This window comes from Castor canadensis, chromosome 18, assembly GCF_047511655.1.
Source record: "Castor canadensis chromosome 18, mCasCan1.hap1v2, whole genome shotgun sequence".
In the NCBI taxonomy this organism is placed as follows: domain Eukaryota; kingdom Metazoa; phylum Chordata; class Mammalia; order Rodentia; family Castoridae; genus Castor; species Castor canadensis.
The window spans coordinates 43,623,010-43,695,098 of NC_133403.1; positions in this window are offsets into that span (position 1 = coordinate 43,623,010).

Here is a 72,089-nt window from a genome sequence, read left to right on the forward strand (position 1 = left end):
TCATGCAGCCACTCTGGGATTTTACAGCCACATAGTCTTTTCCTGTGTGGGTCCCCAGTGGGCCATTCAAAATTCCCAATTGAGAGGAAGTCAGGTAAAAAAATAGGCTGGCTCTTGCGGGGAAGTGATTTGCTTCTGGAAAGAAGAGATTGCCCTGTTTTCTGCTTGTCAGCTGTTGTCTGGGACATTGCTGCCCCTGGGACTTGCCAAAGAATAAAGGAAAAGGATCCCACCAGATGTAACTCTACTTGTATACTTCTTTGTTGATAGACAGCCACAGAGCATAACGAGAGGTCAAAATAAAAAAGGCTCATTTCCTAAGGAGAGTGACATCAAGCAGACTTTTCAACATGTAAAAGGAACAACAAAACTCAGGTAAGCACACAGGTTGTGTCTGTAGAGATCGCTTTGGTTTTGAACAGAGCATTCTTCTCCTTGTGGATGTTGGTGTAGCCTCTGGCACTATGAGATTTTCATCTTGCTCTTGGTTCTCTGTATTTCATCTTCTGTTTCCAAACACTTTGTCCATTGTCACCTCCTTCTTGCAACAGCTCACTGTTTTCTCCCCATTCACTCAAGGCTAAGGCTTTTCCACTCTGACTGCAGTCATCCCTACAGTTACTGTTGCAACTTACATTCCATGCATAGTAAAAACAACAGTAATAATGATGATGACTATAACTCTATGCACTATCTTTGCCATTCTGAAACTTTACATGTCATATTCCTATTTCTTGCCTTATATGTCTCTAGGACTTGGCACATCAGAGGTATTAAATAGCTATTTTTGGATGAGCAAAAGATTATCACCATGCTTAGCAACGAATCCCTAATGTGTGTTTCTCTCTAGGCTCCAGTCTCCTACAGAGAGAAACCCTCCAGTGGTTTCCTGGACAACCTCACTGATGCTATTCTCTCTGTCTGTCCCTGCTGGCTACCATGTTAAGTGGTCCATATGGCCAGGGATTGTTGGGGTTCATTCATCACTAGGATGTGATTGCTACCGCTCTGACTCACTGGTACCAGATCTAGTTCCACGCTGCACTCACTTGCAACTCAACAATTAATCACTTGCAATAACTAATCACTTATAATTCATAAACCAAATGCTTCCTTATTTTATTCTTTCTTAATTGTGAATGTGCCAGATAATATGTGAGGGAGAGATAAGGTAGATGAAGAAGATGTCACTCATTATGTTTCAGTGTGTATTGAGTACATGGAAGGGAATATTAATCTGCTGTCATGGTTTGGCAAATCAAGGACTAACCTCTGCCAGAGTGCTACAGGAAAACTATTTCTTTTTTGTTTTTATTTGATGTGTGTGTTTGTAGGGGGGAGTTGTTGACTGAACTGTGTCTCCTCACAATTCCTAGGTTGGAAACTTAGTACCTCATACCTCAGAATGTGACTGAATTTGGAAAGGGAACTTTGACAGAGGTGACAAAGTTAAAGTGAGACTGTAACAGTGGGCTACTATCCAGTCTTAGTGGTGTCTTTTTTAAAGAGGAGGTTAGGGTGTACAGAGAGGTAAAGGAGTGGATCTACAGAGCGAATGCCTCATGGGCAGCAACTACACACTAAAGGGACAGGCCTTAGGAAAAAGCAAACCTGTTGACAACTGGACCTTGAGAAGGGAATTTTCTGTTGTCTCAGGCACCCTCTCGAGGTTCTGTGACATGGTATCCTGGGCAGACTGGACTGAGGAACACATACTTCTTTTTCTGTTGAACTATGGATTCTATGCTATTCTATAGAAAAAATTGGTGTGGAGTAGTATCATAGGGAAATTTTCAAGGAAGTGCAGCTTCTGAATTCTGCTTCCAGTTGTCCATGGAGGTGATATATACACACTCTCCTCAGTTAGAGAACCACAAACAAGAAAGCAATGCTCTCTACCTTTGGACCTGAACTCTGTTTTGGTGATGGGTCAGTTGTTTACCAAAGATTATTCTCTCTGATAGTGAAAAAGGATGCTGTAGATTGTGGCACCATATCAATCATTTTATGGGAAATGACCTGGTCTCCTTTAAATAATTTTTACATAAACGCAAGGTTGATGGGTAGTGGTATTACTTAATGATGGTTTGGAATGTTGTTGGAATCATATGAATTTTATAACAAGCTTGTCAATTGCTGTCACAAAGCTGGGTGGGACGTAGATACAGATTGCACTGAATGTGTAGCTCGATTTGGATATAATTACTGTCTCCACAATATCGAGTCTTCTCCTATCTATGAACATAGACCTTTCCTTTTCTTTACATATTTTTTAATTCCTTTCAACAATGTCTTCTGGGTTTTAGTGCAAAAAAGTGCATGTCTTTTGCTAAACAGATTCCCATTTTTGATGCAATTGTAAATGGAATTTCTTCTTCATTGCAGTTTTGGGATATGCAGAGCTAGCATCTAGAAAAGTACTTGATCTTTGTATATTGATCATGTATCCTGAAATCTAACTGAACTGATTCATCAACCCTAGTAATTACCTTGAGAATTTCTTAACATTTTTTGTAGCAGTGGAACTACTCCATGGTACTCAGGAAAGAAGGACAGGCAAAGAGAATGATAGAGCCTCAGTAATATCATACTGAAAGCTGTTGAAAAATGGGGGATGAGAGGTAAAGTGGTAATGGAGAGTAATGGAAGGTGTTGAATGGATCAAAGTAAAGTATACTCACAGCATGGGATACATTGAGAAACCCCTTTGAACATCAACTTAAATATTAATAATGAAATACAAGACCACAAATTAGGCACACCGTGTGTGTGGGGGGTACTAGTGGGAGGGGGAGAAGGTGAAGGAAGGAGATTAGGGTGAAGATATATGGTCAATGGACTTCATATACCTGTAGGAAATAGAACAAAGAAACCTCTTGCAATTGCTTTTAGTGGGGTGAGGAGGGCATTGAGGGGGAGAGACAATGGGGGCGATGTAAATAATGTATAGTATGTATCCCCCCTATAAAGAATACATCCTAATAAAATTTGTAAAAAATATTTTCTATTTACAACATTATGTTGCCCCCAAAGAGAGATGGTAGCCATTATTCTTTTCCAATTGGAATGCCTATTAATTTATTTTCCCTAATTGCCATGGCAAAGACTGCCATCTGAATGCTGAATAGAAGCAGTGGACACAGACATCATTTTCTAGCTTCTAAATCTTTGCCCAGTTGGTCACTATCTAGGTTTCTTCGAGGAGTAGTGTTTCTTGTAACTTCATTGTTTTACTTGCATGCATAGATAATATTTTACCTTCTTCTGTATACCTTGCTGCTGAAAAATGTGTATTTAAAATGATGTAAAGTGACACTTCTGCAGATCAGAGCTCCCTCCACCCTCACTCCTACTGAGATAGGACTTTTCTAGCTGAGGAGTTCTGTCAGGTCAAATCAATACTAGCCTACAATCTGACTTTTTCAGGGAGCTGAAAGACAGATAGGTCCAATAGTGATAATTATCTGGGTTTTGGGTTTTGGAGAATCTCTTTCCCAGAATTTAGTTTTGACACAGTGAAAGAAGAATCAGTGAAGGACATAAAGGAAGAAATATCTGAAAAGAAGTCTGTGGATCCCCCACATCTAACAGCATCATTGGACAGAAAGAGTAGGATCTGCCTCAACAGTGCTTTTCTGGGCAGCTCCAGCAGGAAGGCAGGTGAGATGGGGAAATGATATCACAGTCACCTGGATGTCTCCTGCCAGCTCACTGTGGCAGGAGACATGATTTCTGTATGTAGCACGTACAGAAATCCCAAACAGACATGTCTGTGGGGGAAACAGCAGCTTCTACTTCATAATTAGCAGACGCGTTGCCAGCACGAGTTGCAGCAGGCTCAGACATTCCTTCATTTCTTCACTAGCTGTTTCCTTGTGCTGAAGGAGGAGGGGGCAGGTTAGGAGGCAGATAGTCCTGCCTGGAACTGGATGGATGGAGTCATCCATTCAATTGCCACACTGGCCATTGTCTGCCTCTGAGCAAGGGAGGTTAAAGAACAGGTATACAGGAGGAATGGGAGAGGCATGTTAAGAACATTGTGTCTGAAATGAAAGAGAAAGTGTGAGTGATAAATTGTGAAGCATTTCTGATAGTACTTGAACTCCAGGGTCCAGCTGTTACTGAAGCTGGATCCACTTTGAGATTTTTTAAGCATCCAACTGTTTTGAGTTGGGTCTCTCTGCCTTTCACAAACTCCCCAACTCCAAATCCTGACTAAGACAAGCTCAATTTCTCTGCATATTCTAATTTTTCTCTCAACTAGCAACATGTAGTCTAGGACAAATGGAATCAGAGGACTGTATATGATGGGCTTTCAACTGCAGCTCCAGATTCAGGGTGCATTTATTCCTAAGATTGAGTTTTAGAAGACATGAATCCCTGCACCAAGGTAAGGTATGGGAGGAGCTCCCATGATGGGCACTGAGGGCATATCTCCTGGTGAGTATGGGTGAATGGACTGGGGATTGAAGTGTGGCATCAGCTATCATCCAGGTGAGACACGGCTGCTGTCCAAGGAGGAGGAGACAGTAGAGGTATCAGCAAGGTAAGCCTCTGGGCTATGGCTCAGAGTCACATGAGAAAAGCATCTGTAGGGTTTGGACTTCATTGGGAATTAGGAAAAGTGCACAATGGGTCCAGCCAGCAGGACATGGATAAGTCTGAGAATGATTCTAAGAATAAGCCACTCTTTGCTGCACTTGGAAAGTTTCTGCATTACACAGTTTGGCAGCTGTGGTGACATATTGTTTATCATTGTGGATCTTAAGAAAACAATGCCTGCCATGATAACAAGTCATCTGTTGAAGCAGCTGCCACAAAACTTTAAGGGTAGTCTCCTTTATTAATGAGGACAAAGGCACCTCTGTGCCTGTCTTCCTGATTCTGAGACACTGGAGTTGAAAATGTTCAAACTCTTGTTCCCACAGAATCAAGAAACAGGTCTTCCTTAAAGACTGAAAATTGAAACTCTAGCACTGTAACAAACTTTTAAAATAGAACAGAATCTTCTCAACTCCAGAGTAAGAATAGACAGAAGAGCGAGAGAAAGCAAATCACATGCATCGTGAAACAGGGAGCTTGCAGGGAATTCTTGGGATAGATCTTAACATTCAAAAGTATTTCAGAACCACTTATTTACATACGCCCAAATGGACTTCAGTTTTCTCACAGTCAATTCTTACTTAATCTGCTGGATTTCAACAAATTACCTAGACTTTAGTGAGCTCCATTTTAATGAGTAAAAAAGAGATCATCACTCTTTAAACATGTTCAAAACATTAGAAACACATAGAAGAAATGACACCTCATTTAAAAATGTTTGTTAACTCAGCTTGATGGATTTCAGCTTTGAATGAGTCATAGCTGGTGTGCTGACTTTGAACATAGCTTCCTGGGCTAGCAACACCTTCAGAATGATTTTTATAGGAGCTGGATGTGATCTTGAAGTCTGCAGTTGTGTTAAAGTCCCCCAGATGAGTGAGATGCAGGGACTCCCTGGAACATACTTTGAAAATAATAGTTTAGGCCCACTGCTGGCCAGTGGAATTTTGCTCAGAGAATTTTTGGTGTGTAGTCCTCACCTCACTCTTCTGTGGCTCAAAGTGAGCTCTAGGCAGGTGATGGGGAACCATCCAGCTCTCTGGACCCTAAATCCCATGGCTTTCTGTGAAATACCTTTCTGTCTTTCTCTCCATATGAAGAAGGACCCTTAAATATTCTCTCCAGTCTCCAAAATATTCCTTGTCACTTTGCAGTGTATATCAACAAGCAAGCTCACTTAAAACAACATTTAATAAAACATTCCATGGAACTTTCTTTCTAGGTAGAAGTAAGGAAAATCATGATTGTAGCATCACCAAGTGGATGAGAAGCCAGAGAGGACCAATGGAGGTTCAGGAAAGCTGGAGGAGACAATTCCTCTGGGTACCCCAATCCTAATAAGAGGACACCTTAAGGCCACAGAGTGCCAACTGGCACCTGAAGCATCTGTCTCCTTTCCTGCAAACTGGGTTGCCCAGCTCACATGTGTCTGAACACATAGAGAAAATGCGAACACTTGAGAATCTGGGCATGGCACAAGGCACCATATTGGAGTGGCAGCTTTCACATCATATTGACTGTAGGTTTAGATACTCAGTAGGGCAGCAGTTACAGATTGCAGTAAAGTGTCTTCTTCAACCAGATCGTCATAGTCAAGACAGGGTAATTCTCTATCACAGGGAAGTGTCTTAAGAAAGGCACCTTTTCCTCATATGCAGGAAAATGCTATTAGTGTACATTGGCACTGAACTGAGGCCGAGATATTTTCTGAATTGGCCCAGATTCTGTCACTCATACAATAACATTTAGCACATGTTTTCAGAGTACCTGTTATTTGCAATATCTGCAAGGATTTCATGAGGGAAAGGAAAAGAAAGAAATGAAACATCCAGTTCCTGAACTCTGTATGGACAGGTAGAGGTTGAATAACCCATGTGGCAAGTGCTCTGAAGGAAGGCACAGGGGATGGAGGGGCGGGGTCCCTGTGCTGGAGGATAAAGGTGGGCGCTGATGACAAAGGGAGACACCCAGTGGAAGTCCTGTGGCATTGCAATTTGAAATGAATGTTTCTTTTTGTTTGTTTTTAACTTCTTTATTGGTATATGATGGTTACACAGGGAATGTCGGTGTGACATCTCCATATACACATATATTGTACCCCTGTTTGGTTCATCCCCTCCATATTCTTTCAGAGTTCCATATGCACACATGCCTGAATAGAAGTCCATCAACCATATTCACCCTCCTTTACCCTGTTCATTTACTCTTCCCCTCCTGTTATTACCTGCCTCTTAACATGATCTGTTTTACATTCATGTCCTTCATTTTTAAATTGTCTGTTAATTGTTCAGTGGGCCTTTGCCTAGGTAAATGTATTGGGGCTTAAACAGCCTAACCCCCTCTATTACTCTTCCTTATCCTTTTCCCCCTACTCTGTATTGTTCAACAGTTTTCAGTGCATATTTTTGGGTCTTGTTCCTACACAGATGTGATGTATTTCAATGTTATTCACTCTCTGTCAGTCTTTTCGTCTTCTCCTCCTTCTGTAGTCTCCTCTAACAGTCCCACTTTTGGAAACATGTTGTGTGATGATGCTTCTATTTGTATTTGTATTTATCCTCCACATAGGAAAGAAAACATGGAATCTGAATTACTTCATTTATCTTGATATTCTCCTGTTCCATCCATTTACCGTGAATGACAAAATTTCATTCTTCTTTATGACTGAATAATATTCCAGTGTGTGTGTGTGTGTGTGTGTGTGTGTGTGTGTGTTCATTTTCTAAATACATTCATCAGTTACAGGGCATCTGGGCTGTTTTCATAGCTTGGTTATTGTGACTAGTGTTGCAATTAATATGAGTGTGCAAGTGTCTTTATTGTATCCTGGCTCTTATTCTTTCAGATATATACCTAGAATTGCTATTTCTGTGTCATATGGCAGTTTTTTTTTTTATATTTTTGAGGGGCTTTCATGCTGCTTTCCATGGTTATACTAATTTACAGTCACACTAACAGTGTATAAGGGTTCCTTTTCCCTCCACATTCTTGGCAACATTTGTTGGTGGTGGTATTCTTGATGGTAGCTATTCTAACAGGGGTGAGGTGGATCTTAGAATGCATTGATTGAAATTTCCTACAGCCACTTGACTGTTTATGGAAGTGCAAAAACACATGTTGGAGAAAAGACAGCCTCTTCAACTAATGTTGCTGGGAAAAGCAGTTATCTACAGGTAGAAAACCGAAACTACAACCATATCTCTCACATTGTACAAATATTAATTCACAATGGACCAAAGACCTTAATCTGAGGTGTGAAACTTTGAAACTACTTCAGGAAAGAGGAGGGAATACACAGGAACATATAGTCATAAGTAATAACTTCCTAAGTAGAATGCCAATGGCTCAGCAACTAATAGTAAGGATTGACAAATGAGACTACATGGAACTCAAAGGCCTCTGCACAGCAAAGGAAATGGTCACCAGACTGAAGAGACAGCCACAGAACGGAGAAAACCTTTGTCAGTATATACCTGACAAGGGATTAATAACCAGAATTTACAGGGAACTCAACAAACTAAACTCCCAAAGAATCAATGACCCAATGAAGAAATGGGCATTTGAATTGAACAGAAAATTTTCAAAGAAAGTTACAGTACAAATGGCCAAAAAGTGCTTGAGGAAATGTTTAACAACCCTGGTAGTCTCTTAGCTACTCATGTAACTGATTTTCAACTACTACAGATTTTTGAATGTGTCATTAAAAAACATTAATACAGCACTTTGCCTCAGGTGGATGTACATTGAGGTTGTATTCAAATCTTTTCTGATACTGATAAATTTTAGAGGAAGTATGCATCTCCATGGCTGAAACTGTGTCCTTTTGGTTTTAAAGGAAGAGTGCAAAAAACTGAAGTGATTGCCTAAGCCCTTTGAAGAAGATGCCTTGAAGAAATAGTATTAAAAGAAAGATAAAAGTCAGAGAGTCATCCCACGGATGCTAGCTTGAGCCTAGGTATGCATTTCACTTGAGCTGCACTTGACCAGCATTAAAATTTTGGAAGTGCAAGACAGGGCAGAATCTTTCCAGTGCTTAATGTTTTCTTGAAGACAGGGGATGCCACAGGAGGTACTACAAGGAGATCAAAGAGACTGGGACATAGCAAATACTGAAAATACAGACAGTTCACTGACAAAAGGCCCTTGGGAGACCAGGTGACTTGAAGTCAAATACAGGCTATGGACTCTGGCTTCTGAGAGGAGCAGGGTCCTCTCGGAAATTTGCCGAAAATTTTGTTAGACTGAATCTACCTTGGATCAGGGTCTAGTCACCTCAACCCACTCTTCTGTGTGAGACATCGTAGTTTAGGGAGGATTTTTTTCCCTCCCACGGTTAGAAAATTGTATGTATGCATCTATATACTCTCTCATGCACATTCTTGTGCATAGATGCGCACACACACACACACACACACACACACACACACACACACAGCTTCTCTTTGATGTACCTATTTCCGCCTCTCCTTTTCTCATCCCTCTGGATTTGGTGTTAGAGGCTGCCAAAGATTCTTCCATCTTCTAAGTGACCTGAGGCATACATTTTCATCTCTCCTTTCACTCTGCTCTGCCACCTGTATCTCAGTGGTCAGAACTGTTCCATCTTCACCTTCAAAAGAGTGACAGATTAATCTGGAGCTTAGAAAAACATGTGTTTTTTGTACTAAGTCTGTGATGTTGATTGAACTGGACAGCCTTACCTAAGGCAGACCTCACATTCAGGAAATAAACAAGATTTAAGATTAAGTTTTTACAGGGGGATTTCATCAAATAGTTTGAGCATGGCTTGGGAGATTTTTGTCAACAGAAGCCTCTGAGATTTTATGACTGATCTCATCTACTGCTATGCCAGTTTATTTGGAGCGGGAATTTTGTATCATAGAAAAGTGAAGATGTAAATACTGTACCTAATAGCTAGGGCATGGTACCAATTAATGACCAATGGTGGTCATCAGTTTATGGAACTGTTCCATACAGTGCCAAAATGGTTGGGTGTTGTTTTGTGATTTTGGTTTGTTTTTTTTAAAAATTTCAGCAGCTTATCAATCCATTCAACTTCCCAGTCATGGAATATGAATGAAGGAAGGATGTTTTATTGTTCTCGCAAGAAAAAAATGGTTGATAAAAATGTCAGTATTATTGTGTAGAAAGGGCTTTGTTGTTAGAAACACCTGGTGTTAAAATCAAGGTATTTTAGACACAAAGAGTCCAACCAGACAATTATTTGATCCATTGATTGATCCATTTATAGATTCGTCCATTCACCAACCCATCCATGTACACATTCCTTCCTCCACCCATCATCTAAGTATCCATATTTGCATAATCCATCCATTCACCATCCATGCACAAATCTATGTGCCCATCTGTCCATGCATTTGTTTGCCAAATTGTAAGTGCCTATTTTCTGCACTTTATTTTATAAGGTCAGAAAGTACCATAGTTCAGAGTCTTCTAGAGGAGGAGGTATGAAAGGAGTAAGGCAATACATAAATAAATGAGATTATTCCGGACAGTGATAGATACTCTGAAGAAAAACACTCTGATAGACAATGAAATTTTGCCAAGGGAGGTTGCATAGGTGGTCAGGAAAAATCTGTTTGAGAGCTGAGAAAATCAGGAGCCAGATGAAGAAAAGCAGTTGTGTCAGAACCTGAAAGCAAAGAGATGATCTTATAGTATGCACACTCACGAGGTGAACTGGGGTGAGGACCAACGTGGTCAAGAATGAGATGGGGAGCATGTGGGCAGTGAAGTGGGTAGAAGACAGATCTTGGAGCATGCTGTGTACTGTGGTCATGAACCTGTGTTTACTGTGAACAAAAGGAATTTTAGGGAAGCATCTGTATGGAGAGTCCAACTCCCTTTTCCTCCTCTTCTATGGCCTTGTAGTCCAGAGAAGAATACAGTATTTGTGAGAGCTGGTGTGTGTGTGAATGTACTGGTACTGACTAGGACAAGGGCAGTGATGCCAATGCTGGATCACAGTGATAAGTGCACATCCTCAGTCTGAATAAATACCCATTCTTCTTGGAAAATCCCACCAGCTTAGCCCTGGTTGGGACCACAGAGCACAGCTGTGTCTCTGCTGTGATCATCGTGACCCGAGATAGCCCTGAACTCTAGATCATCCCATCCACACAGAAGGTGCCAGTTTAGAAACTCATTTCCTGGATTATGGGGTACAAGAAGACAGTTGGTCCTTGAGGCTCTGAATTTGACATTCTAGATGCTGTGCAAGCAAGTCTTGTGTTGCCAGCCCTGCCATGGTAGCAGTAGTTGGGGAGGACATGTGGACACTTCCTGTATGGATCCAAGGATTAGTATGTGAGAGGGTCTTTGCTGAAGTTACTGAGAGTGTGGAGGGGCATAGTGTGGTTGCAGGAAGGTCACTTAACAGAAAAGAATAGGTAGTGAGTGACTAGGATGCTTCTACCTTAAGAGAATACATGACTTTAAATAAGCCAGGTGACTTCTCTGAACCTCAAGTTCTCATCCAGTAAATGACACCTTCCCTTTCTACCATCAGGGTTCTTATAGGACCCAGAGATCTGAAGGTGGTTTGAAAGGTACACATTGTGGAAATGAAGGCAGGACACTTATGTGAGGTGGGAGGTGAGTGGCAGCACAATTAAGTCAGGAAGTTGGTCACAGCCTTTGTTCATACAGGTGTGTTGAGTGAAACCACAGCAAGCCCAGTGATGTGTTCTTGCCTCTAAATTGAACTGAATTTATAAATAAAGTTTCCATTTTAAATCAGCCAGTGACTGAATTGCTGCCAGTGCTTGTTGAATGTTTCCCTGAGTCTATTGGCAAATTGAATAAGAGCTGACGTATTTATTTCCCTTGATGCTCAGAACCATTCTAAACAATATGGAGCCCCAGGCATGACCCTCTCTGGCTCTGGGTCCTTGGCCATCAGATCCAGCAGCTCCATGAAATGGAGTTTTACACATGAGATGTGGATGCAAAATCCGTGGTAGAGCACAGCGAGTATGAGGTGGAGTAGGAGCATGCCTGTACTTTGTTCAGGATGGTTTGAGTGGCAAGGGACAGGAACTCCATTCTGATTGGTTAACTTGAGTCTCATGCCAATCTTGAACCAATTACAAGGCCCTGGGATAATCCCAGGTACTGACTGGCTGTGTCCAGGTCCCACACTGCACTTCTGGAGCCGATCAGTGGTGGGCAAGTACCTGGGGTGGAAAAGAATCAGACAGGCCAGGTTGGGTAACAAGGCTTATCTCACCTGACCACATTCACCTGTGTGTGGACAGTGTTCTTACCTGAAATAATAAGTCACCCTGCTTTCTTCACTGTGGCTGTATCATCCTCACCATTTTCAGCACCTCTGTTGAAATCTGTTTCAAGATTTCAATATGATAAATGAACATAGAAATTAGATTGACTAAGATGCCTAAGAGATTCCAGAATGTCACTCAGTCTTAATTACCCGGGACTGAAAATTTCATCTCTTTTCTTCAGTCAAATTTCTCTTGCCTTCTCAATGCATCAAATAAATCCTTCAAGTATCAAGTTAGGACACCAAAATTTTTTCTTTTTCATCTTGTAGCAGGATAAGCTTAACTAAAATGCCTACAACTGCTTCTCTGCTCCTCCCCTTCCAAATGGGATTTAGAGTTTATGTCTGTGAGCCTCAGTCCTCACATCAGAAAAATACAAAAAAACTAATTTATATTTTCTGCTGAATTGATGGATAGGAAGTTACTGAGTGACATTTGTTGACCTGTTGCCATGTGACCATAAATATTCTTATTTTCCTTTCAGCAGGAGTTCAGTAGAGTTAATATTTCCATTTTTAAACACTATTTAGGAATCGTCTGTGTATGGCACTGAGAGTATGTCCTAAAACAAGTAAGTCATGCCAGCAGTTGTTTTTCTTCCCTGTGTCCTGGGTGTGGTATATGTTACAGGAGGATGTGCACTTGGTAGCCTTGTAGTAAGCAGGTTCGTTTGTAGGAAAAGCTGAGCGATTTCCTTCCATAGGAATATAAAGCAGCACTACCTGGATGGATCTTTTGAAAGAAAATTAAGAATGCCCTGACAAAAGGCACAATGTTTCAGTTAGATGGGAGACATACATTTCTGCAACTTGTTGCATAGCATGATAACTTTGATTAACACAATGTTTCATGTATTTCAAAATTGGTAAGAGTAAATTTAAAAATGCTCTCACCACAAAAAGTAAGTATGTGTGATGATGTCTATGTTAATTTGCTTAGTTCAATCACTCCTCAGTGTATACAGTCATCAAAACATTATAGCATAGTCCAATAAATGCATATGATAATTATTTATCAATTAAATTTTTTTTAACTACTGTAAGAAGCTCTGAGTGTAAAAGTCACTGAATATCAGGAATTCAAAGAACAGGTAAGCAGGCACAGATAATGGAAAAATTATTTTGCAATGTAAGAATTCCCCTAAAAATAGAAAAAAAATAGCAAATTGTTTCTGCAAATTAGTAAGGTGTTTGTTAAAGGATAAGAAAAATTAAAGTCTTCTCTTAGTTTAGTCAGGGACTTTCATTTATCATCTTGCTTTATGCAACTATGTAAAATATTCCACTTGTGAAGACTTAGATAATGAAATAATAGAAGTGAATGTCTGACAACTTGGAAGAAATGCTTTTGAAGCTATCGGTTTCATTTATAGTTTTGAGTTCTGAAATGCTATCATCAGTGTTGAACTGCAGAGCGGAACTGTTTTGTATTAAAATATTTTAGCAAAGCACCTAATTCGTGCTGTAATCTGAATTAATGGACTTATTAATGCCTGGATGTTCTGTAGCTCTTCCTAATACTGCTGTGTGCCCTTGCAGGATTCACTGTGGAGGAATGAGATAAAGAAAGAAGACAGTATTTTTTAGTGTCTTTTCCTTCAACCTTTGTTAGCCTTCTCTTATACATGGTAATTGCCAAGCATTCCGGGTGGGGGCAAAAGAAAAGCATTATTTTATTTTCTGTGATATACACCTATAAGTCATGAGCCATTTTTTTGCTATTTTATTTTCTTTTTAAATGTTTTTACCTCTTTGTTATTGTATAATAGTTGTACTGGGGTTTCAATATGACATTTCTATGTATGTGTACAATGTATCCTGGTTTGGTTTATCCCCCTCATCATTCTCCCTCATCCTCTGTTCCCTTCTTAAAATGACTTTGACAGCAGGACTCAATGTTCTGTCTTCATACACGTGTACAAAGTGCATAGACCATGTTTGCTCTCCTTTTTCCTTTCCATCCACCCTCCCCCTCCCACTGGTCATTGCTTCTTCTTCTCCTCCTATTCCCTCCTCCTCCTTCCTCTCCCCTTCTCCTCTTTGCCCTCTCTCCTTCCTTCTCCATCTCCTCCCTCCTCCTCCCCGTCCTCTTCCCTCCTCTCTCTTCCCTTTCCTCCTTCCATCCCCTTCTCCTCCCCTCTCTTCCTCCTCCCACCTCCCTGTATTGGTATTTGAACTCAGGGCTTCACCTTGCCAGGCAGGAGATCTACTGTATGAGCCACACCCCAGCCCTATATTTACATTTTGATGGATGTTTTCAATCCAATTAAGCTGTAGTGTGGTGAGTTATAGTGCCTGTGGTTTGAGGTGGAGTAGCACAGGTACAGTGCTCAGGACCTAAGTAAGTGTTCAGCCTGTCTTTCCAAGGCAGCTCTCATCTGCCTCTGTTCCCAAAACTCACCCACACTTTGCAACCCCACCCAACTGAGTGAGTCACTGACAGATAGTGTAGACTTTGTTAACGGATTCACACATTCTGTTTCAGTCCTCCTACGAGGCTTAGAAACACCAAATTAAAGTACACCCCTCTTTCCCCGCATCCTCGCCAACACCTGGACTTTGAGCACATGATAAAAGCAAGGGAGGGGTGAGGATAGGTAAGACACCTAAAAAATTAGCTAGCATTTGTTGCCCTTAATGCAGAGAAACTAAAGGAGATACTTAAAAGCAACTGAGGCCAATAGGAAAAGGAGACCAGGAACTAGAGAAAAGGTTAGATCAAAAAGAATTAACCTAGAAGGTAACACACATGCACAGGAAATTAATGCGAGTCAACTCCCTGCATAGCTGTCCTTATCTCAACCAGCAAAAACCCTTGTTCCTTCCTATTATTGCTTATACTCTCTCTACAACAAAATTAGAAATAAGGGCAAAATAGTTTCTGCCGGGTATTGAGGGGGTGGGGGGACAGGGAGGGGATGGAGTGGGTGGTAAGGGAGGGGGTGGGGGCAGGGGGGAGAAATGACCCAAGCCTTGTATGCACATATGAATAATAAAACAATAAAAAAAGTACACCCCTCCCTTACATACAAGGAGCACAGAGAACAGCAAGATGTCAGGCATGGAACCTGTCATACAGATACTTGAGTGGGAACATGTTTGAGGAGGCTGGTCATCTGCTTACAAACAGTATCTGAGCTTCAAAGAAGGGTTGACACTGGAGGGATATTTTGAAGGGTGAGTACAATTCTCCAGGAGGAAATCTTCACTGAGGAGCCATTGGACATAGCTGCATTCAGCTGGTACTGGATGCTAGACTCTTCGCTCAGTGCTTCACGGGTTTTCTCAGTTGGTCCTCACCACCCACCACAAACTGAGAAGTAGGATTGCCTATATTTCATTTCATCTTGGTTTTTTATTTTATTATATTATGTTATTTTTGTAGTACGAACTGCTAACATGAAACCTGCTTTCTTATCAAGTTTTTAAGTGCACGATCTAGCCTTGTTGACTATAAAAGTACTATGTTGTACTACACCTGTCTTGAGCTATCTTATGTGCTTAACTCAGACACTGGAGCTCTTAATTAAGAACTGCCTTCTCACCACTTCCCCTGACCATGGTATTGAGCGTTCAGGTCTCTATTTCTATGACATTGACTATTTTAGATAGCTTATGTAAGTGTAATCCTGCAATGTTTGTCTTCTGTGATAAGTTTATTGCCTAGCCCAAAGTCCTTAAGATTTGTCCATGTGGTTGTATATGGAAGAACTTCTGTTTCTTTTACAGGCAGCATAGTATTCTATTGCATGTACATAACATATTTTTTTTATTCATTCATCTGTCAGTGGACATTAGGTTGTTTCTATATCTTGGCTGTTGTGAATAGCAGTGGGTATTGAAGTGTTGATTATCTCTTTGAGATCCTGGATTCAGTTCTTCCCAGAAGTGGGATTGCTGGATCATATGCTAGTTCTATTTTTTTTTTTTCTGTTTTCCTCAGTGGCTTCGCCATTTCATATTCTTGCCACTAGTTGTGTAAGGATTTCAATTTCTCCACATTTTCAGAAAACGTACTGTGTTTTAATAAATAATAGCCCTTCCTTCTTAGAGAAAGGAGGTGATACTCATTGTAGCTTTAGTGTGCACTTCCCTGATAATTAGAGATGTTGACTGTCTTTGCCTATACTTTCTAGTCACTTCTATGTCATCTTGGAGATATGTCTGTTTAGGTCTTTTTCTTTTTTGGAGTGCAGGTAGGAATGGGATTTGAACTCAGGACTTTGCACTTGCAAAGAAGGCCACACCTCCAGCCCCTTTCTCTTTTATTTTAAATTGAAAAACTAGGCTGTGATTCAACTGGTAGAACATCTGCCTAGCAAGCACAGGGCCCTGAGTTCAAACCCCAATTTTGCCAAAAAATAAATAAGTAGCATTAAAAAAAAAAAGCTCCAATTCATTTGAGGGTCAGACACTCCTAACTGTCTCCAGAAGAAAATATTAGTTTGGCTCACACTTTTAATGCTACTTGAGAGGCAGAGATTGGGAGGATCATGGTTTTAGGCCAGCCCAGGCAAAAAAGTTTGTGAGACCCCATTTCAGGTTGTGTTCACATGTCACCTCAGCTTTGTTGGGAAGCATAAATAAATCTTTACACACTAGTGGTCCAGGCTGGCCCAGATATAAACATAAGGTTCTATCTCAGGCATAACTAAAGCAAAAAAAAAAAAAAAAAAAGTGGGAGGCTGGGGATGTGGTAGAGAACCTGCTTAGCAAGTACAAGGTCCTGAGATTAAACTCCAGTACCTCCAAAAGTAAATTAATAAAATCTAGCTGTTAGTTTTATTTGCTATCAAGAATCAGCCAGGACTTCTAGCCAAGGAAGTCATTGTTCAGTGAAGTCACCAGCACCAGTCATGTCACAGCTACCATTCAGGAGGGTTAATTCATACTTTAAAGTCATTGTTGATGGCTTAGATTTCAGTAGTTTTATACGTTTTCTCCAGAGCATCTATCTCAGTAGTGCTGGGTAACCAGGTTTAGGTTTTAATTAAGCAGCTGTCATTTGCTTGCTAGCTCTGTAGCAATTTGGTGTTCTATTAGATTTTGATTTAGTCTAGGCTGGTTAAGAAGATTCTTTCAGACAACAAAAGGACACTATTAGCAGGTCACAGATGTAATTAAGCAGAGATTCTCTGAAATACTGATAGGTTGAAGTACAGGGGAGTGATTAGGATTAAACACATAAAATCAATATCAGTGTTGCCTCCCTGCTGAGAGAATAAGCAGGACCTGGCTGTGTTGAAAGAAGCCTAGAGTAGAAGAGAGAAAACATTTTTCATAATTAACTGTTTCAATTTTTTTCTTGTCCTATCTTTCTCTATCTCCTTTTTTTTCTTCTGAAAATCAAATTACTATACAGTGGGCTGTTTGACAGTGGCCAAAAACTCACTAATGCTCTCCTTTCCCTCCACTTCTTCTTCTCCTTTTTCTCCTCTTCTCCCTCTTTCCTCTCTTCTTGCTCCTCCTTGTTCTCTTCCTTCCTCCCCCCTTCCTCTTTTTCCTCTGCTCCTTCTCCTTTGCCATCCATTGTTAAATTATCTTGTCTCTTTCATTTTTTTGTTGGCTTCTACTGACATGTCCTCAAGTTCATTGACATTTTCTTTCATACTTTCTAATCTGCTGTTCTATAGATCCCACATTCTCGATATCAGACAGCGTAGTTTTCATCCCCACAAGATGGATTTAAGTCCTTTTTCTTTTCTTCCAGGTGTCCTCTAGTTAATTCTTGGAACATTCAAAATGGCATGATAATATTGCCTTTGAAAACTATGTCTTACATCTGTGTTAGTTCTGAGTTAATTTCTTTACTTACTTACTTTATTTTGTTTGCAGTTCTGGGGTTTGAACTCAGGGCCTCATGCTTGCTAGGCAGCGCTCTACTCCTTGAGCCACTCCTCCAGCCCTCGAGTTAATTTCTGATGATTAAATTTTCTCTTCTTTATAGATAGAATTTTCATTATTTTTTATATGTCTGGTAGATTTAAATTTGATGTGAGACTTCTTGGATTTACCTTTTTAGATGCTAGGTGCTTTTATATTCTCACAATTTGTTCTAAGACAAAGTTAAGTTACTTGGAACAGTTTGACTATTTTGGATCATAAGATTCAAATTACAAAATAATTGTTAATTTGTTAGGTAAAAGCACAGCAGCTTTTAGTATAAGGATAATTATTCTTCACTACCAAGGCCATGCTAGCAATGCCTCATGAATCTTAGTCTGAGATCTCTCTCTGTTGGTTGTTAACTTCTAATACAGACAATCTCATGCTTGTATTTTTCTGTTCCTTAACACCTAGCACAATGCTTTTGCACAAAGCATATTAATCAAGATACTTTAACTTGGAAAATGATAAAAGTTTAGTTTGCATTGATTTAAGCAAGCCATCCTCTACAGGTGATGCTCCAGCACTAAAGGTTCCTACACATATGACCAGGATCTTTGATGCTGGCCACAAGATTGTGACAGTTTCCACTCTCCACTCCAGTTTCCTGCACTTGGAATTCACCCTCAGGAAAGCTTTTACCTGGTGAGGTTCTTACCTTCTCCCAGCCTGTACTCTCAGACTTCAAAGGGCAGCTAGGAAGATAATATTATAAGTATTTTCTCCAAAATAACTCTAGCCAAAGTTCTAGGACTTAATCTAGTTAATATGCCTTGGGTCACATGATCATTCATGTAATTAAAGGAATAAAATACCCTCATTTGTGACTCAGCAAAGTTGAGTCATGTGCCCAGTCTGGAACCTGAGTGGATGGCTTGGATGAGCCCTACCCAGGATACATGCACTAATAATGGGAAAAGGAGGGCCTGGAGGGAGACCACAATGCTGCAATTAAGATACAGAGATGCACTTTGCATGAACAGAGCAATCACTGTCAATAGGTATTGACTTAGGGCATTTGTTGTGACATCCTTAGTGACAGGTGTAATCTACTTGTTTCCCAGCCAGACCTTTGTCCAACAATTTTTACATTGTTCTCCCAACTCCCACAGTACTTCCACATGTGCACAAATTATTTCCCAGGGGAGACTAGAATATTGATAGGTCTAGATCTGTCTTATATTTCTTTTGGATTTATTCCATGCACAAAGGTGAACCTGGAAAAAGGTGTATATTCCGAGAAAATTTGTTGAGTGAATGAATGCGTTGTAAATATTTGTAAATATTTACATGTTTACAAATGCCAGTGTCTCTCCCTTCCTTGCTTCATTGCTATTGTTGTCAAATACAGATTCCAAAATTGCTACTTGCCATTGACAAGGAGCTATTGATTGCCACTTTAGAATCACGGAAAAAACAAGTAATTTGTAAAATGAGGTAATAATTGTATTTACCTCATCGAGGTAATTGTGAAAATATTGACAAGAATCCAAAAATGTCAGCACCCATCATGGTAAGTCCATGTTCTCTTAAGAATGTCAAATTATTAATCACATGTACAATATTTGGATCTGTCTTGAACACAGAATTTTATATATTCTAGATAATATGACTGCATCTAATGTTCTTTGGTCTCACCTTCTTAGGATCAGGGTGGGAGGTGAGGGGGAGAATGCATACTGATTGGGAAAATGGTTTGTGAGTCATATTTCACCTCTGGGATGAGACTAGGACACTTAGGATAAAAGTGGTAAAATACCCATCTGTTTTGTAGAGCCTAGTGAGAGCAGTTTGTTCACTGTTTGAAACCCTGCCATACACAAGCCGTGTTACCCAGTTGTCTACCAGTTTGGCTGGTCATTATCTTGCTCTGCAGAAACACATACAAATATTTAAGCACAAATTCTTTCTTGAACCTACTCAGTCATCTTTTAGTCTCTTGAGCCTGCATCATTGAATGCATTTGATAATGGCAAAAGCTAAACTTGCTCAATGCTAACTGTTGCTCACAGGGTTAGACACACTTCATTACATAAAATAACTCCTTTAATACCCACAGTAACCCTTTAGGGGAGGCACTGCTATTATTATTCTCACTTTCAAGATAAAGAAATTGAGATATAGGGCCATGGAGTATGTTGCCCAGGGTTACACTGGTAACTGTTGGCTCACATGGGTGCTGTCTGTTGACACCCTTGTTGCCTCTTCTATGGAAGATCAATTTCTTGGATTTCTTTGAGCTGGGCATGGTCAAATGACTCAGAAATGACCCAAGACACATAATGTAAAAAGGTTGTTGAGAATGAACCAGGGGAGGCTTTTACATTCCCACTCAAAAGGGGCCAGTGAAGCAGGCACATTACACCCCATGTTAGTTATCTTTCTGTCACTATGACAAAATATGTGAGAAAAACAGCTTACAGGATGAAGGATTATTTGGCTCACAGTTTTAAAGGTTTCAGTTGATGGTCAGCTGGCTCCATTGCTTTGGTCCTGAGGTAAGGAAGTGCGTGTGGTAAAAGAGACTGCTCACCTCCTGGTGGCCAGCAAGCAAAGAGAGGAAAAGAGGAGTCTGGGGACAAGATATATCCTTAAAAGGTATGGCTCTAGTGCACAGTTCCTCTAACCAGGCCCCACAGCTTAACAGCCCATTTAGCTATAAACTCATCAAGGGATTAGTCTGTTGATGAATTTAGTTTCCTCGTGATCCAATCACCTCTTAGTAGTGCCACCAGCTAGAGACCAAGCCTTCAGTACACAACTCTTTGGAGGAGACAGCTCATATCCAAATCATAACAGACCCTGTTCAGTTTCCCCATTCTTCTTGCTTTAACTATGAACAGTTGCTTGGTTTAGTGGCTGCCATCTTGTTGCCATAAAGGAGTGACCAAGGTTTTGCAAAGATGTCATCCTGACATTATTGTTCACTGAACCAAAGCCTGCACTCACATTTCTCCAAATGCCAATTTATGTAGGGAAAAAAGGACTGGTTTTAATTTCCTGGTTTAATTCGCTCTATCAAGTTTCCGATTATTCTTATCAAACATGTTTGACAAAACATGGGCTGAGACTAGATTCCAAGCCAGGTAAGCTTCTTCCACAGCCCATGCTGTCAGCCTCTATTCTGACCTTGTCAATTGTCAGACATGATTGGAAAGACTAAGGATTAGAAATTTCAAGTGTACCCACATGAATCTTGCACGGCAATGATTTTGAATATTCAAGATGGTAAGACCAATATAGTATTTATGATTACAATGGGGAAAGATAATATGTGAGGAAAGACAGGATGTATGGGAATAATTGGGAGGATACTTAAAGAAAAAGAGATAAACTAACATTTGTTAACTTTCTAAAATTCCCTAGTTTGGAGGTTTGGGGTAAAGACCATGTGTCTTGTGGGTGTGGTGTGGTGGTAAATGGCAGGTCAGGAATTCTGGTATGGAGGTGTTTATATTCTGTGATTGGACCGCCTTTATTTTTTTTCCTTTTGTTTATTTCTACTGCTATACATTTAAATCTGAGTCCCAAACAATACTATATTCACAGTTATTAAACTGAGACAAGCAGATGGTCATTTCTAAAACAAATGTTCCTTACTTTTTTGAAGAAGTGTTAAGCAGTAGACAAAATTCACAATGATTGTGCTATGTGTGAGACAGGTCTGTGGGATTTGCCAAACTCTACAAATGTGGTGAAAGTAAGTGTAGCTGGGAATCTAGAGCTCATGATAAATGAACCTGACACAGGGGATACTCTGAGAACACAGACCAATGAACCTCCATGGTCATCTCAGGTTAGCGTGGCATCTCACCCAGTGTTTATTCATAATTGACTATTTGCTATGAGTCACCAATTCCATGCACACATAGGATTTTTTAAAAATATGCAATAGGGCTAGTCTTTAATACTAGCTCCCCAGGAAGTAGAGATCAAGAGGATCATGGTTCCAGGTCAACCTGTGCATAAACTTAGCTAGACACTATCAGAATCAATAAGCCAGGTGTGATCCCAGCTACTTGGGAGGCCACAGGGAATAAATATGAGATCCTATGCAAAAAGTAACAAAAAAAAGGGCTGGGGGTATAACTGAAGTGCAACAGCCATTCAAACCCATAACCACCAAAGAGTTTTGCAAAGTCAGGATGGTAGCTGGATTCATGATCCCTCCACACCTCATACAATTTCCATGCCGCTTGCTCCTTTTTCTATTCTATTTAAGGCACAGAAGTTTGAACATAGTCCATTCTCACAGGAAAGGGCACTTTGGTTCCTTGCTATGTCATGGATCTCTGCCATCAACTTCATACTTGCTGTTCTCAGCTGTCTCCTACTTTGTTAGTTTTCCCCTTCCCAAGTCTGTTGTGACTGAACACCAATCCTCTGAAGGGCTGGAAATAAGATGACCACATTAAGGAGCCAATGACTGACAACAGAGACTTGGGATCAGGATGAAGCTATAACCTAGGAAGATACTCTCCTCTTCCTGAAGTGGTAGAGCCCTGAATCTTCATCTTGAGCAGAGAGTGCTTTCTCTGCAGCCCTTCATAATCAGGAGACTGGTTCGAAAACTGCATTCACATCCCACAGGCACATGTCTATCATTTTCGTGGATGACTTATATTTTTACTCTCACTAGTTTTCTTCAGTAAACTAACCTTTTAACTTCACAGTAATTGTTAGCTTAACTCCAAATCATAAAACCCATTAAATAATATGTATCCCATTCCTTAGTTTTCATAATGTACATTAAAATAAATAACTATTGAAATAAAATGGTACCCATGTATCTTTTGACATTGATGTGAATATTAACACATTTTCCTGTTGCCACAAGCACATCTTTCATTGAAGTTTCTTCATTGTAATTGGCCAAGTTCATTAGTGCTCAGTCCATGATCCTTTCAGGTTATTTTCAAGGGTCTGTTTGAACCAAAATATTTTGCTTCTGCCCATTTTTTAAACACATTGGTTGTTCATTTCTTTGTAACACAGATCTCAGAAATTAGAATTTAGGGAACCGAGCTGTGTTCTGAAGCATCCTTCCTTCTTTAACTTGTTAAACAGACCCATAGGCTCCATTTATCATTATAGAAAAAACATAACAATGCTGAATTCTGTGTTTCTTCAGTGATTGAATTTAAATCTGCCTCAATCTTAAGAAGTTCTGTGTAGGTGGACATTTTCTCATTCTAGTATGAAAGACATAAGAGGAATTCATTTCTTCTTGTAGTCTAAAGTTAAGTCTGGTGACTTGTAAAAGAAACTACCCCTTAAACTATAGATTGTATGGTACAGAAAAATTGATATCTCATGATAAATTTAAAAAAAATAATTTTTATCTGGAACCCCCAAGTGAGAATGATGTTTCTTAGTTGTGGAGACAACTCTTTCATGAGATTACAGATAATTTAATTGAATAGCTGCCAGAACCTCAGTGCAACCTGTGTATCATGCAAACCTTATGTAAGTGGAAAGGCACGGAAAACAGACCAGGGTTCAGAAAGATCTGAGCCAGATAGCATGAGGTCATCATTAGAGATATATGGATAAATGTGTCAAAATGTGGAAGATTCATTGACTTGACTGCCTTTGAGGATGCTAGCTACTGCCTCCTCTATGCTTTCCATCTCAAAAGGAGGACAAGAGTCATGGTATCTAGGATGGCATCAATGCATGTGCATCATGATATACCTATGACTTGTCAGTTCACTGGGCCCTTTGTCCCTCTGCAAAGGGCCTGACGTGGATTTCCATGAGTTGAAATCCTCACTCTCATTGCCTTCCAAGAGAGGTAATCATGGATCTGGTAGGCTTCTTTCACTGGTGCATTCTTCATAGTTGAGTTCTGTGATGGCTAATTTTTATTTATTTTTTGCAGTCCTGGACTTTAAACTCAGGGCTTACACCTATTCCACTCTACCAGCCCTTTCTTGTGACAGGTTTCTTTGAGATAGGGTCTCATGAACTATTTGCCTGGCCTGTCTTTGAACCATGATCCTCCTGATCCCTGCCTCCTGAGTAGCTAGGATTGCAGGCATGAGCCACCTGCACCCAACTTTTGATGGTTAATTTTATGTGTCAACTTAACTGAGTTATGGGATACCAAGATACTTGACTTCAACATTATTTCTGAGTGTGTCTATGAGGGTACTTCCAGATGAAATTAGCTTTTGAATCCATGTGTTCTGTAAAGCAGATGGCATTCCCCAGTGTGAGAGGGCATCTTCCAATGCTTCCTGGTTTAGATAGAGCAAAATAGTCAATATCTCTGTCTGATTAGTTGAGATGAGACACTGATCTTTTGCCCTTGGACTTAAATTATGGGCATTTCTCCTTCTTGGGCCCTAAATTTGGACTGGAATTTACACAACTTTCCGGGATCTCCAATTTATAGATCACTCCATTATCATAATGTAAGTAAGTTGCTCCAATAAATCCAATTTTACATAAATACATGCATATATATTTATACACACATATGTATATATATTTATACACATATACACACATATATAAATATATAGATACATATAGACTGCAAATTATGAAGGTTCAACTTGCAGTTTTTCAACTTTAACTTCTGGATAGTATGAAAGAGATAGAAATACAATAGAAACTATGCTTCAAAGTTTGAATTTTGATCTTCTCGTAGGGTGGTAATATATAGGCAGATTCTTTCTCATGACACTGGACAGCAGCAGTGAACTGCAATTCCCAGCCAGTCATGTGATATGGTCTCGAGAGTCAACAATAGATGAAGAGAGTATCGTGTCACTCAGCTGTGACATTCCATGGCTTAGTGCAATAAATGCATTCTCAACTCATGACATTTTCTACTTATGATGAAATTATCGGGACATAACCTCATCATAAGATGAAGAACATCTGAATCTGTCTATCTATCTATCTATCTATCTATCTATCTATCTATCAATCTATCATCTATCTATCATCCATTATTCATCTATCTACCTATTATCTATCTAACTATCATCTATATCTATCTATCTATCTATCTATCTGGCTGTCTGTCTGTCTGTCTACCTACCTATCTAGCTCATAGAGAGACCTTAGAATATAAACATTCTCCCATTTACTTTAAATCATTTCTAGATTATTTTTGTTACCTAATATAATGCAAATGCTATGTAAGTAGTAATACTGTATTTTTAGGGGGTAATGACAAGAAGAAAAAAATCTGCACATGTTCCTCAGAGACACTTTTTTAAAAAATATTTTGAAACCACAGTTACAGAAAGTTCAGATTCTTAGAGCCAAGTGTACTTATCCTCTGGCCAGCCTAACAGATACGTCATTTTTTGAAGACAGTATCTTTGGACTTATCACTTTTCCAACTGCTTTAAAGAAGGGATATTCTTCTCAGCAGACTGTGGTAGAAGGTTGAAGGTCATCTTGATGTTCAGAAAAAAGCAGATCACCATTTTCTGAATAATGATAACACCTCTACCACTGACTACTTGTGTTGCAAATCTAAGCACTATGTACGTTCAAGGTAATTTATTAATAAGCTGTGATGTGCTTCCCATAATTTTAATGTTTACGTTAATAACAAATTAGACTATGTCCCATCCTGACTGGAGAACTTGTTGGAGCTGTTGTTTTTCTTTGAATCACTTTGGGATCATCCTGGGGGTACTTCTGAAAGTGTCATGGAGAAGATCCTTGCTCGTGGAGTCATTATTCTTCAAAAATGCAGGAAATGTAGTCTGATCTCCAAGAAGTTCTTAAAAGGGTAAAAAAAATCCCTAAGAAAATACTGTATGCAGTTGATACTTTATGCATTAGCTCAGGGAGCTAAAGTGAAAATGCAAGTGCAGTAATATGAAAAAATGTGTCTTTGTGTGTTTGAGGACATACAAGCCTTTTTATTGATAAAAAAAGGCTTTTTTAAAATCAAATCCAGAATTTAGAAAAACAAAACATTTTCGCAATTTGAAATCTCAACATTAATCTAGTAAAATTAGGAGGCATTAATGTACTATTCTGCAAGTAGAGCCAAAAATACATTTATAATTTGAGAATGGGGAAGGTGTAGCTTAAACACTCACTTAAGCATATGTGAGAAATTTTAACATGACCTTCTGTGTTGTTAATTAGTGCATAACATCAGAAGATCCTTGTGGATGGGATTTTACTGGATGGAGACTTGTCTCAAGACTTCAGAGGCAAAGATTAGAATCAAACTCTTGTTTAGATTTTTTGGAATGTTTTTAGATAGCTAGCTAGCTAGGTGATAGATGATAGATGATAGGTAGTTAGATAGGTGAGAGGTAGATACAGAGAACGATGCTACTAGATATATAACTTTCTCTGTACAAAGAATTTTAATAATTATTATTGTCAAACATTTATGTCTTCTTTTTAAGTCAACTATAATCTTTAATGCTTTTGATTGGCAAGTATTTACCGAATATTTTTTGGTTTGCCATATAACACTACCAGCACACTAGAGGTATTTGCTTAATCTACACAAGCTTTTGAAGGAGGTGAAACTCTATCACACTGATAATAAATGAAGAAACAGTGGAATCAAAAGGTTGGGTGATCTTACTCAAGGTCACACAGTGCACTCATGGTGGAGCAGGGTTCCCACCATGCTTGCTGATGGCAGAGTCAACAGTCTTATGTTCTTATGGAATAGAAGCAAGTAGCTAGTTAAAGTAGCCAGTAACAAAGTGCTTTTCTTTTGCCAGCCATGTAATGAGGAAGATAGCAGTTGAGCTCTTCTTTCTTTGCCACATTTGTTTGCCTTCACAGGGAGGATTATGGTGTCATTATTTTGTATACTGGGGATTGAACCCAGGCTCCCACACCTGCTAGGCAGGTGTCTACCTCTCCAGGCACATCCCTTTGAAAAATCCTTTAGATTTTTCAACTTTGTTTTAGAGATACAACCTAGCAAGACTTTGCCTGGGCTGGTCTTTCTTTCTGCCTCTGTCTTCTGGGTCACTGAGATTATAGGTATGTGCCCCCCTGCCCAGCTTTCATAGTGAAATTATAATATGATAGATGAGCATAGAGAGTTTTGACTAAGTGTGGGCTCATGTCTATGTGTATTAGTAATTGTGGTATTTATCTCAGTAAATTGTGGCTTCTATAGTCCCAGAAATCTCCTATATATCATTAGCAGGGATGCATGCCTTCATCCAGAGTGTCAAAAAGCATACTTGTGTTCACCTTGATGTTGGTATCTGCCAACTTATCTCTGCAATAATTCACTTTCTCAGTCTTCACTGTTAGCTGTACCAGGCACTCATAAGATGCTAAAAGGCTCATGAAAGAGCATTAATATTTTTAAGCCATCACAGCTGTGATCTGTGATGGGTAAGGCAAGGTAAGTAATTCTGATAGACGTGCTGTCAGAGGAGATCTAATGGTACCTGTTGATTGCTTAGACATAGCACCTGATGTGACCTCTCCAAAAGTATCTCTGGCTTTGAAATAGAGGTGAATTCCCTGGGATGATTTGTAGCCACTACAAAAAGGAACTTCACTTCCAAGGTTTCTTAAATGGTTGGATTTATACAGAGTACCTATATGACAGTGATGGCTGAGGCAGGGGTGGAGAACTGCTAAACCTAGGTGCTTCCTGTCAACCTATGTGCTTCTCCTTCAATGAATATCCAAATCCATCAGGAGCTCCTGCTTCTTGGACCATGCTTGCAGGACAAAGCCAAACCAGGTCTGGTGGTCCCTGATTAGCAACTCTGTTCCCAGCCCTCTGGCATTCCAGAAACCCTGTCTCCCACTCTGAATCTTGGATGTGAACTTCAGTCCATAATCCACAAACTTCCAAAACTGGAAGCATTCCCACTCACCCTCTTTGGCTCAAGACTTGCCTCCTTGAGACACGGGTGTGATGGACCTGTCCTTTAAGGTCTCTTGAGCATGGTTCTGATAGTACATCTTTTCTGCATCTTTGGAGGTAGACAAGAGAAATAGTATAGCAATTACCTACTGGGAAAGAAAACACAAACTGAAGCCAAAAACAAATACCAGGAGGTTCCATGGTATTTTTGCTTTTCAATCTGTCAAATATTCAGAACTTTAAAATGTACAAACACAATTTTGTTTCATTTCCTGCAGGATCAAAGACACAAACAAACTAACCAGACCTTCAAGAGAAGAATAAATTTCATCTCTAAAACTGTATCCCAGTATTCCAGAAATTCAAAAGGTTCACTTTGTCTTGAATTAATTTCAGGCATCTCATCTTCATAATGATGGTGACAGCGGTGATGATTGTCTTGGGTGGCATTAATAACCGAAGTTCTCTGAAGAAGTTACATCTATATTAAAGGTCCTACACACTGCCTGACCTTGGCTGATGAGATGACCAAAATTATGCAGGACTGTCTTAAACCATGAATACCTCTGATGTGACTTTTGTATCTAACCTGACCTGCTCATGGCTATTAAGCCAGTTTCTCAGAGTGTATCACTAAGCTTAGCAGACTTACAGCCTCAACCAACCCTAAAGCTAAGAATTCTATAAGGTAATGTCTGAAAACTATAGAAGATAGGCACTTTGCTGTGGCCCCCTTCTGGATGCCCCGATCAATATACTTGGTAAATGTTTTGATTTATGACTTTCTTTTCTGTGACCATAAAAGCACATGTGACCTCTTACATAGTGGAGCATGTCACTCAGGGTAACTCGAATCTGTGTTCTTGGGCCATGTAATCACATATATTTGACTCAGAATGAGCTATTTTCTTGTTTCCTTTCAAGCGGTCATTATTTTCTGTCAACATTGCTTTATGTCAGACACTTTGCTCAGTATTTTCCCTTTATAGCTCACTTGACCTCTTAAATCAATCTATGGGTCAGACTCTAACTTTATTCACATTCACAGATTAAAGACAGTACTGGGTTGAATTCCTTCAAGTATATCTGAAGGTCAGGAGTCTGCAATTAGTCACCGTGTACATAAATTAAGTTTTCTGCAGCCACTTTCCTTTTGGGGACTGTTTGGAAGAATCTACTCCCTTACCATTCCTTGTTTCTGGGGGCTTCCCAGATTTCTTGACTCATATCCCTTTCTCCAACTCCAAATCTCATGGATCCAGGGCAAGCCACACTCAGGTTTCCAATTCTCTTATTCTCCCCCTTCTTCCTCCTTTGTCCATTTGCACAGTGTCTGAAACTACACTGAGCCCACTTGAAAGTGTAGTCTCATCCCTCCCACCATCTCTGTAGGATCACCACCCCATCTCTGCAGCCTAATTCAGATTTCACCTCAGCTCCCCCACACCATGAAAAGGAACACACACACAGTGCTTGGAGATTTGGATATGGAACTCTTTGGGGCGACATTAGGGAATTGCTTTATGCAAGAACATCACCCAAACATTAATTCTTCATTAAGGATTCCAATGACAGAAAGGAATAAAAGAATTAATAGCAAAAATAATAAAATATCTGATAGTAACAAAATGCTAAAATTCCCTTCAGATACCTAATATACATTAATAAAGACTGTATTTAAAACATCGTATCACATTGTCTATTATATTTTGCTAAGAGTTGATTTTAGTACACTTACCATGAAAAAGAAAAAAAAGCAATTATATGAGATGATGGATATGTTAATTCACTTGACTCTTGTAAGCACTATGACTTATATACCAAAGTACCATGTTGTATAGATGAATATGTACAAAAAATAAGAAAAGTGGTAATTATTCATACCTGGCTGACAGGAAGCTAAACACATCTCTAGTTAGAAATGATAAATCTAAATTACTGTTACAAACAAGCAGAGGACCAAACACTTAAAACGCTGGAAATACAAAATTACTATGCATGGAATTCTCTTGAGAAGTGTCAGTTTGGATCAAGTTTTATTGTTTTACTTTTATTTTCATAATTACTGTAAAATAAGGTAGCTATATAAGGAAGCAAATTAATTCTTAGTCCAGTCCTGCAGCAAGCGGATGGTCACAGGGAGATCATGGGCTCTTCGAGGACTTGCATTTTCGACTGAGATAAGCTATTCTCTCTCTCTCTCTCTCTCCCCTCCCTCTCTTATTAATTGTACAGAATAATGGGTTCCATGTGCATATAATTTACTTTAATCACATTTCCCCAATGTCCCTTTCTCATTCTCTTACCTCTTTCCGTCTTCCACCAATTCCTAATTCCATATATGAAATAAGCTACATAATACATTTTACTGAGCTGGCTTATTTCACTTAATATAATGAACTCTGATTCTAGCTATTTTCCTGCAACAGAAATAATATAGTTCTTTTTTTATGGCTGAATGAAACTCCATCATGTATATATATTGTGTTTTCTTCACCCATTCATCCTTTGATATACACCTAGCCTGGAGACATAATTTGACTATTATGAGCAGTGATGCAATGTACATGGGTGTTCATGTATCTCTATTGCAAAATGACTTCGAGTCTTTTGGGTTTATACACAGAAGTGATAGAGCTGGACCATAATGTAGTTCAATTTTTTTTTTGAGGAACCTTCATACTGATTTCCATATTGGTTGGACTAATTTACATTTCCACCAGCAGTGAATAAGGGCTCTTTTTCCCCCACATTGTTGCCAATATTTCTTTGTTTTTTTTTTTCTTTTTTATTGATAGCCATTGTGACTGGAGTGAGATAAAATCTTAATATAGTTTTGATTTGCATTTTCTTGATGGCTAAGCATGTTGAATATTTTTTCACTTATTTATTTGCATTTTTATAGTGCTTGTTTAGTTCTTTTGCTTATTTATTGATGGGATAATTTGTTCTTTTGGTGTTTAATTTTTTCATATATTCTGCATGTTAATCCCATGTCAGATGAGTAATTGTCAAGCTATTTCCCCACTCCTGTTTCTGTTTTTGGTTTTTTTTTTTTTTTTTTTTTTTTTTTTGCTGTTCACAGCTTTTCATTTTGATGCAATCCCATTTGTCAGTTCTTACTATCATTTCCTAAGCTAAGAGAACCCTATTCAGAAAGGTATTGCTTACACTAATATCTTGAAAGTTTGCCTGTATGTTTTCATCAATAGTTTCAAAGATTTAGGTCTGACATTAAGATCTTTGATTCATTTTGATTTGATTTTTATATAGGACAAGAGAGAGGGATGCAATTTCAATCTTTTACATGTGGAAGCACCATCTTCTCAGCACCACTTGTTTAAGAAGCTGTCTTGTTTCCAATGTATGATTTTGGCCTATTTGTTGAGAATCAGGAGGCTATAACTGCACAGAATCACTACCCAGAAAGAAGGTAAAATCAATTAAATGGAAGCTAAAAGAAAAATAGAACACATCAATGAAACGAAGAGTTGGTTCTTTGCAAAGCTAAACAAGACGGACTGAGGTAATCTTACAAAGCCTTTCTAAAAAGGGGAATGGCCCTTGGACTAACACACAGAATCCCAATATTATCAATTACGCAACACCAGATCTGCTTCTCTGATTGATGTTACCTGTCTTGTTCCTACAGAGAGCTTTGTTTTCAGCTCTTGCTTATCTATTTCCAATAACACTACATAGGATACGTCTTGTATGTACAATGGTCTTGAAAATTATCTGTGTGTTACATTACTGCTATTTAAACTCTGTCTACATGTTATGGTAATTTAGTACTAGTGTAAATCTAGATTTCCTTTATCAGAGAAGTTTAGAGTATGAAACAGTCATAATTTCCCCCATAGCATTGATGAGAGCTGGGAGTTTTACTTACTAGGTTGCCCAGAACACCCTTAGATGCAAACAACTTTGCCCATGGTAAAATGAATCTGTATTCTACTGACTCAGCTTGTAATACTTTATGTACTTATGCACCCAGGTAGCCTTCATGAGCCATTTAAGACTGACTCAACTCTCCATTGCCTGCCTGGTCTCTCTTCAGAGACAGCGAGAGAGAGAGAGAAAGTATAAATCTGGAAATCCAACCACTTGGCTGCAGTCAGCATTACCATGTCTCTGCCAGGTGTTTTTTGACTTAGTCCCTTAAAAACATCTCTCTTCAATAAAAGTATGGAAAACAAGAGTCCTGCAGATCTCTCTTTTCCCTGTGATTAATTTCTTATGCAAATCATGACTACCTAAACTTTCTGCTCCAGCATATGTACCACTGGATCAGTGATTCAAGAGATGCAAAAACCCTCTTGGCACCATATGCCAGGCTTTAACCAGGCAAACAGGTTTTAATCCCTTTTGGGGTAATCGTTTGATGAATTAGAGGGGCCTGTATTCTTTCCTAAGATAACATGTGTGACTATTGTTTTTGAGACTCCATAAGTGAGGGATAAAAAAATGCTTAAAATAAGAGATCTTATGAGCTATGATCCATATCTGGCCAAGATTGAATAACAAGAACCAAATTTAATCTCCCATCTGAAACAAGTTGAAAATGGACAGAATACATAAAACAATGGTCTTCATACATTGGGCGTGAGAAGTGAAGTATATTGATCCCTAAAATAGGGATCAAATTAATTGAATGCTATAGTTGATTGTACCAACTTATTTTGTGGAGAATATTCCAGAGCATAGCACAGGGAGGGGAAGCCAAGCAAAGCCCGTCATCTTCCAGAGTTAAGAAGAGTGATATGGAAATCCAAGAAATCATGGCAGATAGAGTTCATAGGGCATAGCTGATAGAAGAAATTTATTCACAGGTACAGATAAGTGATTTCTGGGGTGCACACAAGATTGTCTTCCAGTCTTCAGCCACATTCTGATCTGTGCATTCACATGCAGACATGACCCGAAGATATGTAAAGAAGTGCTGAGATGGCAGAGTGGGGCAACTATAGAATAGCCAGGGCATCAGGTTGTGTATTGTGAACAATAGTCCATCAGTAGTGAGGCCTATTACCACTCAGCTATAGGATGTTTGGGTTCTTGCACTCAGGTGTTGAAGGAGCCAAAGTGACTCACAATTGAAATAAGAGTTAGGAAACTTGATGGCTGAGAACAATGGCACATTGATGTTAACTGAACAACTCATGACATGAAGCTTCATCTTGTTGAACCACAGCCCTTGAAGCCAATGAAAAGTAGAAAGTTCTGATGGCCATGATAACCAATGGGTGACCTTAAGGCTAGTTAGCATTTCATGACCATTGGATTTAGATAAAATCTTCATCCACCCAAGGTCCATGACAGTCCTTTTCTGCCCCTCTAAGATAAAAACTCCACTGTCTGACATGTGGGAAGAATTAATGATTTGTAGTTCAGTTTCCAGGAATGAGAAATGTCAGGTGGTGGACATGGTCTACCACCATATCTGTAGACACAAATGAAAGCTCAAAATTTTAACACCCTTGGATCAGCCCTCATTCTCAAGCCTGCCTGCCCTCCTCTCTCAACAGTGTACTTTCACTCTGTTTTGATTTAATAAACTTCTTCCTTCTATGTATTCTCTGTGCCCATTCTTGAATTATTTCTCCATTTACACCAAGAGCTTCAGCCCCTAACCTGGGGATTCACAACCAATGACACTAATGATTCTCAAGAATATTTCTTGTATTTTAATTGACACCTGACAATTGTACAAATTTATGTGGTGCAGCATGATGTTTTTACACACGTACATTTCATATAATAATCAAATCAAAGTAAAAAACAATCCCACAAGGTCAATGTAAATTTCACAATACCCAACAGAAAGAATATCACAGATGACAGAATTAGTAGATAAATATATTAAAATGAATTTCATGACCTGCATATTTAAGAAGGTAAAGACTGACTGAACTGGAAGATATTTAAGGCTATTTCAAATTATGAAAATGACACTTTTGGAAATGAATTCTATAATAACCGTGATGAATATGACACTGGATAGTATCAACAACAGGATAGATCTTGCAAAATTAAAAACTGACAGATTTGAAAACATAGCAATAAAAAGTATCTAAGGTGAAGTACAAAGAGGAAAAGCCTGAAGATGTTAAAAGTGAAAAAAAATTTATAGCTGTAAACTCCTTATCTATTCCATGTTGGAAGGTTCCAGAAAGTTGCAGAAATTTTCTCCATCCAGGAGAGTGGCCAAGTTTACTTGAAATATTATTTATTTATTTACGATGTATGTATGTATTTATTTATTTAGATTACCCTCCTGGACAGATCTACAGAATAACCAGACAGACCCAGAATACCTTCATTGAGCTTGTGTTCCTCATTACTAGCTCTAACTCAAACACAGTCCAAAATTCATGAGAAATTGCAAGACCTGTTGTAGTGTGATAGGCTGCTACTGTGGACTGTTGTGGCACTGGCTGCTGAAGAGGGGAGAGAGAATAAATTAGAGAAAGACTTGGCACACAGAAGTTTTCAATATATATATAGTATTCTATTTCTTCATCTTGGTAGGCTTTACATAGGTCTATGTTTATATTCTTCTCAACCTCACTTTCCCTCTTGTCTACCAAATCCTGATTTTATTTCCTTAAAGCAATAAACACTTGCTCTGAAGGAAGGAAGCCTCCCACCCTGATCCAATTCTCAAATTTGAACTTCTCTGATTATTCTTGTTCCTCTTAGCCAAGTGACAAGCACATAACCCACTGAGCAAATGAGACACAGGGAAAGCTCTGGGTGGCTCTGGGGAATTTTTCTGATAACCTTGGCTTGGGAGAAAAGAGTTCTTTCACCATCTGCTGAGATCAGTGCCATGGAACTATGGCAGTATTTTGTACCCACAAAGCAGCAAAAGTTCTGAAGATGGCCTAATACAAAGGCAGGAAGTGACATCACCAAGTGCTAAACCAATCTAATGCAAGACAAGAAATGACATCACTGATGTGTTGAACCAATCAGGAACCACTTATCTTTTTGCCCTATGAGACAATTGGCACCCATCAGTGCATATTCGGTAGTCAGTGTTGTCTGTCAAAAAAGCTTCTTGGTAGAGGAACAACAGAAATCTTGATGCTCCTTAAAGGCCAAGTATACAACTGCATGAGATGAAAGAATCCGTAAACACCCTTGACATAAGAGATGTTTGTATGTAGGGTGCCTGAGAATGGTCCCTATGGTTTAATTACCAAGGTTTGAATGTGAGACAGCTGAACCTAAGGGAGGAAATCCTTGCTTTAGTAATGATGAGGTCCTCCACCGTGACAGGCATATGATACACCCAGAATCTGACTCTTCACCAGTAGAAAGCACAAGTCCTCTGCCTCTAGAAGAGGAGCAAGAAACCCTCTCAGAAACGGCCTCCGATGTGCTTAGATGTGTAGACAGCTGGTGTCCTTGGTGGCATATGACACTACAGTACAGTGTATGGGTTTAAACAGCAGAGTTTGTTATTGCTCTGGAGGCCATTCAAAAAGTGAAAATACAGCTTCTTGCTTCATAAGTTTGTCATAAAATTCTTTCCAGCACCAGCAATTCACTTTTATAATAGTATTTCCCTAACTATTATTTCAGAGGAACTATAAAGGACAGGCAGTACATTGTCAGGAGGAAAGGAAAAACTAAAAATAAAAACTTCCCCAAATATTATAAAGAGAGTAGTGATTAGTGATTTTTTTCCCCTTTGGCTTTAGAAATATTTATTGGCTCAAGAAATTGTATGTTTTAAGTCAATAGACTCCTCAGTGTGTGCTTGTAATGAGAAACAAGGAAGCAATGACCTCCTGGGGGCTGACTTTCTGATTTTCAACACAGAATAAAAGCTCAAAAGACAGCATATATGTGTCCATCCTGTTAAACTGAGTGAATGAGAAACTAAGGGGCTTATGTCAAATACTGTCTTTAGCTCCTGATGTATATGGTAGAGTCTGTGAACACCTGCCCTACTCATCTTCCCTGTTAGGTACATTGTCACAGTAATATAGTGAGGGTAGATGAGAACGGGGGCTTGCTTTGTGGTTAGTCCAGTCCAAATTGGAGATGGGTATGCTAAAACCAATGTATGGTGGAGGGCTTAGAGTGTGCCAGCTCTGAGATGTTGGTCTAAGCAACATTCTGTATGATTTAGCTCTCTTCACCCTCCAATGATCTCATAAATGAGTTGAGATTGTCACTATTTTGCAGGTGTGGAAGTGAAGACTCTGTGAGTATAGCTGTGCAGCTTATGTGACAGCAATGGTAACAGAAAGGACAGAGACTGAAAACAGAACATTTGCATGCCAAGGGTCTACATCCTCAGCCCCTTACTAAGTTTCCTTTCCAGGGGAACACACAGGATTATTTCTGGGATCATGAGTTTATATGAACTCATATTCCCTGCTTGGTTTGATTTTATTGCCCTCATCTCAATGCTTTGCCTCTGACCTTGCTTCCCAAAACAAGGTGGAAAATAGCATTTGCTTCTGTTGCAGTAAGAATGATGTATGGTCTACCTCCCCACTCTCAGAAGATAATGACATCCCTCATTGAGGCCTTTTTTGCTCTCACACCCCTGACAAACATTTCTCTAACTTTTTCTGGGGACCTTGATATTCCTGAAGGGGTAGTCCTGGTGGTGTGTCTGAGTTTCTCAGGACACTGGTAGTAAATGAAGAAACTAGCTTACAAACCTGGGAAATTTCTCACTCATCAAATTGTACTATGAGTCAGGAGCTGGTGGCTTACACGTGTTATCCTAGCTGCTCAGGAGGCAGAGATCGGGAGGATCACGATTCTAAGCCTGATTGGGCAAAGACCCTCTCTTAAAAATACCCAACACAAACAGTACCAAAGACAAGCAAACCACTATGCACTGATAAGTTTGCAAGAGGACAGACTCTTGGATTCTGGGCCATTACATCATCTGAACATGCTCCTCTTATTTCTCCTTCTGTCCTTCTTTGTTTTCTCATTTCTATAAATGGATTCCATTCTCTGCACTGCAAACATACTCTTTCTAAGCCAAAGGAAACATTACTTCAAGAAACTTTGGACTCATACAGTAGCAGGATCTTGTATCCTGGAGAAAGAAGAGGCTATTCCTATCAGCTTCAGATTAGAAAACTCCTGGAAGGGATTCCTAGAGGTCAGCCTGGAGGATGCCTCCACTATTCTGTCAGCTGAGAGAATGGCTGTGTGATGACTTCTGCCATGTGTCTGTGGCTGGTGAGACCTCAGGGTCTGTTACTGGAGGATAAAGCTGGCTCCAGGTCAAATGAGCAGTTCTCTGCCAAGCACAAAATGAGCCTTGGGAGAAAGTTGTAGTTGTCTTCTGTTATAAGCAAAAAAACAGCCACCTAAGGACATGCAGAACCTGGGATTATAGAACTCTACATGGCAAAGAGGTATTAATCCTGGAGATGGGATTAAAATTGCCAACCTGCTGACTTTAAAACAGGGATATTATGGAGGATCATCCATTTGGTCCAAGGTAGTTAAAAAGTCCTTAAAAGTGGACAAATGGCAAGAAAAGATGGCCAGATAAAGAGATGTGACCTCCAGTGCCAGTTAGAGGGATGTTAGGGAGCTGACATCCAAGTGGAAATATCTAATTTTCATGAATGTCTTAGAAGGGGCCATAATTCAAGGAGTGCAGGTGTCCTCTGGAAGCTGTGACAGGTAAAGAAACAGATCTCCCCTAGGCTCCAGGAAGGATCATGACCAACTGACCGTGAGTTTGGCCCAGTGAGAACTGTGTCAGACTTCTGACCACTAAAACTGTGTGAGGATAAACTTGAGTTGATTTAAGCCACTCCATTTTGTGAATTTGTTATGACAGCTACAGAAAACCAATTCAAATCCTATGCTTCAACAGGTGTTTTTATACTGGAATGAAATAGGCTTATTGCATGCTTATAGATAGAGTAGAGGTTAATGTCTGCAGCACAGAAGAAAAGTCACAGCAATTTTGTGTCCTGGAGTTTGATTTAAGTCTGTCAAGTCAGGGGGGAAGGAACCACAGAACCTTAAATAAACTTATCAGGATAATAAGTCATGGGTTTCATTTCACTGCTCATGGAAGACAGACTGTGACATTTAGACTTGTTTGACTCAAGGGACAGAAGCAGCCATGGTGAAGGAGGTGGGCTGAGAAATCCAATTAAAGTCATGGCTATGATTCTGTAAGCAGGTTGACAATATGGAAGTTTGAAGGCTGAATATTACCTGAGGTCATTCGTTAAACTCTCTGGGGCTTTCATTATCAATGAGACAAGAGGAATAATAGTGGACATTTTAAACTCAGAGAACCATGGTGAGGAGTAAGAGATGCTGTCAATGTGAGCTTATGTATTAGAAAGAAAGCTAAAATACAAATGAAAGTGTTTTCCTTCAAATATGACTCAAATTTCTGTATATTCCTAACTAAAGACAGAGAAATTCTGAAGACTTTTGTTTTCTAAATTTCAAGTTGATCCCTTTATCTGAACTAAGTTTGACTTGGGCTAAAAACATGTTAAAAATTTAAGCCAGGCATGGTGGTGCACAACTGTCATTCCAGTACTAAGGGGGCCAATTCCAGTAGTAAGCAGGTCTATTTCTAGACCAGCTTGGCCAAAACACAAAAAAGAGGAGTTTTGTATCTAATATGGATAGTAATTGATCAGATAATATTTTGAACTCAAGGATTTTGAGCAATAGAAAATATTTAATAAAATTTCACAAAAATGATAAAATTTCACTGTTAAATATCACTCCACAATTTGGTTACTCTCTAACATCCACTTCACATGCAGCTGCTTTAATGTTTTATCTCCTCTAGAATTAAGTGGCAGGTAGACGTTTAAGTGGACTGATAGATGCTGTTAAGTCATTAAAATTCCCTTTCTCACTGCGATTTCCTGGAGCACTGAAGGATGTCATAGGGTCTCCCATCATTGTTCCATAAATATTGAAGCCAAACTGCAAGGTGATGAAGCCACATAGAACTGACTAAACACCACCATTTAAACAGTATTATTACACTTACATCATTTTCTGAGCATGCATACTAATTTTTTAAAAATGTCATGGTTCTTTAATTTGAATATCTAGGACCAAGATGTGCAGCATTTTTGAAATAATTATCACTACTAAATTAATTCAAATCTTTTTTAAAGAATATATAATTGCTATTATTTAAATCAAAGAAAGAAAATGTAGTAAGTTGTCCTTTTAGAAATCCCTTATTTGGCAGACAAAATAAAACAATTATGAAATGCTTTAATAAAACATTTCAACAGCTGTATTCATTTGACAGGAAATTAGGAAAATATTTTCGTATCAATATCATTTACAAAGTCGTAAGTGGTTTTGACAAAGGTGTGTTAAAAAGATAAAACATGATTGCAGTCATAGTGGTTCATTTTCTTTTACCTATTCCAAGTTTGTGGTTTTTGTTTGGTGGCTCTGTGTTGGACTGAGACATGGATTTCACTGTAACTTTTCAATATCCTCCATCTCTGTCAAGTTCCCCATTGGCTGAAAGGACAATGATTTTCTTGGGTAACTGGTCAACCTCAGAGAATGGAATGTGTATCTGGTGTCTGGCTAATGTCTTTCTTTGCATCTCTGCCAAGAAGATGAGAGAATGGTTTCCTGGGCTATTCTTCAAGTTCATAAAGACTCATGATTCTCATGAAACCCTGGAGGCCTTGGTTAATGGAGTTAACTTAACCCTCTCAATATTCATATCCAGAAGGGGAATTGGCACAGAGCACCTATAGCTGTGATGGCAATTTTAGAAGCTTCTCCCTGCCTCTTATCCAGTCTGTCCTGCCTCTTACAGGAGCTCACTGTAGTATGAATAACATTTCATCTCAGATGCTTTTAAGTGACTATCACAGGTCTCTGTGCCATTTACTCTGCAGTGGGTTTATCTGTGCAATTGACACTCTACTGGTGGACCATGACAGAAGGATTGCATTTTTCCATTTGTATGAAAGCAGGCAGATTCTGACACTTAGAGATTCCATTTTAGCTATTGTAAGTAGGCAGCAAATTACTGTCTACTCACTGTAATTTTGGTCAATTCTAAAACTTTCTCACATTTTTAGAGTTTTAGCAAATCATTTTAGAAAGGTATCAGGAGCCTGGTATCTTTCAGGCAGGACAGAATTATAATATATCTCTTCATCAAACACTTGAAGTCAGCCTATCTGCATTGTGTTTCTAATGTATTATGGTTTAAATGATGTCATCTTGAGTGATGGCCTGATTATTTGTCCTTGAGAAAGATTTGGATGTATTGCTTACGTTTTCAAAGTGTTTTAAGAGGGACCAAAGGAAATTCAGTTGTAGGCCATGAAATGAATTGATGTGTATTTTCATGCACATATTAAAATGTATTATTTACTCTTCATATCATTGGGATATGCATTATTATTATTAATGACAGTTGTTCAATTCAGTTACAATCTTTAGATATTTATGATCCTAAAGGTTTTGCAGCTACTTTTTCATCATTGGATGGAACAGTGATGTCTGTCTAGTCAAACCTTCAGTCCAAATGGCCAGTTCTGGTTGCAGAGAGTGAAGTACAAGGGCCCTTGGTGAAATTAGAAATGCAAGTGTGCTGGGATTATAACTCAGTGGTACAGAGCAATATAAGAGCGAGGAATATAAGAATGGTTCCAACATGGTGCACCTATTGGCCAAGAGGGCAGGACCAAAAACTGTACCACCCTAGAGGATGGGAGGAAATAAGAAACTTCTCAAAGGTGGTACTGTTGATGCCTTCATACAGGTCTCCACTCAAGAGAAGTTACAGGAGCCCAGTAACTCCAATGATCTTACAACGACCTCAGGGGATTAATGGACTTGGAGATCGGTATGTACACCCTGTTCTGTGTCTTCTGCCTGGCCATCCTTGTTTTCTTAATTAACAATAGCATTTGCTTGCATATACAGATACAAAAGCTTTGCAGTGTCTGCAAAGCAACTTCCACCATTCCCAGACTGGGTCTGGCTTGGGAATGAGGTGGAAATTTTGAAGAACCTGGTAGACCTTGCTACCCCTTGGAGGAGTGCAGGACTATAATAGACAGGGGGCTGCAGTTTAAGGAGAGGAACTTTCTGTTGTTCCTTCTGCAGTTCCCAGAAGACTTTCCATCCAACTGCTCAGAACTTCTGACTATGTCTATGAGAAGAAGATGAAATATGAACCTGTAAATCCTTAGGGCCCAAAGAGGTAGAGAGTTAAGTTTACTTCCTACACCACCATCCTCCCAGAGGATGGTGGCCCATACTCTATTCTGCTTGACAGTGATGACAACCTCAATTGGATCTGCAGAGATACAGGGTTGGGAGACTCACAGGACTTGAGAGGCTACATGGAAAGACTGCCATACCAGATGTGAACACCTGTCTTATGTTTGTAATCACCTTTATGCCTTCTGTTTTAAAAGAATTGGAGGAGTGAGCTTGGTCAACAGCAGAAGATAATTTGGCCAAACTTAATTTGTCAATGTTTAGGGAGATCCCCTTCTAAGAACATGATGACTTGAAAACTTCATGCAAATTGGTTATAAGTCAGAATGTGTCTTAACACAACCCCACAAGGATATTGCTGAAGTGCTAGAGCAACAATTTTGTGTACTATCAGTACTAGTATATTACCAATGCAATAAATTCACTCAATAACCTTATTACCATTTCATGACAAAGAGGTGTTTGTAATTAGAAAGACATTAACAGTTGATTTTTCTATTCCTTGATGTTAATGAGGTGTGGTAGACAATTCTTGTCCTTGTTCTGAGACTTAAGTTATGTGAATGATAAATAAATGTGAACATCTTTATTAACAACAAGCACTATTTATTGTTTTTGCATGCATTTATACCAACATTTGTTTATTGTTGATTTGGGGATTTGAGGCAGTTGTTTTGTTGTTTGTTTATTGACTTCAGAAAGTCTTTTTGAAACATATAAAGGCCCTTTCATCTCTCTTTTTATTGAAGTATACTTGACTTACATAGGAGTTTAATTTATGAGTATTAGCCATGCCACTCCCACTACTGGTATCTGTGTTGAATTTGAGGTTTCTCTGCTGTGCCATATTTCACTATTTATGGATGGAAAGTAAGTTAGTCTTCTTTTTCTCTTGCCTTTATTTTCTCATTGACTTATAACAGAGAGCATGAAGTGCTTTCTTAAAAATACTAATATTCAGTGAGAAAGGGTGCAATTATCTACATGAATTGTGCAAAGATTGGGAGATATCTTTGAGCCACAAAGAAGTTTTGAGTTTTACAATCTGGTGGCAGAGCATGAAGTGCATTCCTGATGAGAAAAAATGCCAATTAACCACATATTTTTGCAAGCATTTCACTAAGTAGACTGAAATATGAAACTAGTGTGGATCAGCATGGAAAAAAGATTCCCTAAGAAACAGTTGAAGATTACACTGCCATTTCACACAAGAAAAATAGACGGAATGAGTGAAATTCTGTTCCTACTTAGCAGTATGGAAATCCATCTATTCGGGGGCCAGAAAAACCTTCAACATCCCTGATCTTAGTCAAGCCAAAGCTTCATACATCGTTTACTGAGATAGGCTACAAATGGACATGCTTAATAAAGACATGGAAATGGAGGAAGGCCTCAAACCTTGTGATGCAGCGGCAGGGAAAATAGAAACATTAAGGCAGGAAAGAAACATTCAACCTCTATTTCTAGTTTTTCTTTTAGCATAAGGCGCTTATGGAAAAATAGTATAAAATGGTGTTAAGCAAAGCAAGAGTTTCTATAACAAGAAAATGAAACCAAATTCTAATTTGTTAAATTGCAATGGCTGTGAAACAGATATTGCATTAGTGTGGTTGCATTGTAAGCTCCTCTGAGCTGTGACATATTTAAGAACTAGACTTGGAAGTTCACAGAGGAGTTATCTGGGGCATTTCTAGGACTATAAACAGCCGATGGACCAGTGTTTGAGTCACCTCCTCCTGTCGCTATAGATTTCCATGTGGATAGACTTCCCCACCTGAACCATCATTTCTCACTTCTCCTCAAATTGGCAACCAAAAGCTCCTTCTTATCTCTTGGACACAGGGCTGAGGGGAGTTTGTAGTCTGTGGACAGGTGGAACAGGGACCTGGCCCTCAAAGTCAGGTGTTCAATTGATTTTTTTTAACAGTATTGATGGTCAAACCCAGAATCTTGTCTATAGCATCTACTTTTCTAGCGGAAAGTGCTTTGCCACTTAGCTACATTCCCAGCACCAGCTCACCATTTAATAGGGTTAAGAACTGAGGCTACTGAGGCTTGGAAATTCTTGCAATTTGTCTACAGAATGAAGCATTTTCTGGAAGAAGTGTTCACAGATATAGCTGACACTTAGTAGGAAGAGATTATCAATTGGCCAAAGGAAACCACCAATATTTTCTCCTTTATTTTTATTACTTTTTATTTATTTTTAAATTGGATTATTTATCTCTGCCACTGCTTTCACAGGATTTGATGGAGAGGAGGGCTAAAAGTCATCACTATCCCAGGTCACAGGGCATGCTATCCAACAATTAGCAAACTAGACCTATGATCTCTAAAAGCCACTTTCCTTTGGTGTCCTTGACATAAGACACCATATTGAGTGACCTAAATTGCTTTAGGGAATGAGTGTCTCACATGCCTGCATCAACAGACAGTGGGTGTGAGCCCATGCTACAGGAGGAGTTTGATAGCTAACACACATCAAATGCCCTTGCTTATGTGAACTGTGATTAACAGACTATTTCTCATCTCATGTTCAGAATGCTTGCCGAGTTGGACCCAACTCAGAACCTAACACAGGGTGGAGGTCTCAGTGCAGCTTGGTGGAAGATGTTCTTCTGCCTTGAAAACAGCTTTGTAATAGGACTTTCTATCAAAAAGGAAGTTGCAGGAGTCACAGAGGCCACCTTTGTTCTGTGACAAAGCAGTCCAAAGTGAAATAAAAACCAAGCGGCCAAATAAAACTTTTATAAAAACATATTTTTACACATCAGTTTAGTAAACAAACTTCCATATATAAGCAAATAAACATTTCAGTGGTAAGCAGTGAGGCCCTTTGTCTAACGTTAGATTTGGAATGGAGATTGATCAGAATAATAGAAAGCCACTGACCTTTCATCTATTCTAATTGTTTCCTTGATCATTAGATAGCATGGATTCATATCAGTCTGATTTTCTCACTAATTGCTTTTAAACAGAGACTGTGCCCTGTAATATCTAAACTGAAAAGACATAGATTATAAATTCCAGAAGTTCATCTCTCTGAACCTGTGAGGATTCTGTGAAACACATGAAAATTCACATGCTTAGAAACATAGGAGGGAACTCCACGGTGCCTGGACCTTCAGAGGTCAGGAGCCTGTGACCTCTGCAACTAGAAATCCAGTATCCTGAACTCAGGAGAAGAATCTGTGTGACTTGACACTTAGATTCATTTACATACATTTCTTCCAGAGAGTTTAATGCTGTCATTACAGAACCTGAGTTAATATGAACAGAATGAAAAAAAAATCCTGAAAATGTACAAATAAATTGTACTTCTAGAAAATTATCTTTCATTTCTCTTAGCTATCAAGGTACAAGGTTTTCCAAATGTCCTAATGTACTGATTAGAAAAAGGGCCAAGGCTTATCACTTTCTAATCCAAGAACCAAGTATAGCAATAGACGAGGTTGTGGCTGTCTTCATGATTGGTTGTCCTGGTATCTTTATTCTATATATTTATAGAGGTTTGGATTGCATGGGACCAAGATGGACAAGGTGTTGAAAGCTCAAATATGCAGGACTCTGGAGATATAAGATAAACTCAAGACACTGAGCATCCTACTTGGGTCACTAAGGGTAAACACGGGCTTTCCAAGATGGGAGGTACACCACTCACTAACCTCTTCACAGGTGATCAGTCTGTTAGTTGTGGGGATCCTTCATGCAGCCATCAGCAAAATAGCCTTTTGGCTATTTTGAAAAGTGGCATCTTTTGCTATTAGCAAGGGAAGGGAAATTTGTTCGGCAATCCAGACTTTGAAGCGTTTGATGTGTCTTAATTATTCACTGCCTGTCAAGCCATTCCCTTTCTCATGTCTGATAACAGATATGAAACATAAACCATCCTGGTGAAACTAGTCTGTCTAAAACACTGCAGAAAATGAGCCCAAGCTTCTCCCAGATGTGTGAATCCACTGTCCCCTCCCATGCCTTTCCCAGCACATTAGATCATCGCTTCCTTGCTAACAGCTTTATCCTGCATTTTACCCCATGGAAAGAACACAGGAGGCCTGAGCCATGGTCCCAGCATGTTCATTACAGATCTCACTATGCATGTAAGAGAATGTAGTAAATGTAGTCATTTTTATTTTTTTGGTTTTGTTTCTTGGCAGCACTGGAGTTGGAACTCAGGGCCTTATACTTGCGAGGCAGGTGCTCTACCATTTGAACCACACTCCCAGTCCTTTTTTGCTTTAGTTATTTTTCTAACAGGATTTCATCTTTTGCTTAGGACTGGGACTGCTATCTTTTGACTTATATCTGGGATCACAGTGCATGCCACCATACCTGGCTTGTTTGTTGAGATTGGTCTTGTTAATACTTTGTCCCAACCAACCTCAAATCATGATCCTCCTGATCTCCACTTACCTAATAGCTTGGATTACAACAAGTGTGAGCCTGGCCAGCAAATGTCATTTTTAAAGGAAAAGGGAAATGGAGTTTTGAAAATGGCCTTCAGGAAGGGATAAATACCTTGTATTTTGAGAGTTTTTTCCAAAGTGCAAACATGACATATTAAATTTTTTTGGCACTCAAATTGTTAGTACCTGGCAACAATCTCTCTATGGTTTATAAAACTTAGGTAAGTTATGGCAGTTTATTATATGCTTGGGTTGTTTTAAAGATTTTTTTTCCACAGTACTGGGGTTTGAACTTACAGAGTTGTGCTTGCTAGGCAGGCACTCCACCGCTTAAGCCACACCTCCATCCCATCCCTCTTTGCTGGGGTTATTTTGGAGATAGGGTCTTGCTTTTTGCCACATGCCTAGCTTTTTTGATGTTGAGATGGGGTCTTGCAAACTTTTTTGCTCTGACTGGCCTGGAACCACAGTCCTCCCAATTTCAGCCCTCTGCATAGTTTGGTGCACACCACTGTGGCCAGCTACTGGTTCTGGTGGTCTTGCTAATTTTTTGCCTGGTTTGGCCTTGACCCACAATTGTCCCTAACTCAGCCCCCCAAGTAGCTTTGATTACAGGCATTAGTCATTGGTGCCAGGAAAGATATTTATTTTCTTTCTTTCATATCTGATAGTGGAAAATTTGATGAGGATGACCAGGGCCCCTATGTTTTCATAGGGTACCCTTTACTGAGGATGATCAGGACACTATCACATTCCAGATGGGAGATAATGATCCAAGGCTTTAATGTCCATTGTGGAAGCTATCTTCCTGGTCCAAGAAAGTATGATGTCATCACTTTGCAGTACTTGGTGGTCCTCCTCATGCCTTTAAATGTCACTGCTACTCAAAGTCAGCTTTTCAGATGCATGATTTCTCTTAAATTTTGATTTCAAAATGTAGGACTATCTCTTTATATCCTTCAGAGAGTGAGAAAATACAAAACGGTGTTATATATGTGCATTTCCTTCTCGAATAAAACACTTTGCAAATAGAGAAATGGATAATGTATCTTAATTTCTTGTCCGTGTAATTATTACTTTTTGTTTCCTTAAGTCATTTTAACTACTCTTTATGTGAAACACTTTCCTAGATTTCCTTGTAAAAAGAATAATTGGAAATCATAGAGAAAACAGTAACATGCAGTTTCCATTTTTCATTGTTAAGGTTGGAACTGAAAGAACCTACTATTTAATTTTGAAAGCATGATAGACCAAGAGTTAAAATAATAAATCTTTAAAGAGAAAATAGAAGAAAAAAATTTTTGCTATCTTGGACTTAGTAAATCTTTCTCAATCAGATCACAAAATTATTAAGAATAAGAAATTGATCTTCATAAGAATATTTTAAAAATTACTTCTCCTGATTAAAGAAATAGTTACAAAAAAGAATGAGCAAATCTAAATTAGGAGAAAAAGAGTAATAAAGCTACTGGAAAATTCTAACCAAATTACCTTAAAAATTCTACAGTTAGGGAAGAAGAGACAATTTAATTTTTAAAATGGTCAAAAGTCTTGAACAGGCTTTTCATAAATAAAGTTATAAAAGGGCTAAGAATCACAAGAAAGTTATTTAAGATCATTGTTCATGAAGATAATTGGTATTGTGAACATGGCAGTGAAATGGTTTTCCTCTCTATATCTTCCAGAATGACTAATTTTTTAAAATTCATTTATTCATATGTGCATATACTGTTTGGGCCATTTCTCTCCCCTGTCCCCTGCCCCCTTGCTTCCCGGCAGAACCTGTTCTGTCTGCCCTTTTCTCCAATTTTGTTGAAGAACAGACATGAGCAATAATAAGAAAGAAATAATAATAAGAGCAGCAGTTCTTGGGGAGGGGCGTGATATTATAATAGGAGAAACCTGGGTTCCTACTTCTCTGAACATAAACAACTTAGGTGAAGCAGCTGCTCTGCATTTTCCTCTTCTGTGGCCAGGGCTGTGCCTATCTCAGCCTATAGATAAAATCTTAGGAAAAGCAGCTGAGCTGCATCTCACCTTGACTACATCCAGTTTTCACAGGCTTCTTATAATCTGCTCTCCACAGTCCACTTGTTGTTCAAAGATGTCAGAGACCTTTTCAACAACACCTCAAAGGGGGAGCCCCACTTTCCATGGTGGAGGCTTCATGTGGTCACGTTCAGAGCTAGATATCGTCCCTGGAAGACAAAGCTTGACAATTCTAAGTCAGTACGAGATAATTACCTTAAAAGCTTGATTGACGAATGAATCACGACCAAAGAAACCACAAAGGATTGTTTCAACTAAAATGACAGCTAAGGCCAAAAAAATTAAAATTATTTTCACAATTGAAAATTGTATATGGAAAGTGCTTGCACAGGTAATTTGAAGGATGGAAAAGAAAAGAGAGTGTTAAATGGACATCAAATAAATGCATAAGGACTTTAATAAATGCAGAGCACAGCCCTTAAAGGACAGGTTGTTCCAAGTTTCTGATGGAACCCTTTCAGGAGATAACCCATCCTCTTGCTGGGCTTACTGCAAACCTGATGTGAAATGTAAAGAAAGGGGGCAATCTAACCGCTGTACAATGTAAGGTTATTCAGAATTGTCACGGTGAATTCCCCTGTACAATGAATATATGTTAATAAAAATGTAAAAAAAAAAAAAAGAAAAGAATAATTAAAAGTTGAAGATCATGGTGCCCATCAGATGAAGTAACTTGAGAAACTCATTTTATGAAACCTAAATACAGTGAAGCAAATCTAATAGATAAAATTTTTAGAGCTCAAATTGAAGGTCTCCAATAGGAGCAAGGATCCTTACATTCAGAAAACACCCACCCAGAACATGCAATTCAAAAGCCTCAGCAGGAATTTAAATTGCTATTTTTAACTTTGTCAGGAACACACCCTTCAGTCCCGAAAAGAATCATTCTGAAGTAGATAAAAGCATCAGCCAGAGATTCCTGTAGCAGGAGACTGAAGAAAAAAGAGCAAAGGATTTGAATTAGAATTCAAATAGGTAATTCTCTTTTGTCAAAACCACCTTCACCTCCAAAAGGAGAAAATAGCAGCCCTGTCCACTGTGGGAAAGCTCTGTGGAGAGAAGAGAAAGTGACCAGGGAGACACAAAGTAGCCTGCACTGAAATTGAATAAAAACTTTTGTCGAATGGTTCTATGCACTGTCTGCTCCCAGTGTAGCCCCTGGAGAGCACCTGGAGGACCACCTTCCTGTTCCTTATCCACTGACAACCAAATCCCAGAGCAGGAAGGGGAGGAGCAAGAGGAGGGGTGTTAACCAGCAATGACATTCTCTCTCTCTCTTTCTCTCTCCTCAGCCCCACCCTCTGTAATAGGGGAAATCAGGGGAAATACCATTTTAAGAGTAGGTCTTAGTGTGTGCATTCTGTGTAGTTTAAGGGTTTGGGGCCCTTCCACTCCCATCCCAGGATTTGTACAGTTTAAACAAATTGAAAAAAGCAGATAGTTCCAAGTCAGTGTGATTGGTTTTATTTGTGAAGAAAACACATCTTTTTCCTGTCCTAACATTCTGTTCTTCAGGACCCCTAGAAGGAGGGGATTTTGCAGGTTGTGTCTTGCAGGGATTTCTGGGGACTCACTCCTTCTGCAGGCTGAGTACTCTGGGTGCTGGCATGACCCAGTACCCACTCTTCCTGGTGCAGAGCAGAGCTAGATAGGAAGTATTTCTATGGTGAATGTCCTATTAGGAAGAAACCCTAATCCTAATCCTAACTGCTGTGATCCCAGCCTCTTTACTGGCAGTCTCATTGATGAAACAGTCTTATTAGCACTCTTGGCAGTACTAATGAATGGGCACTTCCTCTCACCATGAGAAACATCTGTTGTTGACCATGACACTGTAGGCTCAGCCATGATTGATTGGGTTCTATTAATTCCATTCAAAAAATTCTGATTTTGACTTCCCCTTAGGAAGATGAAAGCTGCAAGAGAATATTGCTCTCAAATTAGTAATAAGAAAACAAATTGTCTAATCAACACCACCACAATATTGTTGAAAGGTGACATTTCAGTAGAAACTGGAGAGCTGAATTTCAGGTGACAAGACCAGATTAAAAGAAGTGAGACACACAACCTTTGGCAGAACACAGCAGGAAAAGAAGACAGCCTTAAAATTAGGCAAGGAAAAGTACATAATTCTTAAAAAATTGAGCTACCTTGTCAGTTTAGAATATCTAAGAATAGTCCAAATAAGGGGAGTTGCCAACCCAATCACCAGCTCCCTTTCATAGATCTCCATTGGACATCTATGAGAAAGAGCAAGTGACCTAGTACAGGTCACCAAGAGTTCCACTCTCAGACACAAAGACTTCCTGGTGACCATTATCTGGCAGGAAAAACATTGCCTGTTTCTCAGATTCTTTTCTCAAATGAAAATATGTAAATAGCGATCATACCATTCTCACCTCTCCGTAGTAGTCTTTATAGAGGTCTTTCTTTATAAAGAAAGTGCTTTGTTTATAAAGAAAAATTTCTACAACTCCATTCTGATGGCAGGCAAAATTCACTTGCTATTCAGTGAGGGCAGGGATTCACTGATGCCTAAAATTCTGCCTTGATACAAAGGGAACTGCTGTTGTTCTGTGGTGGGTCAGGAATCTCATTTGCATCCAATAATCAACACCTGAAAAATAGAGGGTTTCCTATAAGGAGAAGGCCAGCAATGCTGAGCAGTTCTTGTCACAGTCGTGGCTGCATAAGGCCTGCTTAATGTTGAGGCCTGAGCAGCAGAGGTGAAATGACCACACCAATAGAACAGGCTTTGCTCAAAGCAACAAATAAGAGCAACCTGCAGAGAGGAAGGCATGAGCACAGAGAGAGAGCCCCCTGCAGTGCAGGCACACTGGGGTTTTAAAGCTCTGGATGACCAGGTGCATAAAGGACCCCTGTAGTTCAGGTCTCACACTAAACACAGGCAGCCCACACCACAGCTGGATGAAGATGGAGTTTGGAGTGCTTTGAGGGCCACTGTGACAACAACACTAAACTCAGTGCAATTCCTAACTAGATGAATTCAACCCCCTACACCAACAGTATGATAAAAAGGCATGCCTATTCCTCAGGCAGAAACAACGACTGTCTCATTTTCTACCTCTATGCTAAGTGCAAAGGTTGATGTCGAGGCAAAATTATACAATGTGCAAGACATAAAAAATCTCTGAGTCACACTAAGCAAAATGAGCAAGGGGCAGAAAGACAAATGCTCATATGTGGAAACTAAAACAGTCAAATTCATGGAAGCAGAGGGAAGAAAGGTGGCTGCCAAGGACCAGGGTGAAGGGATTAGCAGATGATTAACGAACAGTACCAAGTTGAAATTATTCAGTGGGAAGAAGTTCTGAAGACATAACACACAGCAATGTGGCTACAGTTAGTAATAACTGTGGTTAACTGTACAGCATTGTATTCGTGACGTTTGCAAGGATGATAGATACTAAAATTAACCTTACACACACGTGCACACAGGTTGTAACTATGTGAAATGATACATTAATCAACTTACTGTGGTGATATTTCACCATGTACATGTACATCAAAAAATTAGTTGTACACCGGATATATGTGGTATGCAGACATACATGTGGATTACAACATAGGACATATTTTTTTACCAATGAGATCTCAACGAAGTTGTTTTAGAAAAAACTAAAACAGTCAACAAACCTACAGCTCTCCCATGGTGCTACTGAGTAATTTGTTTTATATCTCAAAGATCTATTGGAAAAGACTGGCAATGCTAAAATTAAATGAGGATATTTCAACAAAAAGGAACTGTCAAGAGAGTCAAGTCATGCCTGAAATGAAAAAGATATGGTTGTGGGTGGAGGGGAATCTTCTGAACAGGTTATTTGTAAAATGAAAAATCAATGAACTCAAAAATAAGCAATAAAACGTACACAATCCAAAGCAAGACTGAAACATAGAAAGAGAAATGTGAAAAATGTAACAAAGAAATAAAAAATTCTGAGAAAATATGAGATTTTATTTAAAAACATGAAACAGCAATCAGTCAGGGAAGCATGGGAGCATAGGCAAGAGAGATGCTTGGGTGTGATGGCTAATGGTTTCCTATTTCTTTAAAAAAATGCAATTCATAGGTACAAGAACTTCACAGAATCCCAAGAATGATATTCACATACAAATGAATTCACACTTCAGCTCATGACAACCAAAGCACTGAAAGGAAAGAGACAACAGGAGATGGTGACAGAAAATGGAAATCTTACATGCAGAGCAAAGGAAATAAGGAAGACAGAGGTTACATCAGAAGCTATGCAAGCCATGTGATAATTTGTGGAAGAAATACATGTATCAACACAAAAGTTTATACCTAGGGAAAATACTTTCTAAACACAGAATGGAAGTTTTGTTTCGGAAAAATGAAATGTGAAAGAATCCTTAATAAGATCCATACTGTATGAAATTGTAATGGAATTTTTTTTGTGCAGTAAAAACCTGTATCAAAGTGTTTGTGGAAAGATTATTATTATTATTAATTGTTTGCAGTATTGGGGTTTGACCTCAGAGCTTTACACTTGCTAGGCAGGTGTTCTACCCCTTGAGCCATTCCTCCAGCCACTCTTGCTCTGGTTATTTTGGTCCTACACCATCCTGGACTACAATCTTCCTATTTTAGGCTTCCCACCATACCTGGGATGACAGGAGTACCTCGGTGATTACACCCATGTTTATTGCGGCACTATTCACAATAGCCAAGTTATGGAAACAGCCAAGATGCCCCACCACTGACGAATGGATTAAGAAAATGTGGTATCTATACACAATGGAATTTTATGCAGCCATGAAGAAGAACGAAATGTTATCATTCGCTGGTAAATGGACGGAATTGGAGAACATCATTCTGAGTGAGGTTAGCCTGGCCCAAAAGACCAAAAATCGTATGTTCTCCCTCATATGCGGACATTAGATCAAGGACAAACACAACAAGGGGATTGGACTTTGAGCACATGATAAAAGCGAGAGCACACAAGGGAGGGGTGAGGATAGTTAAGACACCTAAAAAATTAGCTAACATTTGTTGCTCTTAAAGCAGAGAAACTAAAGCAGATACCTTAAAAGCAACTGAGGCCAATAGGAAAAGGGACCAGGAACTAGAGAAAAGGTTAGATCAAGAAGAATTAACCTAGAAGGTAACACCCACGCACAGGAAATCAATGTGAGTCAATGCCCTGTATAGCTATCCTTATCTCAACCAGCAAAAACCCTTGTTCCTTCCTATTATTGCTTATACGCTCTCTTCAACAAAATTAGAAATAAGGGCAAAATAGTTTCTGCTGGGTATTGAGGGGGTGGAGGGAGAGGAAGGGGGCGGAGTGGGTGGTAAGGGAGGGGGTGGGGGCAGGGGGGAGAAATGACCCAAGCCTTGTATGCACATATGAATAATAAAACAATAAAAAAAAAAAAAGAAATGGGGTCTCATGAACTCTTTGCCCCAGTTGACCTCAAACCTCCTGATCTCAGCCTCCCAAATGGCTAGGATTACAGGCATGAGCCTCTTGCTTCTGAATTCCTCTTTTTCTTTTTTGTAAACACATTTTACTAGTATTTATTAGTTGAAAAGTGGGGTGTCTTTATGACATTTCCACATGTGCTCACAGTGTACGTTAGAGTCCCTCATTCTCCCTCATCTCCTTCCTCCCTTGTTAAAACAGTATCAACTTGTTTCATCGTTCTATTTTTACACCAGTGTGTTTAATATGACCACCATTTTCTCCTTCCTTCAATCTCTCTGTTCGCCTTACTTCCTCCCCCTGGACCCATCGTCAAACAGGACCTACTTTATGTACCTGTTTACTTCATATTCTTAGTGTATATTCATTGTTTGAAGGAGCTTTTCTGTGGTATTTCACACATGAATGTATTTACTTTAATCAGATTCATCCCCTCTATTGTACTTGTTTTCCGTTCATACCCCACCCTCTATTTTTCAACAGCTTTCATGGCATTTCATTATGCCATCTTTGTACACAGGTCCCCCCAAAAAATTCCCAAAATGTTTATCAACAATAAACAGATCATTCTCAGTCACACAACCCCACAATGAATGTATCCTCTTCCCAGAAAAGAAACAAAACCTGGATTTAAGCATAATGACACTCATTCCAGCAATCTTTTAAACATTTAACCATTCTAAGAGTGAGAGTCAGTTCAAGTCTCTGATGAAAACCCTGTGTGGATGACAAATGCCCTCCTTGTCCTTCAAGAAGGCAAGTGGACAGTGCTAACCTGAGCATCAAAGCTAAGAAATAGAATGGTACTGGCAGATTGATGGTTTCCATAGACCTGCTGTTTCACAGAAGCATGAAAAAGTTCCAGCAAAATTCCCAAATTCAGGTCTTTCAGAAACTTTGGAAATAGAATAAAGTTTCTTCACAATCTGAAGAGTGATTATTCAAGAAAGAATTGCTGAGTTTGTGGAAGAGAAGGCTTTGTGGCATTTTGACTCTGGGCACTGCTCTTCAAAAGGTCACTGTGGTCACTGTTTGACCTGCTCTCTGAAACTGTGTAGTCCTACTCACAGGGCATCCTCACTAATTTATTGGATTCTACAGTTTGTAGGGGAAAAAAAAAAAATCTGGTATTTAGCATCACAGTGGCCACTACACTAGGAAACCAGTGTATGCATGTGTGTGTGTGTGTGTGTGTGTGTGTGTGTGTGTATGTGTGTGTGTGTGTGTGTGTGTGTGTGTGGTGTAGGAGATCCAAAAAGGCCTGGCCAAGGGGAAAATATACATCATTATATTCAAAATATTAGTTGGAGACAGGAGTCCTGCCCTCCAGGACCTAGTATTCTTATAGAGGGAAGAAGATAAAGTCAAGCAAATTAATATGGCCGAGAAGATGAGAGTATTAGCCCAGGAAGGTGCCTTTGACGAGTCCTTGGCCAGGACAGTGTTTGCCCTTTCAAAGTCATATTCAGCAGACCCCTTTTGATAAGTTGACACTTGAGGGAAGACCTGAAAGGGGACAAGAGAATGAATCATGCATCTGTAGGGAGAAAAGTCTAGTTTAGAGCTGAGGACAGAAGTAGTCTGTACCCTTGATCATCTCCCAAACCACCCAATGGACAGTACACAAGACTGTCTGTGAGTCCAGTGCAGCCAGTCTTCTCCGGTGCAGGAAGCAATTGCCGCACCTCCAAGTGCAGAGCTCCAAGTGCAGAGGGTGACTGTCACTTCGAGGCCCTTTAGGTGATATTATGAAGGTTGTACCCAAGTTGTCATGACACGCAGACTCAGTTATGCCAAGGAACCAAAATAGAGGGGCAACAAAACCACGGGTAAACTTTGTGTTCAGTCTGGGGCCTATGCTCACAGTGTGGACAGGTGACAGCTTTGTGTGAACCATTTAGGTTCACTTTCTTTCTTCCTCCATTGATCATTTCTCCATTTCTCTGCTTAATTTTCTTTTATCTCTCTCTTTCACTTTTCTGCATGTTTGTCTAAACTTATTTAATTTCTGATATCTATAAATAGTATTTAGATTAGATAAATGAAAGAATGCATTTTTTTTTTTTTTTTTTTTGCAAAAAGCAGGGTGGCTTTAGCCTTATGCCCCTGTCTCTAGGTTCACATGTCAAGACAGGAAAGTCTTGACTCAGTAGATCAAGACTAAATCATCTTCCTGTGCCTGAGCTTTCAGAAAACAGGAAAGGAATTTCTGCTCTCATTTGATATCTTAATTTGAAACTTCTCATTAAGAGTCACACAATGGTGTTGTCACCCTACAGAAGAAGGAGTGACTAGAGTTCTCCAATTATGAGAGGATAGCATATTAAACTGATAGATGGCAAAGTCACGACTGCTCAGGTTTTACTTTAGTTGGTCAGGTTGTACATTTTACTAATCTACACACACTCTGCGTTTTATCAATTAGTTGTATGTTAAAGAGACCAGCTCAAGTTAGCAAAGTTCAAAAGAGAAATTGTGGGGCTTTGTTTAGTTCATCAGCATCATGAATCTTCACAGCAGAAAAGTGGTATTTACCAAAAGGGAAATGGCCAAAGTCCTGAACTTTTGTTAGAAGCTGGACTCCTAGTCAAATGCATAGAGCTATAGACCCAAGGAGGTGAAATCCAGACACTCCTGACAACCTACTAAATAAGACGACATGTTTGTGACTAAAATCTAGAGTACTTCACTACTGGGGAAGTAAAAATGGGCTATAAAGTGATGTGTTGACTCCAGAGCCCATCAATAACGATTATTTCAGAGAAAAATTAAGTAGAGGGGTAACTCACTGGTCTCATCCAATCACAGAGTCCATGCGAGCCTGACGCAAATAAACTCTTTCAAGAAGAAGAAGGAGAAGGTAGTGGAGGAGGGGATAAAGTTGTCCCATGGAATACAAAAGTGAAGATGAAATGGGGTTTCAGAAAATGGGAAATGTGAAGCTCTTGGGAACCCAGTAGTTATTTTTCTCTTCCCCCCACCTCTTCTCTGATTCTGTACATCTACTTTGTTTTCATGGCAGGAAGCAGACGTTGAAATCCAAGTTTGAATGTTAAGATCTGGTCAGCAGACCTCTACTTGGGTTGCTACTTTATTTCCCATTGATTATGTAGATGACATCAACCCTGAAATATGTTCTCCTAGTCTTGTGGAAAAAAACAGAGCCAACAGGAGCACAGTATTGGCTGACATTCAAGCACCTTGTCCAGGACACAGGTCCTCTTAGGACATGTCATTTTGGTTTGAAGCCACAATTAAACTTGACATCTAATTAAGAGTCACTATTGGTTACAAACACAATTTTACAATAATTAACTGTCAAAATGCTACTAACAAATCCAGTTAAATAACACAAATTTCATCTTGTTACACATAGCCATGACCTATGAAAGACAATGAGGGTTTTATTTTAACAGATTTTCATTTTATAATATAAGTTTTTCTCCATGGAGAAGGCAACATAATCTAAACTATCAAATCCCCTTTGGGCTAAGAAAGAAGAAACTTTAATCTTATGTCCATGGTCAATCATCAATCTAAATTCTTTGTTTTCTTAATAACCATACAGAAAGGATGCTATGTTGGGTTTTACACAAGTATAGGTGCTGTACAAAGATCCAAGTGTTAGAAAAGTTTGATCACACAGTTTTGGAGGATTCTGAGTTTTCTGTTTACTTTGTTTCATTTTAGAGAGAATTTTGCCTGATAGTACGCATATAGTTAATTGTCCAAGCAGGATCTCATGGTTTAATGGATTTTGAAGAAGGTTTTAACAGGATGTAAATCTGATTAGAGCTGAGGTCATAGACACATTCATAGTGAGGGAGCTCTGAGAAACAGAAACTAATGATGATTCCTGCAAACACTTTTAGGACTTCCTCACCAGATGTCACCTTTTATCTTTTTGAAAACAGCTATTTTAGTTCTATGAATGATGATCATGATAAGGATAACACTGAACATAAATGTTCACCAGTAGACAAATGGATATTATTCAGCCATAGAAAACATAAAATCCTGTCATTTGTGACAATATGAGTAGACCTGGTAGACATTATGTTAAGTGAAAGAAGTCAAGCCCAGAAAGACAAATACTGAGTGATCTCAGTCATAAATGGAAACTAAAACTTTGAATTCAGAAATTGAAAGCAGAATACTAGTTAACAGAGACTGGACAGAGTAGGGAGATGGGGAGCAGGAGAGGTCAGGAAGGAGTAAGAGGTTCTGGTGTTGTTCTGTGTTACAACATGGGGATTGTAGTTAACAATGCATCCCATATCCCAACACAGCTAGAACAGAGGATCCGGAATGTATTCACCAAAGAAATAAAACATGATTTAAAAATTAAGGTCAAAGGTATTATCATTACCCATTCCAAATATCACACTTTATTTCATAAACATGTAGAAATATTACATAGCCACCAAAAATAAAATGTTAATTAAAAATTAAGCCTTGGTGGGAGACATAAAGGTAGAGAGAGTGATGAAGAGAGAGAATAATGAAAGGACCCTGGGTACCTTGAATGAGGGATAAAGAAAGGTAGAAAGGGGAAGGAAGAGATAGGACAAGAACAGATTGTCTTCCTGGGGGCTTCAGGAAGGTACATGAAGGTGACATACTTTGCAGAATTATTTCCACCATACATAGGTTTTGTTTCTAGCAAGTTCTCAGAGTGCGGATCTGGCAGGAAGACAACATGCACACATTTCTGAGCTCTGGGTCCAGGAAGGTTGGAGGGAGGTGTTGATACAGGGCCCCCTCTACAAGCCCTGGGACTTCTAGAGCCCATCCTCTGGCAGGTTTGAGGGCAAGTGAGGGTCTAGTTTCATATGTGAGCAGGATCCTCCCCTTGTTTCTACAACAACCTTTTATAATTCCCAAGAAGGAAAAACTTTCACCTTCTTACCCAACCTTGAGCTGACTATTGTGGGAGTAGTAATGAACAGACCAATGAAAATATTCCCAGATGAGCAGATGTAAATATAATCATCAATATCATTCCTAAAATTTGATTGAAGTAATGAAATTCAAGGTCCTTGTTTGAATAAAATGGTCCTGCCAAAACTCCAGGTCACCATCTTTCTCAAAACCTAACTCTGTAAGCTGATTAATATCTTTATAGTTTAGAAGCAAATAAGGGATGTAAGTGGATTTTGTGGCCAAGATTATACAGAGATTTTGGGAAAGTTCAGCAGATATTATTAAAAGGTGCTTAATTTATGCATAGCTTAACTAGATGAAATGTATGTTATTATCAGATGAGATAAATGGGGCACCATTTTTATAACGAAAAATTGAAGCCAAAATTGACAAGTTGAACTCCATAGAAAGTTTTCTTCTGGGAAAAATTCTACATATTCAGTACTATTTTTTTCCTTCCTTGGAATCTGAAGGCGATATCCTTATTCTCTTTGTAGTGATTGGTTGGTTCATTCTCTGAAATCTGTTGAAAGAATGAAAGAATCTACAAATTTTGTCAAAAGTCGATCATTAAAATCTTATTAACCAAAGCATCACAATCCCCTTCATGCTGGCAGAGGCTTGAGGGGATTAAAAAGAGTTTTTAGAGCAAAAGAAATCTTAAGTTTCAAATCACTCTTTCCTGGTGAGTGTCCTTTGAGCATGTTTTATTTCTCCTAGGAAATGCAGAATGGGGTTTTCTGACTGGGTTCTGAATATCTGAAGTCATTTTTGATTGCCTCCCCTCAGTGGGGGTCTTCAAGTCTGGTGGGATCATGGATTTTCCTGTCTCCACGTTAGAATGTCAGACCTTGACTCAGGGTGCAAGTCTTGCATAGACAATTACTCAGGTTCTATCCTAATATGATCTTATGTTGCAAGAGAGGAGCCATATTGAAATGAGTTTTATCACTTGAAATATGTTTTCTTTATTCTCTCATGTTTGGGACCTATTAGTTTCCCTTGAAAACTGGCATATCTATTTGTCCCTTTACCATTGGCTACCAATCTGTCTATGATCTTTTTTTAAAGCTGAACATTGATCCTACAGTAATTATTTATGGTTTTATAGAAAATAGAATACTGGGGCTCTGCTACATGATAAGAGAGGTGATATTTTTCTAAAAGATGATTCCACATTGGAATGAAATATTTCATCATCCTTGTTAAGTAATATATTCAGAAAGTAATATTAATTTAGTTCGACATATGTGTATTTATAAACACACAAGTATGCAAAAACATTACATGTACTATAAATAAGTATATTTATGTACAGATTACATCAATAGCCATATTACAGCTGTTCATGGCTTCCCAACCCTTCAGGAAACGGATTATCTATAAAAAAATTTTCTGAATCAATGGTATGCTGTGAAAACAAGGAAGATGGTGTCAATAACATCAGCCATAAAGGATTAGTTGATATTGATCAGCACCACCCCATGTCACAAAGAGTCAGTCCTACAGAAACTTTCAATGTACTTTTATACCCGTTGATTGTAGTGGTGACTACTCGGCTGCATGCCAGGTACAGTGGTGAGCCCTTTGTTTACCTTAATGTTTCCCAACTGAGGCTAACTTTGTCCCTAAGAGGATATTTGGAATGTCTTGATGTTTGGCTAGCACAGCAGGAGATGTAGTAGGAAGATTCCAGAGATGCCATTCAATAAGCTGCAGTACGAGTTTAGCTGGTCCCAAATTTGAATGATGCTGTGGCTAAGAAGTCAACATAGGTGCTCAGTGACAGAGAAACTGTGCTATACACAATGAAGAATTATTCAGACATAAAGAAGAACGGATGGAACCAGAGATCATCACGTTAAATGAGATAAGCCATACTTGGAAAGACAAATATCACGTTTTCACTCATAGAGAAAACAATGGCAATGTGACATGATTATACAAGGACCATTTGGGAGAGGAATCAATGGAAGGGGAGGGAAAAGGAGAGAGAGTGACGTCCTGAATATGATCAAAGTTACTTTTCATGTATTCATAAAAATAGAACAATGAAACCCACTGAAAACTGTCGAAAAGGAGGGGAAGAAGAATAATAAAGATGCGGCAAGTTTGATCAAGGAACATTACATTACAGCATGCATATGGAACACCTTCATACAATTTCTGCTAATAAAAATTTAAAAAAAGAAATACCGCCCTATATTTTTTCCTTTCATCTTCTCAACCACTCCATGTGGTAGGCAATGCTGATGTAGACCTAGACTGACTTCAAGATCACTGACCTGTTTGCCTTTTCCTTTTGGGTCCAAACCTGGACAACTATTCCCACTGATAAAGAGTGATTTCTTGCCAGTGGAATGTGGAAGGAAAGGATGTTGTTACCATAATTTTTTTATTTATAAAGCCGCTTGCTCTGTCCTTCACATTTTCTCTTCCGCAATTCTTTAGCTGGTTACAGATGCTCCAGTATCGAACACTGAGTAGCCACAGGTGATGGAGGAGCCACAAAATAGAAGCCTCTACCTCTGTGTGGAGTTAACACCTTCACTGGCTCATATTGGACTCTGAGTAGAAGATGAATCTTCTATTAAGCCATTGAGATTTATTGGTGGTTTGGTGGATCAGTCATCTATTTTAAGTGACACAATTACTTTTTTCAATTTTTACAAATGAGTAAAAATGGAGATTACAGTGATGATTCTTGATCCAAGGTCAGGTTCAATGTCTTGCAATGCTTTTAGTTGAGATTCTTTTAGCTCTGTCTTCCCCATGTCACTGTGATCCTCATGTCTGTTGCAAACCAAGGCCTTCTTGAAGCATGCTGTCCTAAAAGTCTTTCTGGTAGCAACCTTAAAACTGGGGGTGAACACTACCCATGCAAACCTTATAACTCCCCAACCATCTGCTATGAGGTTCTCCTTTCCTAGGACTTACAAGGGACAGGACACTATTCCCTGCTTAGGTCATAAAGAACCTTCAGAGCATCAGCTGTCTCCTAAAGCAATATCGAAACTGGGCTTTCTTGAGAACTCTACACAATTCGGAGACAATGTGCTATCTTAATGGCTATTACCATTCAGAGATAATAGCGTGAGATCACACATCAGATTCAGATATAGGGGTTGTATCCTTGCTCTTGCTCCATCCTCGATGTAACTGTCAACCAAAGGACATAATTCTAAGGCAATTGTGATTTTGCATTGCTCACACTTCAGAAGTCCAAAGCATTTGCCATTGCCTGATGAAGGCATGCTGGCTTCTATTTTAGGTGATGAGAGCACAGCACCACCAATTTGTACTGAGAGAGCAGAGACTCCTGACTCCATAATCTACTAGGTGATGTGTACACACACCCGCTGGATCTGACTATTGCTCTGGATTTATGTTCCTGAATTGTTTGCATAGTCATAGAATAGAATCCACTGGGCAGCTTTATCTAAGTAGACTTGTTGGTCCCACCTGCCTGATTTAAAGTTAACACTGGAATTAAAACATAGGGAAAGATGGAGTGGACTGGCCAGAAATCAGAGAATTTCATAAGGTTTATTAGATGACATTTCCTAAAATGACTTCCTGGAGGCCAGAGGAATTTCTTTGTAAGGAACTATTTAAACAGTAACAGATGTCTCAAAACTGTGTCACACTCGTAGTAGAAAAAAATATTGGGCTGGGTAGCTCTCCTTCCTACTCAGTCATAGAGAAATCTTGCAAAGAATGTATATTTTGAGAAAGGGACCAAGTATCATGTATGGGACCCTCATGGTCAGGGCTGCCCTTGGAGAACAATTGTTGAGTATGTTCACTGAATAAGAGCACCCATGAGATGGAGTAAGAGAGGGATGGCAGATGACCCTCACACATATTCTTTCCCATTCCTTTCCCAGAAAGGTGAGATCTAATCTTCATTTCCTTGGTTGTGGGTCAGTTAAGGATTAGTTTACCCATAAACAATGGTCACAAATAAACGCATGTTGGAGCAAAACACCACACCCCAATCATTCAAATTCAGAATTTGGTGCTTCACCTAGGGGTTGTGTCAATTATGATACCAACAAACATAATTCCAAAAAGCTGTCTTGCAGCTTCCTCACCATAGATACAAAACAATCAGAGAATCAAAGTTTAGACCCAATCAGATTTAGTGGGTTTTTTTTTTTTGTATTGTAGATATTACCATCCAAGAAAATATTATCAGCTGCATGGGTGACATTTAACAGTTTTTGCAAACTACTCTGACATTTCCTTGTGTGGGAGAAGTAGTGAGTGATTAGTATCCAGAGAACAATAGGACCAGTGAACTAGAAATGCCAACCTCAGGGAAAGGTCAATTATCAAAATATTCCAAGCACATTTTCTGGACCTGAAAGAAAAACACATTTTGGAATTCACACTCATTGCACTTATTAGACAAACCATTTGCAGCTCATGCATTTTAAGCAACAGTGGAGTGGATGATATTTTAGGTATTTATTTTGCATCTTAATTTTTAGCACAGTAAAGTGAATGACCCATAAAGAAGAAAAGAAATATTTTTCAGCCAAAAATGTTATAAATATGCAGCAATATAGTATCTATTAGAGCCAAGAGAGGAGGTTACTGTATTTCCTTAATGGAAGACTTTCAAAGCTTTTACAGGCACTTTGATGACTGAAAATGGTCAACATTTTGTTCTGTTACATTCTTTAACTGGTGACTCCAGTGATTCTCACTACTTCAGCGTTAATGTCATCTTAAACATGACAGGGCATCATGGCAAAGAATGAACCCTACAGACTTTACGGAGCCTGAATGACTAAACTTGAGATTACCCTTTCAATGATATTATAATGTTCCCTACTTTGTTGGAAATTATTGATTTAATTGTCAATTGTTGTCATAATTACCGTATCATGTATTAATAAAAACAAACCCAGTAGCAATGTCTGTTAAACTCCAAGTGTCCTTGAAGTCCACTTGCCTGCACTTTGCTAAGCAGTCTTACAATGCTGGCTTCTCCTATTCTGCAAGCACTGCACGCTATACTTGGAAAGTGCTTGGCGACTTCCTTGCCTGGAGCAGGCAGATAGGGAAAAAGACTTTTAGAAAGATTCCACAGGGAAATATTAGGAATCACACATGGAAATGAGAATGTTGTCCACATTTCACTAATCAGGACTAAGTCAAGAACTTCCTCTACTACCATAGAGGTCAGGAATGGGGCTACCTATGTGCTAGGCAGAAAGGGGGTATTACAGACATACAGCAATCTCTAACTCATATCTTACATTCTTATAAGACCCAGAAATTGTGACTCGAGCTTCGAAACACAGAGAAAAATCTAAAACGAAACACCTATATTTTCTAGGCTTACTGTTATGACCATGTGGGATTACCAAGTCTATTCAGGAGATGCTTTGGAGGATTTGAATGTAATCATGCTAGTATATTCTAATTTCAAAACATATAATGACCTCCACCTTTGAAAAATTAAATACAAATGCAAATTAATAACAAAATCTACTGAGGAAGGAACTGGTAAAAGATGAATCACAAGTGTCATCAGTTAGAAACAAAAACTTAGAAAAATCATAAATAAAATTGTGTTTCAAGTTTAAACTCTAATAATTGATTAAATGGAAAATTGCATACAAATTTGTCATCAAATTATGTCATCTTCAGTGTGATACAGTTGAGTCAACTCTATACTTTTCCTCTTTTTCCCTCCCTTAGTTGACTACAGAGGACAATGAAGTCCTAAAAATGACAGAATGGAAGAAACCTGGGATCCTGCAGGACAAAAGGAGCCAAAATTCCCACTGTCCCACACTGAGTCATGATGCAATAAGAAAGAAAATGTTATTGATTTAAGTCAATGAGATAACTGTCTATTATAACTGAGTAATATCTGATTTCATTGTTCAAATTGGCATTTTATTGAGTGACCCATTGATACCCTAAAGTGAATCTGCAAACTCTCAGCAGCACCCTGGAGTGCAAAAGGATTTTCTTTCTAATTTTTTAAAATTTTCTAATTTTTTAAAATTAGTTGCAAAATTTTTAAAAACCCAGTTTCATACCAAATTTGGACTTTTAAGAATTCTGTGAAAAATTGGCTCATATTCCTCATATTTCTCTCTTTAAAAAAATACTGTAGGTGCTCAGCATTGCTAAGCGCTGGTTCCTGTTCCTGTTCATCTCCATGTGGCCACACTCACTTAGGTGTGTCTCCTTCTCCTCCTTAGATGTCGTGACACTTGAGAAACCAGTAGTTCTGGATTTCCATTCTAGGAATTTGAGAAAAGTTCTTAGGCTATCAAAATATTGTTTCACCTTTTAAAAGGCATTCAAATCTTTCTCAAGTTTTGGATTACCATATGAGTATTGCATTATTATACATCTTCTTCTCATATCTGCATTTCTAAATATTGATTAGTTGCTTCAAAATCAATTTGTTATTCAGAAGATGAGATGGGAAGATCACAGTTTGAGGCCAACCAGGACAAAAAAGTTAGTGAAACCCTGTCTCAAAAGAGTGATGCATTAACACACGCCCATAACTCCAGCTACTGGGGAGGTGGAGGTAGGAGGATCATGGTGATTCCAGACTTATTCGAAAAATAATCTAAAGCAAAAAGAACCAAAAAGGACTGGGGATTGATTCATTTGGTACAGTGCTTGCCTACCAAGTGCAAGGCATGAGCTCAAACCCCAGTAACAACAACAACAAAGCAATTTGAATTTTTTGAATTTTTCTTAAAGAAGTTTGTAAGGTGCACAGCACATTTTTCTTTTTTCACTTGTGCAGAAAAACAGAAAGGGAAAAAATCATCCAGAGTCAGTGTCAAATGAATGGGTCATTTGTATGAAGATTGTGTATACCCAATGTGAGACCTCTACTGAGCATTTTCATAAATCACAAAATCCATTTCATTATTAATTGTGTTTAAGAAATGATTTCCCTAGGGTATTAACTTAGAACAATATTTTGTATCATTGTATCATTCACAGTCCTATTCATATCCTTTGTTCATGCTGATGACTGGAAAATGAGGGTCTCCTTTTATAGGGATCTCTGCAGCATTCAGTGCATTTTACTTCATGGGGAACATACCTTTGGGGTAGAAAAATAAGACTTCCAGGAAACAATTCAAGCTCCTCTATTTAAGCTCTCATGATTTCTCTTATTGACTTTCAGTAAAAGCCTGTATTTCACCCTCACACTCACCCCTGAAATTTCTTTTCTCTTCCCTTCCTTTTATTTTTTCCTATAAATTTTTTTCTGTGACTTCTGTCTTATAAGGATTACTTTTGTCCTGTGATAAATAAATTATCTTTGTGGTGCAGCTCAGTATTACAGAGTATTCTTACCATGTATGGGGAGGCTCAGGGTTCAATCCTCAGTACCAATCTGATAGATAGATAGATAGATAGATAGATAGATAGATAGATAGATAGATAGATAGAATGTGTGGTCCTGAATATGTGGAGTGAGGAAATAAACTTTCTTTTGCAAGTGAAAAATGTTACATTCGACCTAGACAAAAATAGGAATTGATTGGCTCACAAAAAAGGATCTGATTTGCAGGTATGGCTGCACCTACACACTCAGGGGATGTGTTTTATTTCTTTCTCTCCCTTTGTTTACTATTCTGTTGTGCCAAGCAGTACTAAGGATTGAACTCAGGGTTTCATGCTTGCTAGTCAAGTCCTTTACTGTTTGAGCCAGGTCCTAAGCCCTTCTGCATGTATTGAGATAGGGTCTTGACAACTTTACTTAGGTTGACCTTAACTCTCAATCCTTCTGCCTCCACCTTCTGAGTAGCTGAGCCAAGAAGATATAATTTTTTTGTGTGTGGTAGCAATATGGATTTTTCAAATTTTTTCTCCAGTGGAAATTAAAGTGACATTTTCCCTCTGGAGCTCCCACAATACTTAAACATGAACAAAATACTTTACACAGCAGTCCTAAGATCACTGTCCCTTGAAAGGCCTCTTGGAACTTGGATCTTAGCAGAGTTCTCACCATTCTCTGAGCAGAGTGACTCACTGTGTCAAAATTATTGATGCCATTAATATGGCTTATAGTAAGTACCTGTTTTCCTTTTGAAGGTCTTAAATTTTGCTGTGTGCCAGGTAGAGCCTGGAATGTGACCAGACACCAGTAAAATTCCTACTCTGAGTCTCTAATGACCTCCCCTGATAGACAGCACTTGGGATGTGTTTGCAAACATTGCTGCTTGTGTGTTTCTCCCCTGGAAAAGGGCTCTGGAAACTTGCCCATGGTTTCTTCTGACCTTCACCTCTTACACTTTGAATTTTTTATAATTACATAGTCATCAGTTGATTCTTTCCTGAGTTTTGTTAATTTCTGGATCTTATGGTGGTCTTGAGGACCATGATATGCTGGAATTCACTCTAATTGCAAACAGGTTGATTAGCAAGACAGATCCTGACAGATCAAACAAGCTCCACTCCTCTGAGGCTTTCAACAGATAGCATGTGTCCACAGAGTGAAACTCTGTGTAGTTTCAAATTTCCTGGGCAATTTGATGTTCTTACCATGCAACAACCCATGGGGCATACAGCTAACTGACCTGGGTAAGTTTGGTAGGAAACTGGACCCATAAACTGGATGTGAGGTTCTGGCAAAGTGGCAGCTGAAAGCAGTATTTGCAAACATGTCAGGTGATACATTATGTCTTAAAATATTTTAGATTGGGAAAATCAGAGTCTTGCCAAACCCTTCTTGGAGCTGCATTAGGATTGATGGGAACATATCCTAGACAGGCAGAATGCTATTGCCTCTAATATGAGGGTATGAGGTGGTCAAAACCTGCCCTCACCAAACATAGCCTCCTGCATCTCTCCTGAAATACGTGTGTATTCTGTAAAGTCTTTGGAAAACTCCAAAGAGGGCTCCAAGTCACAGCTCTTTTTGGAGTTTTCCTGTCACGTATACACCCATAAACACAGTTCTGTGCCCAGAATGCATGAAATTTTCAAGGGACCTTTTGCAATCATTCAGTGGGTCAGAGTCACATGATTTGTTGGGCACCCTGGGACATCAGGAGAGGCAGGGTGATATCTCCATGACCTTGGAACAGAGCTGAAGAGGAGCTCTGTGGGTCTCAGTACTCAGCATGTCCTTCACAGGAGCAGGACAGGAAAGTCATTTTCAACCCACCTTGGGCTTTCCGTTCCACTGTTTGTAGAGAAGACTCCAGCACTAAGGGGTATGTGTCCAGGTGCCTGGAACTGGGGAGGGTGCAGCCTCTTTGGAATTATTTGATTACTATTTGTCTTCTCGTTCCTTACCCACCAGTTGAGGATTTAGCTTTCTCAGCGTCCCATCACTCAACAACGCCCATTTTTTGGTTTGTTTTTCTGTGTGTTTTTTTTTTAACTATTGTATTTATCTCCTCTTTATCTCTTAGAAATATAATCAACATCTGTATTTTAGTAGTGTGAGGAAGTAGAGAGGGGGACCCTATCAATGTGACATCATTTCTAAACACTGAGTCACTGGATTTCAAGAATTTCATCTTTATGATTTGACGTTGTAAAGACATTATAATGACCTGAAAAATTCAAGCTCTTAATTTAATTTCTGGTCCATACAGCTACTATTAACTTCCTGATTATTCATTTATGCTGCATTTCCATCTTTTAGTGTCTTAATTGCCAATAAAATATTGACAATTCAGCACCGAGATCCCATAATGACAAAAATTTACTCTTTTTCTTTCTTTCTTAAGAATTTTCTGAGCATGATTTGAGAATCACTATTTCATGCAGAGAAAGAGAAAAATAAGAATGTAAAAATCTATGAATGTAGTGTTTTCCTGCCTAGACACAATAAGATGCTTGGTTCCTGTACCCTCAGTGCCCTGATCACCCCCAAATTCAACTCATTCAAGAACCAACATAACTTTATTCCTTGTCGTTCTGTGAAGAAGAGACAAGAATTTCAAATATACTCATAATGTACATTTTTCCCCCTAAAATCATATTTTGAGTGGATTTTATGCCAACTAATGATAACTAGACCTAATCTCTAGTCTTAATATGCTACACTTTTTCCATGATTAATAATCCTATAAAAAATAAGCAAAGTCTTCATTTTATACATACTACCAACCCAGAAGGGAACTAAGGGAGTACTTTTGATATTTACCTTCCCAGTGAACGAAAGAATCATTGTATTTTTAAAATTAAAATAATTGCTCTATATCTTAATTCTGCTGACAGTCTTTTCTTTATTGCTGTTTTCATCTTATTAGATGATCCTTACTTTATAGGGAATGACCCTGTCTCTACAAGGTGAAAATTTTATTATGATTTTTCAAGTTCATTTTAAGTGATTAAAGCAGTATATACTTTTTCTATAGACAAGATTGAAATCAATATAAGAAAAATATTTCTTCCTTCTTCCTTCATATGGCTTTTCTTCCTTCCTTTTTTTTTTAACTTTCTTCACATACTCCTTAGTGGTTTTTTTAAAAAAAAGAACAGAGGGAGAAGAAAGAAAGAACCAAATGGAAAAAAATACTCAATTATACATAGTTAATTCATCCCTGTAACAAACCAGTCACTAATTTGTGTCCTGCATTTGGAGTTCCTAATCACACCTTGTTTCAATCTCTCTTCTTTGTCTTTCCCCAAAGTTTTCATTTTCTTTACCAATGATTACCTTTTAAAATTTACTGGGAAGTCAAACCTTAATTTTACAATGCTTGTTACCTTCCTCTCTAATGAAAAAGTAGTGGAGAGAAACTGCTGATGCAATCCCAAATCCCACTCTCTGGGCACTAATTCCATCTATAGGAAGGAAGGACAGGACAGCAAGCCTCAGCAGGCAGGAGAGACAGAGGATGAGGACAGCATCCTTTCAAGGGCACAGGGTGGGTAAATGCACTCCCCATCTGGATTCTTTTTTTAATTTTTTTTTTTTAGCAGTACTTGGGTTTGAACTCAGGACTTCACACTTGCTAGGCAGGTGCTCTGGTTATTTTGGAGATAGGGTCTTGCTTTTTGCCCAGGCTGGTCTGGACCACAATCCTTCTGTTTTATGCTTCCCTTGTCACTGGGATGATAGGCACGCACCACCATGTCCAGCTTTTTTCCATTGAAATGTGGCCTCTCTGGCTGTTCTGCTCAGGCTGCTCTCATCAGTGATCCTTCTGTTTCAGCCTTCCTAGTAGCTAGGATTACAGGTGTGAGCCATGGCACCAGGCTCCAGATGTGGATTCTTAAAGAACCCCAGGAAAAGAGTGCTCAGTTTCACTTGATTTTACAGATTTTAGCAAGGGTGAGAAATGATACAGAAAGTTAAATAATGTTTTCATGATTTCAGTGAAGCAGAGGGACCTCTTTTTCTCCTTTAACTGCATCGTGCATATATTTCCATAGCACTTTTCTGGATGTCAGCTTTGATATTTTACTCAACCGTGCAGAAACGTTTCTTCTAAAGCATCCAAATGGTAAATTAATAGCTCTGGGTTTAGAACTGTCTGGTGACTTAGGATTCTGTGCATGTCGCAGCCACAGACTCAGTTTCCAATGTGTCCTTCACTGGAAATCTATTTCTGTTTATGAGTCAGTTACCACATTGTGTCCTGTTTGAAGTATCCCCCAAGGAGGCATGAGGCCCTTCCAGCTACCCTTACAATAACATTTCCTCTGGACCCAGGGCAGTTCAGGGAACTTCTGGTAACCTTGGTTGATGGAGTCAGGGACTCATGGTGTGGTTTTCTCGGCTCTGCCTGTTGGTTTGTATCCCTGTACTTGTGTCTCTGAAAATCTGCCCTGAAAATGAAGCCAAGTCCTGGATCAGGTCTCCTGAGTCCCTGTCTGGGTCTCCTTTCTAATCTGCCATCCAGCCTCCACTGCCCTGGTGGGTGCTGCTGGATACCTTTTTCCCCTGCATCATTGACCATGGTTTAGCCAATGAGTGCCCTCCATGTAGAAGACCTGACAGTCAATAAAGTAAAACAGATATTGAATAAAAGCTAGGAAAACTTACCCATCTCTCATTGTTAGCAACATTTCATCTGTAGGCTCTTTTGTTTATTTAAATTAACTAGTTAATTAAAAATATATACTAAACACATATATTTAAAGATCCATAAACTTTTGTCTTATTGCACTGGGATTTTGCACTCAGGGCCTTGCGTTTTCTGGGAAGTACTCTGCCAGTTGAGCCTCACCCCCTGCCCTTTGTGCTTTAGTTACTTTTTAGACAGGATCTCAGTTTTTCTATAGGCTGAGCTGGGATTCCAATCCTCCTATTTATGCCTCCCAGATAGCTGAGATTTTAGGAGTGCCCATAATGCTTGACTCAGTTCTCAAGGTTTAATTGCTCTACCTTTTTGCCTGGACTGGCCTTGAAATAGGATCCTCCCTACCTCTGCTTCTTGGATAGCTGGGATTACAGGTGTGAGCCTCCATGTGGTGCCTGGCCATAAACTCTCCTGTAAGAAAATCTTATTTCGACTATTTTTATGAATGTCCTTTCAGAGTGTGTTCTGAGTCATTGTCTTTTAAGCTTAGAATATGGTCAATGTACTACCACGTGTTTGAACAGGTGTTAGTGACTGGGGGAGGGGAGCATGACTGAGCGCCATGTTGATAAAATGGCCTGTTTTATGAGTACCAGCCCAGATGTAGGGAATGTTTTCTGGAGCTACACCTCAAGTCCTGCATGCTCAATTCTGAATTGGTGTCAGAGGGTGAGATTTTGGGGTTTTTCTCTTCATATTTGTCATTTACTCTCCAGTCCTGTGTGTTGTTATTTTTCATTGCTTTCACCATGTTTTCTTGAAAAAGTTCCAGACATGCAAATTTGCTTTTTGTAAGTAATTTTGCCAAAAAAAAAAAAAAACCTCTTTATTTTCAGTGCTATATTTTGCACAAGGGAAGGACCTCATTTTTTTTCTTGTTCAGCTTACACCTGGCAAGTTACAAAACAATCATTGGGAAAACAACCAGTGCTATTGGTGTGGTGTGTAAAGTAAGGAAGAAGGGCTCTGAGAATCCAAATGGCTTAAATCTAATGACAGTTCCTGGTTTAAACACATGGACATGACAGGTCTATATGAGTTTCTAAAAAGCTTTCAAAATTCTTTCCAGGCTTGGTGAAGTAGCCTATACCAGCTACTCAGGAGGTAGAGACTGGGAAGATACCATTCAAGGTCAGCCCAGGCAAAAAGTCATCAAGACCCCATCTCCGCCAATAGTTGGACATGGTGACATGTATCTGTCATCCCAGCTACACAAGAAGCTTAAATAATAGCATCACAGTCCAGAGCAGCTGGGGCAAAACTGCCAGACCCTGTTCCAAAAATGACTGACAGCTAAAAGGACTGGGGATGTGAGCTCAAGTTGTAGAGTGCCTGCCTCGCAAGGGCCAAGACTTGATTTCAAACACCAGCACTGCCCGAAATTTTTTTCTTCAAATTTGGTTATGTCATGTTTTCTTGGCATGGTTTCTCCTATTAGAATGCTCCCCACACCCCACCCCACTTCTCTTTGCCTTTATTTGGGGAATTCTTTTCCTTCTCCATCTATGTGGTTCTAGAGCAGTCTTTAATGATCAAGCTATGGAAATGCCTTTTGGATGAGATCATTTGAATTTTTCTGTATAGCCAGTTCGCAGGAGAGACCCTTCAAGAAATGCAACCACTGATTACCTTCTGAGTGCTTTCTCCACTATCCTTGACTTTAATTACCTTACCCTTCTTTAAATTCTTTTTGAGGTCTCTTGACTTACTGCAGCCATTTATGCCTTTGTAAATGTCTTCATATCAACAAAGCCCAGTGATTTACTGCTCCAGATGGTACTGATGCAAGGATTTTGTTAGGTAATTCAAGGTCTTACGTCTTCCTCTGTCAGCTAGGTGCATCATTTCTACCAAACATACACGAAAAATGACCTCGCATTGTTGAGGGAAAGTTGACAGCATTGTTTTTGCCAACCCTTTTAACCAATAAAATGCTCCATCTTATCGGGGCATTTTTATTTCACGTTACTCTTGTCACTGTGGAGAACATATGGGAAAGTTGTCGCCTAGATTCAGTGGTGTAGTATTGTGAGGAGATCAAATGACAGAGGTGACTTCATTTTACATGAGGGAGACATTTTAGCAGCTGATATCTAAAGGGCCATGAGAAACAGCAGGTTTCTTAGAGAATAACAAGCCTCTTACCAAGACAACAAAATGCATCTGCAGGATTTCCCAAGGCCAAGACAAGCTAACCAGACCTTATCAGAATGTTCTCTTTGATAAGAAGGGATGGGCAGGTGGCCAATTTCAGTGGTGCCAACCAATCACAAATTTAGTAAGTTTTAAGATAGAATGGTTGGACCTAAGCCAGGCAGAGCACTATATCCTTCCTAGACTCTG